The following is a 72,089-nucleotide window of genomic DNA, read 5'->3' as shown; positions in this document are numbered from 1 at the left end:
AACACCCCCGGAAATAGGCACTATAGGGATGGCAAGAGCCTTGGCCAGTATTCAGAAGCCCAGCGGTGACAGATGCAGGCCATCTCTGGCAAAGCATCGAGGTCTGTCAATCATGTCATCCCAGGCAGACAGATTAGAATGACACCAGAAACTTATCCAATTGTTGAAATCAATCATTTTCTCCTTGTACTGTGGTATCATTCTGGGTGATGGTAGAATGCTTCTCAGGGCTAGGGTCATACCCACCTGAGCTACATAATCTGAGAGCTCCTCCATGTCTCTTTTCATGTAGTCCAGGGAGGTACGTCTCAGGTCATTTACACCCACATGTACAATGACAGAGTCATATTTGTACCTGTTGTTGAGGGATCTGAGTGTGTGTGTTATGTGGTGGATCCTGGCATCTGACAGGTAGCTGACTGCTACTTTCTCCTTATTCAACCTAGTGAGTGGGACATCAGTGTGCCTCACTATCGAGTCACCTATGACTAGTGTGTTGGGCATGCTGTTTTGCCTTAGGGACTTTGGTTGAGTGGCACACTGTTTGGGAGAGTTATGTGTCTCATGATTAGTGTTGTGTTGTGGAGGTCAAGTGTGCTTCTGCCTTGGAGGTCTCTGCAGTTTAGGTAGATTTTTATTGAGAGCCTCCGTGAAGGTGGGTGCATGGTTTGTGTTTTTATGTGAAGGCATAGCTGATGTGTGTTATTTGGGGTTATGTGTTCCATGTGGTGTGTGCAGGTGTTGACCTTCTCCTCTTGACCAGGTATTCCGGTCTTGGCTGGAGAGTGCATGGCTTCCAGTTTGGATATATAAGTGCATCTCTCGCAAGTCTGAGTGTTGGGAGTTAAGAGGAGAGGGTTGTCAGTGCACGAGGCAGTTGCTACATTGCCTCAGGATGCCCAAGTTCACCAGGTTAATAGGAGAAAGCTCAGGGAACTGACCTTTAGACATGCCTGGAGGGTAGGCATTAATAATAAGTACTGGAGCTGTTTCCTTGTAGAACGTTTATTTATTTATTTATTTATTTACAGTTTGTTAACCAGGGAAGTCCACAGGGCCATGCTGAACCTGTTTTCAATGGAGCCCCAAGGGGGAAAGCTCCACAGTACAAGAAAAGCAACACAGTACAGGAAAAGTAACATCTTAAAGTAGAATTATACAATTACAAAAAATGGGTCATTAACACATTAGAAACAAGTATAGAAATTGAAAAGTGGAGTCTTAGAAACTCTGCACAGAATGTCCTGGGCCCCCTCTTGTTCGGCATCTACTTTTCAGAAGTGCAGGCAAACACAGGAGGATTGTGTCTGACAAAGTTTGCAGATGACTGCAAACTGGGCGCCATAGTTGAAAATCCATCAGACACAGATATCTTTCAGAGAGGTCTCATAGAAATGGATAACTGGTGCCAGAGCCATGGCCTTAAGCTAAACGCCAACAAATGTATAGTCATACCCTTTGGTAAAAACAAGGTAACCCCAAGTTACCACATAGGTGGCAATCCATTAAGCACAGAAGAGGTTATCAGGGACCTGGGGACCCAAGTTGACAGTAACCTTTCTTTTGACACTCAAATTGCCAAATTGGTTAGGAGGACCTTCTACATTGCCCACCTGATTATGAAGGGATTCACATCCAGATCAAGGGAGGTCATTGTTCCCCTGTACTCTTCACTTATCAGACCAATGATTGAGTACAATGCCCCATTCGGAATGTATCTTACCCGACACCTGTAGCAATTGGAAAGACCCCAAAAGTTCCTCACCAAAACGATAAAGGGGCTCAAAAATATGCCATATGCTGCCCGACTGAAGAAACTCCAGCTCTATTCAGTTGCATACCGTCTGCTCAGAGGTGACCTGTGCCTGACATACAAGGCCATGTCCAACCTGGAATTAATGGACATGCTCCACCTCAAAAAATCCAAATCCACCAGAGCCACAAGAGCAAGAGACTTAAACCTCAACACGGATATAAATAGGACGTGCTGGAGGGACAGATTCATCACCCAGAGACTCCCTATGCTGTGGAACAGAATCCTGGTCCATGTGAGACAGAGCACCTCGCTGGCTCTGTTCAAGAGGAATCTTGACCAGTGGATGGGAGATCGTAGGTTTACCCCGGGGATCATCTCTGTATCACTGCTGGACAGAGGCATGGCAAACTAATGGGTATAGTATTCTTCAACCTAAGGGGTGGTTAAAGCCACACAACTCTGGCTAGGCTTATAAATGCCCTAGGGCAGATAGCCTAGTATGAACCTATGAACCTATGAACCTATGGAAAGTAGCATCATACATTAGCATTATACAGTTGAAAATTTAGAATTAACCAGTTATAAACATTGTTTTTACTCAGCAGTTAAATTACAAATCTGAAGATTTTTTTTTGTTGTTTTTTTTTTGTTTTACAGTATGTTTGACAGGAATTAAGGTAAATATAGTGAGGAATAAAGGCAAGTATAGTAAAGAATTAAGAAGTTTCATGGGGTAAGGTTATTAGAGAATTGGGTACAAGAACAGTTCCAGGTAGAGGAAAGGTAAGAGTGCAGAGAAAATTTAAAATTGACAGGGTTTTGGGCAGTTCTGAGGGATAAGGAGAGAGCATTCTACTTTTTGGCTAAGGAGAAAGAGAACATAAGTTGTCCAAGAGGTTGTTTAGCCTTGTGAATTAGGAGTAAACTCTTGTTTTTGGATCTAAGGGATCTATTAGGGAGGTAGGAGGCGAAGATGGAATGTAGGGGACAGTTATAGGGTTTGAAGATGAGTTTGTGAGGAGTAGTAAGTTGTAAATACTCGAGGTAATTTGGGAGCATCCAACTTTGTGAGTGAAGGGCTTTACAGTGGTGGGAAGAGTATTTGGAATTTGCTGTGAATTTAGATATCTTGAAGCAAGCTTCCAGCTTGGCTTTTAGGGAGGTTTGGAGGTTGATACGTAGAGGGAAACCATGTATAAGAGAGGGGAGTAGGTAGGTGGAATGTTTGCCCTAGAGGATGAGGTTAGGTATTGATTGTGCCTGTAAAGCAATTCAAGTTTTTGGTGGGGCTTTTTTGATATTTTGTTGTACATAGATTTTGAATTTTAGTTGTTTTTCTATGACTACTCCAATCAGTTTTGTGTGGGGGACAGTTTCTATTAGTGATTTATTTTTGCTATAGATGTTGAATGTATCTTTGTGTAATGTGGTAGATTTGGATGGGGTGAAAATCATGATTTTAGTTTTGTTTGAGTTCAGTATACAAATTTATGTGACACATGCATTTTGTATAATGTATGACACATGGGTTGACCTACATGGACAGCTTCAATACACACACATATTCATAGACAACAGACATATGTTATGTATTATATATATTTTGTGTGTGTGTGTGTGTGTGTGTGTGTGTGTGTGTGTGTGTCTCTGTGTGTGTACATGCATATATTTATATATATATATATATATATATATATATATATATATATATATCTATATATATATATATATATATATATATATATATATATATATATATATATATATATATATATATATATATGGTTCCACTTCTAACCATCAAAATTTCAAAACATCGAAGTTCTGATCATCGAGACCAGAACATCGAATTTTGAAACATTGAAGGAGGTTACAAGTGTAACAAAAAAAAAAAAAAAAAAAAAAAGAAATATAAATTTTAACAATTGTATGCTGCACCCCCCACACCTCCCCTACTTTAATATTCCAACTCTGGAACCGCATTGCAGTGGAGTAAAGGGAAATTTCCTGTTTAGCGCTATATGCAGAAGTGATAAATGGGTGATTTTCCATACCCTATCTGTAGTGCCATCACACAGATGGCACGTAGACACATACACAGTATGCAGGGAACCTTGGTGCCCTGCAAAAACACAAACATTCTCCCACCAACACTTACCTTTTTCTCCCCCTTCAAACCTTTGATGTTTTAAAACTCGATGTTCTGGTCTCGATGATCTGAACTTCGATGTTTTAAATGTTCAATGGTTTGAAAGCAAAACACATATATACATATATATATATATATATATATATATGTGTGTACATATATATATATATATATATATATATATGTGTGTGTGTGTGTGTGTGTGTGTGTGTATAACATATTTATTTGAAGCTTGATAATTATATAACTATATTGTTGCAGTCTATAACAGTGAACACTCTTTGTTTCTTCGTTTTTTTTTTTTTTTTTTTTGTTTAGACTGCGGACTGCTTTGCATGCAAGGCTGCAATACAAGTGGTCTGGGAATTTGCCATTCCCCTGCTGCTGTACAGTTTTGGAGTTGGTGTATATAATTAGCAGGGGCATGGGGGGAACCCCCCCTGACAAAAACTTGTGTGTTTTTCCCAATCTTTTTAGATTTGCACTGAAATGATCATTATTTTTATATTTGAGCTTTGGAGTGCTCGATGTTTGATGAGATTACTATATAGATATAGATATGGATATAGATATAGATATATAGATAGAGAGAGATAGTTAGCTGTAACTATCACCTACTTGACAGATGTTGCTGCACATGCATATGGATAAAGCTAGCTGATGATACCATTGACATGTAAAGATGTGAGTATCTGTCTGTTAAAGTGGTATCTCTGGCAGTCATTCAGATCAAGCTGCTTAAAACACTGCTGAAGAAACTCATCAGGCCAGTGCTAAGTTTATGGCCATTGTGCAGGAGGAGGTGTACAAGAACATCTGACCTTTACACTGTCATATGTTATGACTTCAGGAATATTGATTTTCCAGAGCAACAGTGGGAAGTTGGGGCGATGGAGGTTGGAGTGCAAGATGACATAAAACAGCTGCATCTTCAGCTTGTGGTTGGCTTTCTTATATTACATGAAGACCACAACAGACAGGTATAAAAAATTAGGCCTACGACACACAACTGCCATCAGTTCTGTGTCTTCTGCACAGGCTCCACTCAACATTCCCCACCCCTCTGTTCACATGTCACCTCCATGGTTGTCAGGCATCCACAGCACAAGACACTTATGTGGGTAGGTGTGTGTGCATGTATATAGGAGAGCATACATGACCTTCACATGTCTGCTCTGCACAGGACTATTGAGATCACGCCACTCAGCGTCTTGTACACAATTTCTATACATGGGTAATATGTATGCAGTATTCAAATTATTTTGTTGCAAATCATTTCCAAAAAAAGTAGTTACATTATAAAGCATACTTCAGTTGATGACACCTGTGTTAATGTGTGTCTTTGGCTCATTAAAATTTCTATTTGCTATTTACGATTATAGGTGGCACATGCATGATGCTCATCAGGTTTTGCTGGGGTGTACTCTGCCTATCACCGTATGTGATTTGATTCATTGTGGCAAACCCACATGGCACAGGAGAAACATGTATTTCAGCTATGAGTTCATATTCATTAATGCAGTTGCCACTTTTGCAGACAGAATATAATAGATAGGATGACATGATGATTCTGTATGCTCTTATGCTTGCAGGTACTTCATTTGTTCCACTGTCTTCATTCATTGCTAGACTTTGACTGTGGTGTGTCTCTGTATCATGAACATGTTTAGAAATACAATCTTGTCACATAACAGTGCTCATGAATTCTGTATATTATCTAGTATAGAACAAAAGAGCTCAGATGCATAACAGTGTGCAATAATTATGAATCTTTTTGCCTAAAAACATGGAGAGATTGTGTGCCTTATTTCTTGCAATGAACCAATCCCCAAATATTAGAAAACTTTATTTAAAAAAGGTGAGGGCTATATATATATATATATATATATATATATATATATATATATATATATATATATATACACACACACACACACACACACACATATATATATATATATATATATGTGTGTATAGATAGATATAGATATATAGATATATTAATACAGCAATGTAAAGATTTCTTATATGTCAAATCTCAGAATTGCAGTAACAACTACAATTACAAAAAATAAGCCATGCTTCAGTTTTTTAGTTATCTGTGGAATGTAAAACAGCCCACTACTGTATTTTGAAACTTACTTCCTCCACTGTGCAATAAGTCCATGGTAAATCTGCTACCCAGTACCACTGCATTTCTAGACTTTTACCTTGAAATAAGAGGTATCTCCTTCCACTTAACACAAAGATGCTATTGACTTATACATGAATAGTGAAGTAAAACGTTACATTTCAATGTGTCATGGCAATACAATATTTTGTAATGCATGACTGACTCAAACTGATGATACAGCTGTTTCTAATTTTGATTTCATGAGTCTGAACAGACCCCGGGATTAACAAATGAATATTTTCCATGCAGGGGCAGTGTAGCCATTCCTGCATGGAAAATGGCCTCCTCGCAATCCAGGTACATAGTTGTGATGCATGAGCGCTCTAACACTGTTCTGCATGGAAACCCATGCAGGGTGCTAATCACCTCATTTGCCGGTGAAAAAGATGCAAATGAGGTGAATTAGTGATTCACCAACCTGCTGCGTCTCCATGCAGGAACAGTGTTAGTTGCAGAAATGTATTCGGTTACTAAACGAATACATTTCTGGAAAAAAAAAAACGGATGCATAAATTAGAGCAGTTATGCATGCAAATGGCCAAATATATGGCCATTGGTATGCAAAACTGATCTGTATGTATAAAAAATAAACTTTTATTTTTTTTGTTGGGCGATCTAGGCCATGGAATTTGTGGGAATTGGCACACAAATGGGAGGGGGCAGGAAATAAAAAAAAGGGGGAAAACATGACTATTATGGAAAAGAGCATTCTGCCATTATAGTCAATGGCATACAGAAAGTAAACAATGGCAGGGAACAGTGGTTGCTAAGAGGGAAGGCTCGTGTATAGTGCAGTAACTAGGGATTAAGGCAGAGGGGTATGTTAATGAGAGGACTTATACTGAATCACAAATTTCTTCTAAGTGTCACACTGCACCTAACTATGTAGGTGTTCTAACACCACCATGTAGACAGGAGGAGAAACTAACTTGAAAAGGGGGTGTCTCATGCTTGTTTTAAGCACAGTGAAGCTCTGTTGGCTGAGTTGGTGCTTGGCTAAGCACAGCTAAGTGAGGGTGTGGGTCTGAGGCTGTATAGTCTTATTCTATGAACTGAGGAGTGTGTTCGCAGCCAGGGGAGGGCCATTTCTTGCTGTTTACACTAGATAAATGTATCTGGGTGACACGATGAGGATTTAACAGGAAGGACATAGGAAAAGTAAAAGAAAATAGCAGAACAAGAGGAATGCAGTACAAACAGCAATATGGGATACTGCAACACAGAATGGGCCATTGAAAGCACTCATTAATACAGCTGGCAGGTGGCTGCATAGCTGAAAATGGGAGGAGATGTAAATAAATAATAATAAAGGGCAACAGCACAATAAAGGAGAAATGAAGTAGAAATCACTAATATGGGACTCTTGCAACTCACATATGCGTTTCTTCCACCATGTAGCTGAATACCTGGAGGTACTGGGTGCCATAGACTGCATTCACATCCACATCAAAGTGCCACCCGGTGAGCAGGGTAGAGTCTACATAAACTGCAAGGGCTTCCCTTCCATCAACTGTCAGGTTGTGTGCAATGCTCAAGGCATTATCATGAATGTGTGTGCTGGCAACCCTGGAAGATATCACGACTCCACATCTGGCATTCCTCACAGCTGTATCAAGGATTTGCCAGGGGGGACATCCCATATGGCCATCTGGTGGGGGATGCTGCCTGTGCACTTGAACTGTGGATGTTGACACCCATCAGAAATGCACACACACCTATGCAAGAATGCCGTAATGAGGCACACACACAAACCAGAATCATTATAGAGCATGTGTTTGCAATGCTCAAGTCATGGTTCTACTGCCCTGACATATCTGCTGAAGCCTTGCAGCACTCACCAGTCACATATGCACACATGTTCATAGTATGTGCCATGCTACACAAAATATGATCCTGTGGAAACAGCTGCAGTAGGAACAGGATGGAGAAGGGCCACACAGCCCCACACCATTGCCAAGGTCCTCACAGGCACAGAGGAACTCGGATGAGGACCTCCCCGAGTCAGCCCCTGTATGCAGACAGAGGTGTGCCCAGTATGGTCTGGCCTTGGCAAAGCGGCAACTCATAGCACACACACTGACACTATAGGCACCCAGGGACTGACACCTCTCACTACTCACACACACAATAAAAAGGGATGACACACACATCACACTACCTGTAACTTAACATGTATAGGCAGTGTACTGTGTGCATCCAACATAGGCAGCCCTCAAGCTCTGTATACACATCTGCCACAAGCACAAGGTAAGTCAGCTGCCTTAACAGTAAATTAATGTATCAGTATGTTCTGCTAGCATATGTATGGTATTGTTGCATGCATACAAGGGAATGGGGTGGACTACTGGGATAGCAGTACACAACTGACAGCTATGTGGGACAACAGGAAATGTCTGCCAAATACTGGCCTCCCAACACTATGCAGTAGTACCCAAGGTGGCAAATTCCACTGCGGTATATGTGTGGGGCCAACTAACTGGTGGGTCATAGCTCACAGCCATGTATGTCAGTGTGGGGTCCCATACCCACCCCTCAGATCCACACAGCAAGTCAGCTGTAGAAAACCAGAGAGAAATGTCTGAGAAAGCTTCACAAATGGGAGCAATCTTGAATCACCCCACTACAGACCCACACAGTCATAGCACAGCATGTCTCACAGTTGCAGTAAGGCTCTGAAGGATAACAAGTCTGACATGCAAATGTATACCATTACAATCTCACCTGTGCTCTTTACTGATATGGCTGTAATCCCCAAGACAAGGCACAATAGTATGGTAAATGGAATCAAAATGTAAAGCAAATATCAGCACAGTCTCTGCAAATGTGCACAGATGACAGGTATCCACAGAAATGCAGTAACATGTATGTTTGCAAGGAAATAGCAGCATAACACAGACTTGTAGGGCTGTCCCAACACACATGAAAACATGTTGCATGTGCTCAATATGCAGGGGTCAATGAGCTATGCCCATGTGTGGTCAATACTGTCAGGATCTGGCCAGCATGTTCTCCTGGCTGGCATCTTATACTGCCCTAGGTACAGGCCATCTGTCACCGGGCCATGTGCAGATAACTGCAGTGCCAATGATTATGCATGTCAGTGACACCTATTGCTCTGCCACTAACATACCTGAAAGTCACAGTGCTATGTGGAATATACTACACATATAATGGACTTCTTGAGGACTGTGTAGCCGAGGTGCAAGGGCGTTTGTGAATAATCATGCTTCTTGGTACTGTTGCCAGTGATCATTGTCATTATGTTTTTGCCTTTATTTTATGTCTGCTTTTGCATTTAATGGACATGCCTGCACAGTTCAATGCAGTCTGTACACACACCCATAATACTAAACCTCTAACAGCAACATGTCTGAACAAGGGCACCAGTAAATGTGGAACAAAGGCACAATGATAGGCATGTGTGGTAAATATTGCCCTGACATGCTGAGAAGGTTGGTAGGGTGAGGGGTTTGCAGTAGCGAGAATTGTCTGAATGTTATGTAGGCTGACACAGTAATGTCTGTCAATATTTTGTAACATCACTCTTCAATTACACTGAAAGATCTTGCCATAAAAACACATGTTTTTGCAGACTGGACAAAACCTCTAGCCAAACATCTGGACAATCTGCCAAAAAATGTACAGCAGACAGGTATGGCCACACCAGGATATCACATCTCAGGTTATATATCACAGAAGCAGAAGATCCCCAGCCAGTATATCAACAAGTTGCTGGACTATAACTCAACTGGCTGTAGCCACACCTCCCATCTAGCCTTGTTGGGCAAGAATGCACATTGCTACCATTATAATATCAGTCTACACATCATACAACTAGTATTCCTCTTGTAAAGCACTGTGATGATTTGAGGAGGTCTGACACTAGGTAATGACACAATACATTGCACTGTCAGAATACAGATATGTCAGAAAATGTCTGCCTAAACAAACCATTACATGGAGGAAAGTCCTCTGTACCACTGAGAGGTATGTCTGTAGCACACAGAACCCTGGACCGGAGTACACTTATCTGTGGAATGGAGTCCCACTCTAACTATACAAGGTCACACTGGGCATGCTCCTACACTTAGAGAAGCACAGGACATGGAACCTGCAATGGTCTATATGACTATATTGTATAGATATATCTATGCATACAGATAGCTATGTACACCTTAACTGTCCCTACACACATCAGACATGATTACCCCAGCTAACTGTAAGTGGCCCATACATGATATATCTGCATCTGTTGTATGTGGCACACATGCAGACATATATGCCCAAAAGATAACTATCTATGTCAAGCATACACACACATAGATGTGGGGCAGTGATAGACAGAGAGACACAGGGAGACAGACACAGCAGCGTGGGACACACACATAGGTACCCTGAATGGCATACAGTGATGTCCTGCTGTGGACAGGGACATACTGGTGTTAAACAGTGGCACATGCAAGCATAAAAGGTGAGCCCCATTGTGTAATAGTACTGAGGTTGGGGTGTTAATATCACATCACCTGCCTGTGTGTTCCTCTGTAGGTCTAAGTATTATCAGACTGTCCCCACTCAGTACTCTTCACATTGCCCAAATGCACAAAATCTGCTGCTGTCATTCACCTTAGAAGTACCATTGGACACTTGTTACTCCTATAAGCTCTGTAGTGCATGTGATAACTGCATAGCACTATAATACATGTAACTACATAGGTAGGAGCTCTAAACCCAATATTGGCAACTTTGTGTGTGTGTGTGATACTTATGTGTGCAAGACTGAGGGATTTGTTTGTAGGTGAAACAGTTTTATGCCCTTCCCACTGCCCCACGTTATCAATACAGATGATGTAATTCCCTTTATCAGAAACTTTGGACAACTGTCAGCCCAGTAAGCTCAGTAGTGTTTGCGATAAATGCCTGACACTGTAGTAGAAATAAGTAGTTAGGCAGGGGTTCTACTCTCGTATCTGGAAAATGTCTGTGTATGTTTGTAGACAGAAGTGTTTTTATATGTTTCCCACCCACTGCCCTACTTTATCAGTCCTGCTGTTGTCATTCCCCATATCAGTACCTTTGGCCACCTGTCAGCTTGGTAAGCTCTGTAGCACAAGTGATAACTGCATAGCACTATGGTACACATAACTAGTTAGGTAGGAGTTCCAGTCTCACATTGTGTAAGTGTGAATGTTTGTAGGGCAAAGCATTGTGCTAAGTTAAACACTCACTGCCCTACTTTATTAGTCCTGCTGATGTCATTCATTTTATAGATTCATAAGTGTGTAGTAGGCTAATGGCCTAGGATCCTTTATATGCCTAGCCTATAGAAGGGCCCTGCCATTGTGCCACCTAATGTTACTTCCCAGTGCCTATATAAAGTAGAGCCACAGCAGTTATCCTTGGGGTTAACTGTCTATTATCCATCTACGCATCAAGATTTCTGTGAAACAGGGTCAGCTAGGTGTTCCGCATGACATGTATGGGAAGTGTATTCCAGGGCATGTGCAGTCTCTTGGTGAGGGACCTGTCCCACCAGCATATTGTGTCAATTGTGGTAGAGGTAGAAGTCTCTGCAATGTGTGGTGTAGAGGGATTGGGATGTCTTCTTATGTAGCATTCTGAAAGAGCTGGGTCAGGCATGGCTTTGTAAGTCAAGCACAGATAGCGTCTAACTAGGTGATATGACATAGAGAATAGCTTGAGTCTTGTGAGTCTGTCTGTCTGTCTGTGTAGGACATGTGTTTAACACCTAGGATCCTCTTTGTGAGGTATTCTGTGGCCTTCCCAGCTGTTGCAGGTGTCTAGTGAGGTACATGCCAAATGGGCCATTATACTTGCTGAGTGGTCTAATGAGGGAAGAGTAGACAGAGATGATTACCTTTGTCTTCCTGGATGCAAAACTCTTGGTAATGCGGTAATGCAGTGTGCCACATAGAAGGAATTCATGAACACAGTGGCAATGTGGTGACTGAAGGAGAAGTTGCTGTCAACCTGTGTCCCCACATCTCTTATAATGCCTACAGTGTTCATTGGGCCCCCATTGATGTGGTACTTACTGGAAACTGAGTGTTTTACCAAAGGGGATGATGATGCATTTTGTGGTGTTAAGTGGTGTTAAGCTTCTGGCCATGGTTTCCACACCAGTTATTGGCTCAGTTAAGCTTTTCTGTAGGATGGCTGCATCACTTGTGGCATTAATGATGGCTCCCAGCTTGCAGTTCTCTGTGAACTTCTGAGAAGTATATACAGGAGAGGAGACTACTCAGTACTGATCCCTGTGGGACTCCACTTGTGACTGCTTGCCAGTCTGATTTGGAGTTTGCCACTGTCACACTGTGTGTTCTGTGAACCAATTTGCAACCCACCTACAGATATAGGGGTTGATGCCTACTTTGGTGGATTTATCAATAATTCTTGACTAAGGAATGGTATCAAAAGCCTTGGCCAAATTGAGGTAGGCTGTATGCAGTGCCTTACCATCATACACAGCCCTGGTGACTCCCTCAAAGAAGTCAACCAGGTTGAGCAGGCATGATTTGCCATTCACAAAGCCAAACTGTGTGGGGTCCAGAGTTAAGAGATTACCAATATTTTTGTCAGTCAGGTTCCTGATGATGTGGCCCATACCTGTGCATTGTAGACATATCAGGCTAATGAGCCAATAATCCCCAGGGTCTGTAGTTGCTACCCATTTATGGATAGGGATGATTGTAGCAGTGCACCATTTTGGAGGGACAAAGCCTGAGGTGAGGCTGTGATTGAACAAGGCACACAGATGTGGTGCCAGGTCTCTTTGTACATTATGTAGAACACAGCCATGGATATGTTTGCATCCCATAGAAGTTGTATTCTTGCCTGTGAACAATGCAGGTCTAAACTGGGCTGCAGTAATGATGGGTGCCTGGCATTCATCTGCCATTGTGATTGTTCCCTTAGGGGGAATGAGGTGTAAAGCTGGCAATGAATGTATTGACAAAACTGTTGCCAATATCTATTGGTTCAGGATAGGAGTCAGTATTGTGCAGTAACTCACAGCACTTGTGGGTATTGCTGTGGAGGTTGTTGGTATAACTATCAAAGGCATTTCTGATTGTTGTCAGTGTCTGCTGCAATTCTGCCTTCATAGCCAGCTGTAGATGATTCCATGAGGAATCTCAAGTTGTTGTTGAGGCTAATAAGGGGGTTTACCAGTCTTGGGACACCACCTTTTTCTGCAACAGTGTCTTCCTTCTGTTGTACACTTTAGTACCTGCAGGGGACCATCACATTGGCTTCCGGTGTTTGAAGGACAGCGTCTTGGTTCTCTTAGCTATGGCTACTACCATGCATTCATGTACATGTTTCTACAGTGCATTTGTATATAAGTCGCCAGCCAAGCAGCTATTTTCCATTGCTGTGGGTGCAGTGAAGTGATCCACCCCTGTTTTTATGACTCCAAAGTCAGCTTTGGAGAGTTTTTTCAAGGTGGTTACCATTGTTGGGGGTGTGGGTGAGATCTGGATTGCCATGGTGATTACATCATGTTTGGATTTGACCAGGTAGGGATCGACTACTGTTGTCGAGCAAAGGCTCCATATTTAAGTAATCAACACACGTCAAGATTGTTACATCCTCTACTGGGAGTCAGTATGAACTGGTCCAGACCATTGGAACTGAAGAATTTCAGGAAGAATTGGGCTAGTTTAGTGGTACTTGACTACTTTTCCCAGTTGACAAAGGGGTAGTTGAAGTCTCCTACTATGTCACTGCTGGGTTGGACCTTGATAGATGCCATGGTGTTGAGGAATGTGGATTGACAGTCCAGGGACATGGATGTAGACCCATAGCAAGCTATGACCTGGATTGCACTATTACCCAGAGTCAGTTGTACCTGAAGTATCTCAGATGCATTATGCTGGGATACAAGTCTAGAGGTGTGCATATCTGTTATGAATATGGAGACACGCCCACCTGTGGAGCTGTGGCCCATGTTGTGGGGTTGACAGCTGTGGAAAGCATCATAGCCTGTTAGTGCAGGGCTGCTGTCTGCTGCTGTAAACCAGGTCTCTGTTATAGCACAACTGTCAATGTTCTCCATTTTGAGAAGTTATTTGAGTTGCTGCATTTTGAGAGTTAGATGTCTACTGTTGAGCAACATGACCCTCAGAAAGCATTCATGTCTAGCTGTTATGGTGATAATGTGGTTTGGAACACTGCCTAAAAAGGCACTATAGGGGTATCAAGAGACTTAGCCAATACCTTGAAACCCAGGGGTTGAGGTATGTCAATCATGTTATCATAAACAGAGAGAGACTGGATCCCCTAAGAATGACAAACAGCATTTAAGCTAATGTTGAAGTCAATCATTTGTTGATAGTACTGCAGCATCAGATGTCTATGGAATTTCCAGATGTTTAGCTTCATAGGTGTGTACTAGGCTAATAGCCCTGGAACCTTTACAAGCCTATCCCATAAGATTACGACATTAGTTCCTAGTGCCTCTGTTGAGTTGAGATTTTGGAGTGATCCTGATGTTGAATTTTCTATTTCCCATCCATTCAGCAAGATTTCTGTGAAGAGGGCCAGTGAGGTGCTCTGTTTGACATGTATGGGAAGTCTTTTCCATAGCATGGGTAGTCTCTGGGTTGTGATTGTCCCTCCAGCATGTTCTGTTGATTGTGGTAATGAGGTTGAGGTCTGTGGAGTGTGTGGTGTGGAGGGATTAGGATTTCTTTAGATGTAGCATTTCTAACAGAGCTGGGTCAGACATGGCTTTGTAAGTCAAGCATTGATCATCTCTATGTAGGCAATATGAGACAGAGAATAGTTGGAGTTGTCTGAGTCTGTCCATATAGAACAACTGTTTAAGGCCTAGGATCATCTTTGTAAGGTACTTCTGTGGCCTCCCCAGTTGTTGCAGGTTTATAGTGAGGTACATGCCAAGTGGTCATTGCACTTGATGACTGGCCTAATGAGTGAAGAGTAGAGGGAGACAATGACCTCTTACTTCCTGGATGCAAAATCCTTAGTAATGAGATGTGCCACATAGAAGTACTTTCTGACCACAGTGGCAATGTGGTGTTCAAAAGAAAGGTTGCTGTCAGCCTGTGCTCCCAGATCTCTTATAATGCCTTCTGTGTTCATTGGGCTACCATCAATGTGGTAATTTATAGGAACCAAGTTTTTCCCAAAGGGGATGATGACACTTTTTTGGCATTGAGCTTAAGGCCATGGTTTTCACTCCAGTCATTGGAGTTAATGATAGCTCCTAACTTGCAATCATCTGCAAACTTTGTCAACTAGAGTCCCTTCATGTTGGCTTGGACTTTAGAGAAGTAGATACCAAACAGATGAGGACCCAGGACTGAACCTTGTAGGACTCCACTCATAACTGGTTGGCAGTCTAACTTGGAGTCAGCTACTTTCACACTGTGGGTTCTATCTGTGAGCCAGTTTGCAACACACTTAATGATGTAGGGGTTGATGCCTAGCGTATTGGTTTTCTGGTATTTCTGCATGGGAAACAGTATCAAAGGCCTTGGCCAGATCAAGGTAGGTTGTATGAACCACCTTGCCTTCATCCACAGCTCTGGTGACTGAATCAAAAAAGTCACTCAGGTTGATCAGGCATGATCTATGCTTCACAAAACCAAACTGTGTGGGATCCAGAGTTTGGAGATTCCCTGTATCCTTGTTTATTAGTCCATGATGATGCTTTTCATAGCTTTGCATATCAGACTTGTTAGGCTAATGGGGCGATAGTTCCCAGGGTCTGTAGTTGCTCCTCCTTTGTAGAGAGGGATGACTGTAACAGTGTGCTAGTCGGTAGGGAAAAATCCTGAGGTGAGGCTGTGATTGAACAAGGCACACAGGTGTGGTGCCAGTTCACTCTGTAGTTCATGTAGAACACAGCCAGGGATATTGTCAGGTCCCATAGAAGCTGTATTCTTGGCCTTGGACAGTGCTGTTTTAACATGTGCAGCAGTAATACTGGGTGACTGGCAATCTACTGGCATTGTGATTGGTCCTTTGGTTGGGGAGAGAAGGGTAAAGTTGGCACTGAATCTATTGGCCAGTATATTGGCAATACCTGTTGGCTTGGTATAGGAGGTATCATTGTGGAGTAGCTCAGACCAAATCTGGGTATTGCCATGGAGATTCTTTACATAACTATAGAAGGTCTTGTGGTTGTCTTTACTACCTGCAATTTTGTTTTCATAGCTAGCTGTAGAGGATTTGGTGAGGGATCTCAACCTTTTGTTGAGGCTGATAAGGGGAATTTTTCCAGTCTTGGGATTTCACCTTATTCTGCATCAGTTTCTTTTTTTCTGTTGTAGAGTATGTTTATGACAGGGGTCCACCAGATTGGCTTCCTTTTTTGGAGGAGAGTGTCTTGGTACTATGGGTATGGTGAGATCCATGCATTTGTGTATGTGTTCGTACAGTGCATTGGTGTACGATGCAGCGGTCATGCAACTATTCTCCATTTGCATGGGTGTTGTGACATTAGCCACCTTTGTTTTAGGAGCCCAAGGTTAGCTTTGGAAAGGTTTATCATGGTGGTTTCCTTTGCAGGGGGGTGGGTGGGATGTGAATTTTTAAGGTGATTAGTTTGAGGTCAGAGCTAACCAGGGAGAAGTTGACTATCAGTGTAGAGCAACAGTCACCCATGTTAGTAATGACCAGGTCAGGGATGTTGCTACCTCTAGTTGGGGTACGAATGAGTTGGTCCAGGGCATTGGAATTAATGAATTCCAGGAAACAGTGGGCAAGTGTATTGCTACATGAGTAGTTTTCCCAGTTAATGGAGGGGTAGTTGAAGTCGCCCAGTATGAGAGTGTTAGGTTGGACCCTAATGTTCTCCAGGGTGCTTAGGAATGTGGAGTGTGAGTCTTGGGACATGGTTGGGAACCTATAGCAGGCTATGACCTGAATCGCTGTCTTACCCAATGTTAGCTGCACCTGAAGTATTTCTGATGTGTCATGTTGGGCTACCAGTCTGGAGGTGTTTGCCTCTAGTATGCAAGGTGCAAGGTTTGATTCTTACCTCTGGAAAAAGCTAGCCTCATGGAAGATGTTTTTTTCAAGGCTCTCTATTTGACCTTACCAGCCAATCAGTAAAGCAGTTCACTGTACCTATCCAGGTGTGTCCAAAGGGCAGTTTCAGGTGTACTCTCCTGTCCAACTGGTGAATCTGGGCATTTTGAGGCAATGTTACAATTGCCTCATGTACACAGACAACCCTCTCCTCCTTCCACCAAACACTAATACATGTGAGAGATGCATATATACAGCCAAACTGGAGGCTCAGCTCTCTCAACCCAAGACTGGACCAGGCAGTCATGAGGAGAAGGGAATTGCTTGCATCACACCACTAGTCTCACATAGACCTATGGAACCAGCACCTGCAAAAAACACACATAAATACACGAAAATCTACTTGGAGGCTCTAAATAAAAATTTGCAGAAGCAACAGATACCTCCAAAGCAGACATCCAAGCAACCTCCACCCCCCAACACAAACCATGAAACACATACTTCACAAAACCAGTGTGCCACACAATCACAGCCCTTAAGGCAAAATAACATACCCAACACACTAGTAATAGGTGACTCTATAATCAGGCACACCGACGTCCCACTCACTAGGCTGAACAAGGAGAAGGTTACTGTTAGCTGTCTGTCAGGCGCCAGGATCTGCCGCATAACACAAGCACTCAGGTCACTCCAGAACAAGTACAAATATGACTCTGTCATTGTCCATTCTGGTGTGAATGACCTGAGCCATACCTCCATGGACTACATGAAAAGAAACATGGAGGAGCTCTCTGATCATGTAGCCCAGGCTGGTATGACCCTGACCCTGAGTAGCATCCTGCCCTCACCGAGAATGATACCACAGTATAGAGAAAAAATTCTCAATTTCAACAATTGGCTAAGCTTCTGGTATCATTCAAATAGGACCCAGTGTCTGTCAGCCTGGGATGACATGCTCGACAAGCCACACTGCTTTGCTAGAGATGGCTTGCACCTGTCACCCTTAGGCTTTCGAATACTGGCCAGGGCTCTTGCCACCCCCATAGTGCCTTTTTTAGGCAAGGCTCAGAAGACAAACCCACCACCGTAAATAGCACAGGTAACAAAAAACTGAGGGTAATGCTACTCAATGCCAGAAGTTTAAAACTCAAAATGCATGCACTGGAGGCACTCCTCAGTATGGAGAAAATCGATATATGTGCAGTAACAGAAACCTGGTTTAAAGTTCCAGAGAGCACCCCAGCACTACCAGGCTACAACTCATACCATACATTTTGGCCACAAAACCCAGACCGAAATACAAAAGGCGGGGAAGTATCCATATTTATCAAGGATTCCCACACCTCCATGTTAGTGGCACAGTACGATGCTTCAGAGATCATCCACGTGTAACTAATAATGGGCAAAACTGCTATTCTAATTATAGCTTGCTACAAATCACCCACCATGTCCCAGGACCCCCACTCTGCATTCCTGGAAACACTGGGAAACATAAAGGTCGTACCAAACATCCTGATATTGGGTGATTTCAATTACTCAAACATTAACTGGGAGAACTACTCAAGTACAAACTCCCTTGCCCAGCATTTCCTAGAATTTCTAAACTCAAATGCCCTGGATCAACTGGTCAACACCCCCACCAGAGGTAACAACATATTGGACATGGTCATCACCAACATGGGCAACAAGTGTTCTACACCAGAGGTCAACCCCTTGCTGGTTAGATTTGACCATAAACTAATCACTCTGGATATCCACATTCCACCACCACCCCCGGTCAAAGAAACCACTGTGAAAAACTTTTCAAAAGCAAACTTCACATTACTTAAGACTGTGGTGGGAAGTTTCAAAGCCCCCATGCTAAAGGATAACACTGTCCAAGATGCAAATTCTTTACTAATGCACTCTACGGGTACCTACAAGAATGCATGGATCGTGCTATCCCAAACAAAACCAAGACTCACTCCTCCAAGAAGAGGAAACTGGTCTGGTGGACCCCTGCCACAAACAAGATATACAATAGAATGAGGAAATTAGTAAAGAAAAGAGTAAAATCCCAAGAAGGGAAGACATCCCTCATCAGTATTAGCAAGAAACTACGTTCCCTCATAAAATCATCCAAGGTTAGCTTCAAATGAAAAATTGCCATGGACTCCAAAGGTAATCACAAGGCATTCTTTAGCTATGTCAAGAATCTAAGTGGCAATTCTCAGATCTACTAGGAGTTAGTGCAGAATGGTACAAAATACAATGAACCGACTGATATAGCCAACATCCTGGCAGACACGTTCAGTGCAAACTTTACCCCCCTCTCACCCCCAAAAGGGCCCATAACTACACCAGAAGAATGTAGTGCCCCTGAAATCACAGACACTCAGGTTAAAACAGCCCTCTCCAAAGCCAAAAATACAGCATCAATGGGACTGTACGGTGTCCCAGGCTGTGTCCTACATGAGCTCAAAGATGAACTAACCCCTCACCTAAACACACTGTTTAAACTCAGCCTCTCCACAGGCTATGTGCCCACAGAGTGGCGCACAGCAACAGTTATTCCACTCCACAAAGGTGGAGCCACAATGGACCCCAGGAACTATAGCCCTATAAGCCTGACTAGCTTGGTCTGCAAAGCTATGGAGCACATCATCATGGATCTCATTAACAGAGACATTGGAAACCTGCAAACACTGGACCCTACCCAGTTCAGCTTTGATAAGGGCAGATCATGCCTCCTGAAGCTGGTGGAATTCAATGAGACAGTTACCAAAGCTATAGATGAGAGAAAGGTGATCCACACAGCCTGCCTAGACCTTGCAAAGGCCTTCGACACCATTCCCCACTCAGGTATTATAGGCAAGCTCACCAGCCTGAACATAAACCCCTACATCATGAGATGGGTTGCCAACTGGCTCACAGACAGAACCCACATGGTAAGAGTTGTGGGAGCTACATCTGACTCTAAACCGGTTACAACTGGCATTCCCCAGGGCTCAGTCCTAGGACCCCTCCTGTTCGGCATATACTTCTCAGAGGTACAGGCAAGCACAGGAGGACTATGGCTGACAAAGTTTGCAGATGACTGCAACTAGGGGCTATAACTGACTCTCTGGCTGACACAGACATCCTCCAAAAGGTTCTTACTGAGACAGATACCTGGTGTCAAAACCATGGCCTCAAGCTAAATGCCAAAAAGTGCATAGTCATCCCCTTTAGAAAAAACAAAGTACCCACAAACTACCACATAGGAGGTAGTCCCCCTAAATACGGAAGACGTAATAAGGGATCTGGGGACCCAAGTAGATAGTAACCTCTCCTTTGATAATCACATTGCCAAAGTTGTTAGAAAATCCTTCTATGTGGCCCACCTAATCACAAAAGGATTTGCCTCCAGATAGAAAGAGGTCATTGGGCCCCTCTATGCATCACTCATCAGACCCATCATAGAGTACAATGCCCCATTTGGGATGTGCCTTACAAGACACCTGCAACAACTGAAAAGACCAGAGAAGTACTTCACCAAGAGGATCACTGGCCTCAAGCAGTTGCCCTAGGCAGCTCGACTGAAGAAACTCCAGCTGTAGTCAGTTGCATACCGCCTACTCAGAGGTGATCTCTGCCTGACATACAAGGCCATGTCCAACCCAGAACTGTTTGACATGCTCCACCTAAAGAAAACCATATCCCCTCGAGCCACACACTCCAGGGATCTAAACCTCACAACAATAAATAGGACATTCTGGAGGGATAGATTCCTGTCCCAGAGACTTCCCATGCTTTGGAATAAGATTCCAATCTACATTAGGCAGAGCTCCTTGCTAACCCTCTTCAAGAGAAACCTTGACGAGTGGATGGGAAACAGAAAATTTACCCCAGGCATCACTTTAATGGCTCTGCTGGACAGCGGCACAGGGAACTAATCTAAGGGGGTGGTGAAAGCCAACACATTCTGGCTAGGCTTATAAATGCCTTCGGGCAGATAGCCTAGTACCTACCTATGACCCTATGAACTTAGGTGTGTGCATCCTTTATGAATATGGAAACACCACTGTCTTTGGAGCTTCAGTCCAAGATCTGGAGCCAAAAGGTATGGAATGAGTTATATCCTTTTAGTGCAGGTGTGCTTTCTGCTGCTTTGAACCACATCTCTGTTACAGCATAAATGCCGATGTTCTCCACATTAAGGGGCACTTCAAGCAAGTTCATTTTGAGATTTACACTTCTAGCATTGAGCAGTATGACCCACAGATTGCATTTGTTTGTAGCTGTTATGGTGGCAATTTGGTCTTTGGAACACAGCCTAAAAAAGGCACTATAGGCATGGCAAGAGCCTTGGCCAGTATCCGGAAACCCAGGTTTGACAGATGCAGGCCATCTCTGGCAAAGCATCGAGGTCTGTCAATCATGTCATCCCAGGCAGTCAGACACTGGATCCCCTTAAAATGATACCAGAAACTTATCCAATTGTTGAAATCAATCAGTTCCTGCTTCTACTGTGGTATCATTCTGGGTGATTGTAGGATGCTGCTCAGGGCTAGGGTCATACCCGCCTGGGCTACATAATCCAAGAGCTACTCCATGTCTCTTTTCATGTAGTCCAGGGTGGTATGTCTCAGGTCATTCACACCCCCAAGTGCAATGACAGAGTCATATTTGTACCTGTTGTTGAGGGACCTGAGTGCATGCGTTATGTTTCAGATCCTGGCACCTGACAGGCAGCTGACTGTTACTTTCTCTTTATTCAACCGTGTGAGTGGGACATCAGTGGTTTCACTATTGAGTCACCTATGACTAGTGTGTTGAGCAGGCTGTTTTGCCATATGGGCTTTGGTTGACTAGCACACTGTTTAGGAGAGTTTTGGTCTCATGATTGGTGTTGCATTGTGGTGGTAGAGTGCATTTCTGCCTTGCAAGCCTCTGCTGTTTGGGTAGATTTGCAATGAGAGCCTTTGTGAAGGTTGGTGTGTGGTTTGTGTTTTATGTGAAGGCAGTACTGGTGTGCATTTTGGAGGGCTATGTGTTCCATGTGGTGTGGTGCAAGTGTTGACCTTCTCCTCTTGACCAGCTATTCTGGTCTGGGATGTAGAGTGCCTGGCTTCCAGTTTGGATATATACATGCATCTCTCACAAGTCTCAGTGTTGTGAGGTAAGAGGAGAGGGTTGTCAGTGTACATGAAGCAGTTGCTACATTGCCTCGGGATGCCCAAGTTCACCAGGTTAATAGGAGAAACCACAAGGAACTGACCTTTATACATGCCTGAAGGGATGGTCATTAATAATAAGTACTGGAGTTGTTTCCTTGTAAAATGTTTTGTGCTGGTAGCACTTTTTTGTGCTACAATAATTGCTACAAGAAGACTGGTAAAGTGGTAAACTAATAAGCTAGTAAAAGGGCAGGAGAGGAGAAAACTAGCAGATCTAAGGGAACACTTGAAGAGCAGACTTTTTGGCACAGCTCAGACACTTACAAATAGTCCTGGACATAGCAAAGCTGTATCTGGACTAGAGAAGTTACAGGAAAGGCAGGAAACAAGCATGGTCCTTTTTTTTTTGGCAAACTATATGTAATCTATTTCCCTTAACTATGCCGATGTGTGTGATATTGTTGCCAAATTGGCCACAGTGAGGGTAGTAACACACACATCAGCATCATGCAACATACCTGCCTGAGAAATCATGCTAATACAACATCTGCTACACTATCACTTGTTCAGTTTTGTAGGAACACTACTTGACTCCACATCCTATGTCTGGTGGGTTATCTCACCATCCATGAAGGCATTTAGAACATTATGTGTTATAAGAGGTAGTGTGTTATGTCCCATGCACATAATCTATGTGGGGCATGTCATGTGTATGTAGTAGTACAGTACATAATGATGGAAATGTAGGTTTACTAATCTGTGTATTGCCAACTGTGTTTATCTTACTATATGCACATCCCATGTGTCAGTCCATACTGTATGTATGGAAAGGATATAACATTTTATCTCCCTGTTCCACCCAGTGGACTCAGGAATACATGCCACAGACCTGTCATACACAGTATCATACATGCCCTCATCACCTGCATCAGGGTTGAGTGTATGGTAAAGAAATGGCAGGGCCAACATGTGTTGACAGGTGAATCTGTTCCAATTAATGTAATGGCTACACTTGTGAGGGACCTGCTGACAGTACTGCAGTAACCTGTTCTGTATGTATGAGCCTGTGGTAGTACACAATACTGAGCTGACATGTTTGAAGGCTACCTGCCTGTAACAATAGGTATGTATGCAAGGTCACACTGTCTGACAACAATATCCCTCACACACTGTTGGATGCATTTACACCTGGTACATGTACATATAAAGCTGTACCCTGCCTATGACACAGTTGGTGTATTCCCAGTCTGTCATACTCCCTCTTGGGAATGTCTGCAGGGCCACATCCTGCAGATACACAGACACCTGGAACTCAAACATAATGCACCATGTCAGACTACATTTAGTCAGTGGTACTAACAACAATAATGCATCCTGGCTAATACGGTACATACAGCTGTATGTGTACCCATAGCAAATGCAAGCAGACAACACCTTACATAGTATTACATAGCTACACTGTGCTATATTCACCCTGTGCATCAGACCCATATTAGCATGTCCCTGCATTGATGGCATGTATGACAGGGATGTGGCACAGGTATCATCATATACACAGAGTGTGGTGTGGGTTTGCCAGAGGCCTAGGCTGGGCCATACAGTTGAAATCAAGTGTATGTGTTTGGAGGGGTATCCAACAGATGGGCTGCATAGAGGTGCTGTGTGTGTCTGGAGGTGACCTGCCTGTGATACAGATGTGTGTGTGTATGTATGCACACAGTCATGCCGTATGGCTGGCCTACACAGGGTCACATCGGACAGCTGTGTATTGTACATGGCAGGGTTTCCAGTTTACCATCTCTGGGCACAAACACAGGAACTGGTCCGGCCAGGGGTATCACTTGAACCACCATGGCCAAGGCTAGATGCAGTACTCCTTCCAGATGGTGACTGCTGTCTGCTGGATCTGTGCCCCTGACAGGACTGGACAGGACCATGTGGCTACAGCCTGCTCCTGTATGATGTGGACAACAACCCCCCCTTCAGTAGTGCTGGTGTTACTGCCACTAAGGGAGTGGGAAGGTGCATGGCCTCATAGACTCTCAGCTGTTGTTGGTGATTACCTACATTCACATGGCCAATGCCCATCTCCCACCACATGCTCTAGCACAGACATGCCACGGTAGAGGACGACCAAGGTCTCACCTCACCGTCTATTCATGACCTCAGTATTTTGATGTGTGTCAACAAAGTCATGTATGTCACCACGTAAATCAGTGAGAGTTGCATCCACTACTCTGAGTATTTGTGTGTTGTGGTGTTCATTATGTGCCTGTTCATCCATGACAGCCCAGAACATGTGGCTATTGACTCAATCTGTGGCACTTGCAACAGTGGCCCGATGAGCAGCATTCCTCCTGCAAGCACCCCTGTCTGTCCACCTGCGTGGGACCTCAACTGCACTCTGGATATGGCCAGTGTCTACACTCATACCTGTCATAGTCACTACACTAGCCTGTTCAATGCCACTACCTGCCAACTGTCCATCATCTGAGCACACTGGTGATGGGGTATATGAGGGCATTGTCACTGTGTGTGGGGATGGTGAGGACAGGAGTGGGATGCTAACCAGTGGCATAGATTCAGCCCCTGACAACCCCACATGTACCTCACTATTCCTATCATCATTATCAGATTCTGCAGAGATAATGACATGAGTTTCCAAAAGGGGGGTCCAAACCCCATTACCACCTGTGAGGGGAAAACAACATATGTACATTAATACCTGCACTGTGACATTGGCTGGTACATACATGCACACACACACACACACACACACACACACACACACACACACACACACACTTACAAGTGAGGTGGCACAAATCTGTTACACAGACCACACATTGCCCAAATGGTGACATACATGACACACGGTCCTCAACATCATGCATTGCAGCAAGTTTTACTACACGTAACTAACAATATAGAGCTTTGGAATATGTGATTAGTGTTAGTATGTGATGGTTGTTCTCCAGCACAGACTGCACCCATGTACACATCATTGCTGTTCACCTGTATAGCACAGTGGCAAGTACTACCACACATACCTCACAACTGTACAGATCCTTACAGGATGTGTAGCAGTCTGGCTCATATGTTTGCTCTATTTCTCATAACCCCTGTGTTTCTCAGATACATAAGTGGGATGATCTGAGGAGCGACATCACTGATTAGTGGCATACATGTGAGTGTCAGACCTCCAGACCAGTAGTGAATGTATGGTCACACAATTCCTCTTACACCATTAACCTTCTAAGCTTACAGTGGATATGATAAGTGTACACAACCCTGTTAACATGCCATGTTCTTGTAATGTAGAAGATGAGACAGCAATAATGCATTCAAATACGTTACCCACCATTCATGTGACATATGACCTGTGCAATCCAGTCGATAAACAAACGTGTTATGTGTAAAATATAATGATTGCAATATGTACAATATGGTGATTGCATAATTTTGCACACCCTTAGAATGATACTTCATTGAAGCACCTTGTAAGTGACTTACAGCATTCACTCTACTTGTGAAGGTGTCTATCAGCATGGCATATCTTGACTTGGCATTATTTGGCCACTCGTCTATGCAAAGGTCACCCAACTCTGTCAAATTCCATGGGCAGCTCATGTGCACAGCCCCCGTAAAGTCACATTGGTGCTTTGCTATCTGGTGTAGTTGTAGGTTCTGGCTGGGCCAATCCATAACCATAAGTATGTTCAGGTGGAGCCATTCTTAAGTACCTTTGGATGTATGGTTTGGGTCTTTGTCATGTTGAAGGATGACACACCTCCCCATCCTCAGCATTCTTGCAGACACCTGATGGATTTTGGGTAGATGTGGGTGTTATTTAGAAATGTTCAGAATTCCCACCACCATGATTACAGGCCTTGCTCTGTCTTTGAAACAGCATCCCCACAGTGGGCCACTGCCGCCAGTGTGATTCACCATGTGGATGTTGGTCTTCAGGTTATGAGAGGTGTTGCTTGTGCACCACACAAACCTGTTGGTATTGAGGCTGTGAGGTCGAACCATAGTCTCATTACACTATGACACATTTTCACACTGTTGTGCACCATTCAGTGGGCTTGAAGAGTGCATCTGGGAGACGTGATGTGCAGTATTGCAATTTGTATCCACCCCTGGATGTTTTCTGGTGTGGGGAACTGCGTTCATCTTCTAACACTACCCTATAGGCCAGACAGATGCAGAATATGGGAGAGTATTCCCACAGGTAGTACACAACACCAGTACTAGCAAGAGATTCCTGCAACTACCTCAGTTTTGCCATATGTCCTCTGGCAGCCTCCTTGACCAGGTCTTGACATGTCTTGTCATCATTTTTGGAGGGACGTCAGGTTCTTTTCAACAGCACTGTTGTCCCATATTCACTCCACTTTTTGACAACTGCATCCACTGTGTTCCATGGTGTATGCAGTGCTGTGGCATGTTGTTGTACCCTACTCTTGACTGATACCTTTCAAATATGAGATCCCTTTGCTGATTTGTCAGCTGTTTGCAAGCCATTGCTGTTGCTGTTGCAGGCAACTGAGCAAATGTCATGATTATCTCACTTGGACAGCAGACTGTTATTTGGTGTTACTCAGAGTGACTTTACTTGATGGCAGGTGTATACCCAAGCAGACTGAATGCTGTCAAGAAATCCCAAGCTGCTGCAATAACATATTATTTGACGGGTGTGCACACATATGCATCCAGCTTATTGTCAGTTTGTATACTCAATATTTTGTGACCAACAGATTGATTGGTTTTACAGGTGAATTGTTCATGTCAAAGGTGACATTACAGTTTGGAAAAGGTGTGGACTGACATATAGTGGTTTCAATTTGTATATATCACAAACACCTGGCATTTTAACAGGGGTGTGTACACTGTTTATATCCACTATATGACAGTAATGTTTCACACATGTCCCTACCTTAGCCCGTTTGTCCCCGCATTTTGTTGGCCTCTGTCCAGAGGTCTTGCACTAAAAGGTCGTGAGGTATGCTTCAGGTATGTTACATTCTCATCAGATAGCCCCCTGTGGTGACCACTGTGATGCAATGCAGTTAACCCCAACATAAGTGAACATGCAGAAAAAGCAATATGGCTATGAGTGACAGTTATGTACATGGTACATTGCATGACCTTTACATGTCTGGGGTATTGGCAAACCACAACAGAACAATTGTATACTCACCAACTGCAGGCTGCCATCCCACATGCAGATGGGAGGGACCTAGGTAGCTGTGGGAGGGAAGTATTGTCAGCAGACAGACCAACATGCGGCATTGGTACAGGATGGATGCAGCATGTCTGCACATTTACAGTACAACCCCCAGTATTACACAATTTGCTGTCCTTCACCATAGATGGGCACATCTGTGCATTAGAAATCCCCATCCACAACTGCAATCTGACCTGACACATGCACGTAGATACTCTACAATTACAAGTATGTCTGCTACACTAGTCTAGTAATCTATACTGGGGCCTTACCTGCACACTCCTCGTCCATTGTCTGGGTGCCACCAACTGTCAGTATGTGGGGGGTCTGTACTTTGATGTTGTACTGGGATGGATGCCCCAAGGTACCCGAGGAGCTCCCCAAATGGTTGTCAATGGGGCTGCATGGTCAGGCCGACACCTGTGGATGTGTGGTCCCTGGCCACTCCAGCAGCCCTTTGCAGGGCATGGTGTATGAGGTCACTTTCACAATGCCGGACATGCTCGTATATACATGAGTGCAGGCTGACATTGTTTACCCTATGGACAAGGTCCTCTACTGCAGATTAAACATTATGGAATGGTTCTGTAATATGGCTTCTATGATTATATTTGTCTCAGCCACTGAGAAAGTTGACCTTTGCTGATGTGACATTGCACCTGGAAGACATAAGGGCGACACATCACAGGACCTCATACATTTTGCAACAGTATGTACAGAACCTGCACAGCTACATTGCATACCAGTAGCCACCACTCACAACCACACCATACCCCTGTAATGTATCAGCACTGTATCTGCTTGCATTGCACTGTGGGTCCTGGAGTGTTATATTCCCCCAATGAGGGATAGTTGATTCCTTAATCCTGTACTCCTGATTCCTGTCTGTGTAGAGGGATGACATTGGCTATCTTCCATTTGGATGTGGTGTGGATGGTGCCAGTGCTTGGTGTGACTACAGTGTGTAATGGAGCTGGGAGAACATGCCTGAGTTCATGTAGAATGCAGACAGAGATGTTATCAGGTCCCATGGATACTTACATTTGTTGCCTTTCAGTAGGCGATATGTACCTGCTCACTGGTAATGAAGGGAGAGGTGTGGATGTTGTGCATATCTACTTATAGTGATGCTGAGCTAGGGGGTGGTGTTTGCCCTAAACCTATGTGCAGCAGGTTGGCTATAGCTATGTTGTGTGTGTATGTGGTCTGATTGGCCACCATTACAGGGTGGGTTAGCTTTTTGCCTCAGAGATTGCAGACATATGAGAAGATGGCCTTGTGATTGGCTTTGGTGGATGTGTCCAATTTGTACTCATAGTTAGCCTTACAGTACTCCACCTGTGGCCTTATATGCTTGATCAGACAAAGGCTGACTTGATCCCGAGTTGGTGCATGCTCCAGATTTGCCCTGTACAGCCAATATAGGGACCAAGTCTGTGGTTTGTGTATTGCTGCTGTCCACCACAGGCATTCAGCCTACCTTGAGGGGATTGATGTTGTCCTGTCAGGTATTGTTAAGGCCATAAAGCTAAGTAGGTGCCCACATAGTATTGTGCTGTGGGTCTGGACACAGCTGCTAGTTCCAACATATAGTATGCCCTTCATGTGGGCCTTGGCCATTTCCCATGCCTGTACGGGGAACATTACAGAGGTGTGGGGGCTACAGCTTCACAGACATTAGGTGGAAATACCTCACAGGACAGGATATGTGGAGATGACCTAACAACATGGGGACAAAGCTAAAGATTTTGGTACAGATTGTATGTCATTAGTGCTGTTATACACATGGAGGGTTGCTACATTGACAGGGTTTGTCTGGACATGCCTTTACTGGGTGACTTGACATCTGACAGTGATATGCCTCTGACATGTGTCTCAACTGTCATGTTGTCCACAGACTGGAAGGATGTTTGCCTATTATGCTTGGTCTGTTCCTTGAACAACATCTGCTTTTGTGGGGTTGGTAGGATAATGTGAGGATTATAGCCGGGAAGTGTTGACAGCCATTGGTGTTCCTGACATCATATCCTTCTGGGATGTTATAGGTTCATAGGTTCATAGGAAGGTACTAGGCTATTGGCCCTAGGGCCTATACAAGCCTAGCCCAAAAGTTACCCTGGCTTTCGCCACCCAAGAAAATTATTTTCCTGTGCCCCTGTCGAGCAAAGCCACAGAGGTGCTCCCCGGGGTGAATTTCCTATTTCTCATCCAATCATCAAGATTTTTCTTGAAGAGTGCTAACGAGGAGCTTTGTTTCTTATAGATAGGTAGTTTGTTCCAGAATATGGAAAGTCTGAGAGACAGGAATCTATCCCCCTAGCATGTTCTGTTTATTGTGGTGACAAGGTTTAGGTCCCTAGAGCGTGTAGCTCAGAGGGATTGGGATTTCTTTAAGTGGAGTATGTCCAACAGCTCTGGGTTTGACATAGCTTTGTATGTTAGGCAGAGATCACCTCTAAGTAGAAGATATGTGAAGGAGTAAAGCTGGAGTTTTTTGAGACGGTCTGCATAGGGTATCTTTGTGAGGGATTTCTGCAGCCTTTCCAGTTGTTGTAAATGCCTTGTGAAATACATGCCAAAAGGGGCATTGTACTCTATAATGGGCCTAATGAGTGAAGAGTAGAGGGGAACAATGACTTCTGTTTTCCTGGATGAGAAACCTTTTGTGATGAGGTGTGCCACATAGAATGATTTCCTGACTACTGTGGTGATGTGATTATCAAAGGAGAGACTACTGTCCACTTGTGTCCCAAAGTCCCTTATCACACTTTCGGTGTTAAGTAGACTACCACCTATGTGGTAGCTCATGGGTACAGAGTTTTTACCAAAGGGGATGGCAGTGCACTTTTTGGCATTGAGTTTGAGGCCATGGCTTTGCACCAGGCATCTATCTCAGGGAGGCCTTTTTGTAGGATGTCCACATTGTTAGGAGTTTTGATTATGGCTCCTAGTTTTCAGTGATCTGTGAACTTTGTTAGCGAAAGACCTTCTGTGTTAGTCTGTACTTCAGAAAAGTAGATACCAAACAGGAGAGGACCCAGGACTGAACCCCATGGTACTCCACTTGTCATTAGTCTGAAGTCAGATTTGGAGTCTGCTGCTTTCACACTGTGGGTTCTGTCAGTGAGCCAGTTGGCAACCCATCTTGTGACATAGGGATTTATACCTAGTTTAGTGAGTTTATCTATAATTCCAGAGTGGGAGATGGTGTCAAAAGCCTTGGCGAGATCTAGATAGGCTGTGTGAACCACCTTACTTTCATCTACAGCTTTGGTGACTACTTCAAAGAGGGATATCAGGTTTAGGAGACATGATCTGCCTTTTACAAACCTGAACTGGGTGGGGTCCAGAGTTTGGAGATTACCAATGTCTTTGTTTTTAAGTTCCATGATGATATATTACATAGCCTTGCAGACCAGGCTCATTAAGCTAACGGGGCAGTAATTATCTGGGTCCTTGGGGGCTCCCCTTTGTGGAGTGGGATAACTGTTGCTGTGCACCATTCAATGGGCATAAAGCCTGAGATGAGGCTATGATTGAACATGGTGCTTAGGTGGGGTGCCAGTTCATTCTGTTGTTCATGTATAATGTAGCCTGGGATGTTGTCAGGTCCCATGGATGCTGTGTTCTGGGCTTTGGAGAGTGTGTTCTTTTCCTGTGCAGCCATGATTACAGGAACTTTGCATTCTTCCAGTATAGAGATGGGCCCTTTAGGGGGTGAGAGGGCGGTAAAGTTAGCACTGAATCTACCTGCCAGGATGTTGTCAATATAAGTCGGTTCTGTATATTTAGTGCCATTGTGCTGTAACTCTGAGCAGATCTGAGTGTTGCCATTGAGATTCCTGACATAGCTATAGAATGCTTTATGGTTGTCTTTAGAATCATTGGTGATTTTGTTTTCGTAACTAGCTTTGGAGGATTTTATGAGGGATGTCAGCTTCTTACTGAGGCTGACCAGGGAGTTCCTCCAATCATGGGATTTTACTCTTTTTTTGCAACAGTTTCTTTCTTCTGTTGTAGAGTTTGTTTATGGCAGGGGACCACCTGATTGGCTTCATTTTTTAGAGGATAGCATATTGGTTCTGTTAGGGATAGCACTATCCATGCACTTTTGTAAGTGCATATAAGTGCATTTGTGTAGGATTCAGCAGTTGTACCTCTATTGTCTGTCTTCATGGGTATCGTGAAGTTTGCCACTTTTGTCTTAAGAAGTGTGAAGTTGGCTTTGGAGACATTTTTTACGGTGGTTTACCTAATGGAGGTTGGGAGCAGGATGTGGATGTCTAGGCTGATTAGCTTGTGGTTGGATCTGACCAACAACGAATTGACTTCTGCTGTGGAACACTGGTCACCCATGTTAGTAATGATGAGGTCCAGGATATTGCTGCCCTGGTGGGGATCTGGATAAGTTGATCCAAGGCATTGGAATTTATGAATTTCAGAAAACTTTGAGCAAAAGAGTTAGTACATGAGTAGTTTACACAGTTAGTGATGGAGTTGTTGAAATTGCCCATTATTAGGGCGTATGGTTGTACCCTAATATTTTCCAATGTATCAAGAAATGAGGAGTGGGAATCCTGGGGCATAGTGGGGGATTTGTAGCAAGTTACAATTTGGATTGCGGCCTTGTGCAGAGTTAGTTGTACTTGGATAATCTCGGATGCGTTATGCTGAGCAACTAGCCTGGAGGTGTGGATATCCTTAATGAATATGGACATGCCTCTGCCTTTAGTGTTTTAGTCCAGGTTAGGTGGCCGACACTTGTGGTATGAATTATAGCCTGGAAATGCAGGGGTTCTCTCTGGAGCCCTGAACCAGGTCTCTGTCACTGCACAGATGTCGATGTTCTCCATTTTAAGGAGTGCCTTGAGTGAATGCATTATGAGATTTAGTCTTCTAGCACTGAGTAGCATTACCCTCAGATTTTGCATGCTTGTACTTGTTACGGTGGTGAATTTGTCATTTTAACCTTACCTAAAAAAAGCACTATAAGAATGGCAAGAGCCTTAGCCAGTATTTGGAATCCCAAGGGAGACAGGTGCAGGCCATCTCTGCAAAGCATCACAGTCTGTTGATCATGTCATCCCAGGCAGACAGATACTGGATCCCCTTAGAATGACACCAGAAGCTTAGCCAATTGTTGAGGTCAATCATTTTGTCCTTGCACTGTGGTATCATTCTGGGTGATGGCAGGATGCTACGTAGGGCTCGGGTCATACCTGCCTGGGCTACAAGATCAGAGAGCTCTTCCATGTCTCTTTTCATGTAGTCCAGGCAGGTACATCTCAGGTCATTCACACCAACATGGACAATGACAAAGTCATATTTGTACTTGTTGTGGAGTGACCTGAGTGCGTGCATTATGTGGCAGATCCTGGCACCCAACAGGCAGCTGACAGTAACTTTCTCCTTGTTTAGCCTGGTGAGTGGAACACCAGTGTGCCTGATTATAGAGTCACCTATGACTAGAGTGCTGGGTAAATTGTTATGCTTTATGGGCTAAGGTTGAGTGGAACACTGAGTTTGTGGGCTATATGTCATTTGGGTTTGTGCTTTGGAGGTCTCTGTTGCTTAAGCAGATATTTATTGAGAGCCTCCACGAGTGTTGGTGTGTACTTTGTCTTTCTATTTGTGTGTTTTGGTGATGTAGGTTTTGAGGAACTATGTGATGAGTGTGGTGTGGTGCAACTGTTTACCTTCTCCTCTTGACTGTCTTGTCCAGTCTTGGGTGAAGAGAGCTTTGCATTCAGTTTGGCTATATAAGTGCATCTCTCACAGGTTGTTGTGTTGGGTGGTAGGAGGAGAGTTTTGTCTGTGTACATGAGGCAATTGCTGCATTGCCCCAAGATTCCTAGATTCATCAGGTAGACAGGAGAAAACACCGGGAGCTGTCCCTTAGACATGCCTGGATAGGTGCTTATTTATTAAGTACTAAAACTGTTTTCCACTAGACAAGTGAGGAAAGTTGAGCACTGTAGTAATTTGTAGCTTATTTAGTGCTTTCAAGTTCTGAACAAGTGCTAAGCTCAAAGAAACAGATTTGGGTGCTAAAACTAAAAAAAACTGGCTAGTTCTAAGGGAAAATTTGAAGAGCAGACTTTATGGTGCTGGGAATAACTTAACCCTAGCTAAGCAGCAATGCATAAAGTGTATATATATATATATATATATATATATATATATATATATATATATATATATATATATATATATATATATATATATATATATATATATATATATATTTTTTTTTTTTTTTTTTAAATATAACAGTAGCAAATGAGCAAACTGGTTTAAACAAATTAACCAATTAACCAATAAAAAGCTAAAACCTGAACCCTGTTCCACCAGTCTTTGATCAAACAAGTCCTAACTGCACACTCCTGCCACTAGGGTGCAGGGGAACCTTCTCCAAAAAAAGATGGTCTAGATTAGTGCTCAAGTTATACAAACAAATCTAGATTCAGCAGGTCTAAATTTAGACTATTCTACAGCAAACAATGCATATCAATTTCAGAAAGAAACAGTTCAAATAAGCAGGCACAATAAGCCTTTAACCAGAAACTCCCAGTTCAGAAGGGCAGTAATAAATAGTGCAATTAAGTACTTTTAAGAACAAGCAGCAAAAGCAAAATAAAGAAATAAAGTTAGAAGAAACACAAATAGTGTAAAAGCAGATGAATAAAGTGCAATTTTATATAACAATAGAAAACGAGCAAACTGATTTAAGCAAATTATCCAATTAACCAGTAAAAAAGCTCAAACCGGAGCCCTGTTCCAGCAGTCTTCAATCAGACAATTTCTAATTGCACACTCCTGACACTAGGGTGCAGGGGAACCTTCTCCAAAAAAGTTGGCCTGAATTACTGCTCAAGTTATACAAACAAAGCTAGATTCAGCATGTCTGAATCCAGACGATGCTACAGCAAACAAGGTGCACCAATTTCAGAAAGAAACAGTTCAAATAAGCAGGCACAATAAGCCTTTAACCAGAAATTACCAGCTCAGAATGGCAGAAATTTGGCTCTCCTTCCACAAGAGTGAGACCACAAACCTTCTTAATGAAAAATAACTGTCCTGAAACCCAAGTGATTAAACCAGAACTAATACACATGTAGAATAACAGACACTGAGCCTTCAGTCAGAAATTCCCAACTTAGAAGGATGTAAGTTACCTGTCCTGCCACAACAGTGCATACCACAAATCTTAATGTAAAACAACTCATCTGAAGCACAAGTGTTTAAACCAAAAGGCTTAAAATAACAGTTAGAATTTAATCAGGCTACTACTAAGCAGTTATAAATTCAGCAGAATAAATACAACTGCATACTTTTAAGAAGAGGCAAAAGCAAAATAAAGTGTTTTTTAGTAAAGTGCAAGGAGAGAGGAAGGAGGAGCAGAAGAAAAATTCAAGGTTAAAACCTAAGTTGGTTGGCCTTCTCAAATGTTCTCTCTGTATTAAGTAGAGTGACCACCAGACTTGGAGGGGTGTCCCAGATCAAATTTACAGAAGGGATGGGCAACTGCAAAGTCACCAACTATAAGAACACCACAACAATAGTGTGGAAGGGAGGGGAAAAACAGTTTCAGGACAGATAACAAACAGAAAAGAATTAGAGAAAATATATAATATAATTCAGTCAGGCAAAAAAAATAATTCACCAAATAAAACGAAATGTAGAAACAGTCCAACAAGTAAGAAATAAACAAATAAAATAGCTCTGTTCCCACTCGTAGATAATGACACCAGCACTACGACAGTTATAAACTTCTTCTTTGACCTTGTTTAAAAAAACATTTATTGAAAACAATTAAAAACCATTCGGTTAAGCACTTTCATCGATTCAGACTTCATCAGAATAGTGCTATAAAGTTAAAACAATTCATTTATACTTTCTTCTTCTATCACATGATGGTCTCCATTAGTGTCTTAAAGTGCTAGTGCTTTTCATGTATATATTTTATGTAAAATAATTAAACAACAAAACTTAATGTGTATTCTTTTCCATCTATATTATTATACTAAAATACATAAAATTGTGGAGGTTTTGTCAATTTAAATACATTGTTAAAACATTTAAAAAATTAAAAAACATTTATACTACATTTATGTATGAGCTTCTAAAATAGGTTTGATTGACAAGTATTCATTTATTCCAGGGGGAACAGAAGCATTTAATTTAATTTGCCAAATAATTTCTTTTTCCCCCACTATTTTCTTAATATTTCCTCCCCTGGGATTGGCTTTAACCAATTCTAGTATACCAAAATGAAAACCTGAACATTCCTGGTTTTCATACAAATGTCTCCACAGAGCATTCCTGTCATCCTTCTTTTGTATACTGTAAAGATGTTCATAAATTCTATTTCTCAGGCATCTGGTAGTCTTTCCAACCTATTTTGGAAGCTTATACATATTAAGTTTTGTTGTTTAATTATTTTACATAAAATATATACATGAAAAGCACTAGCACTTTAAGACACTAATGGAGACCATCATGTGATAGAAGAAGAAAGTATAAATGTCACTGTTCTGATGAAGCCTGAATCGATGAAAGCGCTTAACCGAATGGTTTTTAATTGTTTTCAATAAATGTTTTTTTAAACAAGGTCAAAGAAGAAGTTTATAACTGTCGTAGTGCTGGTGTCATTATCTACGAGTGGGAACAGAGCTATTTTATTTGTTTATTTCTTACTTGTTGGACTGTTTCTACATTTCGTTTTATTTGGTGGATATTCAATGGATTCACTAGACGAATTACCGTCTATTTTTTCCCCAAGACAAGAATAAATACGGGGATTGCAGTCAGAGATGGTGATAATGCGGGGTGAGTTAACCAGGCTGTTGGAGATGATGTCACAACCCAATACTGGAGCCGTTAGGAAAGACGTGATGACATCAACCCGTACACTCATTCGGAGCATAGGAAGTGAGGGGAATGGCGAACGCGGACATAAGGAAACGTTTACATCAGTTGATTCGCAAGGAAAACGGCGTGAGGGAGACATTGAAGCAGGGCAACGAGTGCTTGGTGTGAGCGTATTGGACTCACCTATGGATTACAACATTTCTGGGGCAAAACCGAGGAGAACAGTTCCTAAGAAGACGTATGCCATAGCGACAAACGAACAATCAGCAGGTATGGCAAAAAGAGTCCTGGATAAACCCTGTAGGAAAGAATGTTATAATTTAAATGCATTTATCACTGATGCTTTTAATTTTGAAGGGGACTATAACAATAATGCTAAACGGAATTTCCAGGCAACTGAAAAAGGAGAGGATAAACCTTTGAGGGACATGATTTTTGATTTTGGAAAGAAATTGAAATTGTTAAAAAGTGTACAGCTTGATAACGGTTACCTAAAGAAATGTATTGATGAAGGGATTGTCCCTACGGGACTAAGATTTTTTAAGATCCCCATGGGGGTTGTTATTGACGACAGTGTGCAAGATGAATGTACTGAAATGTTTGACCAGTTTGGTTTTACTTTCATGAAATTTATTATAAAATGTAATGATAAAAAAATTTGTTCACTATTAGTTGAACTGGAAGAGTTGAATAACATTATACAAAGTGACTTAATGTTTGATGAATGTGAGTTAATATTAGAATCACAGTATACATGGGTTGAAACACAGTTAGCTAAACAACATGAATGTAAATGTAAAAAAATGGAAAGGGACCATGACCAATATAAAAAAGGTTATGCCTATAAGTGGGAGAAAAAAATTAATAATAATAGAACAAGTGGTTCATATAGGAAATATACTACTAATATACGGCATCCCACATTTAGGGACAAATATGGGTCAAGGGAAGAAGGACACAATAGAAGGAATGTTAAAGGTACATATCGAGGGCGAGTTGTCAGTAACAATAATTTTTTAGGGGAAGAATGGGAATGGGACAGAACAGACCCAACAGGGACAGGAGACAGGTGGGAAAAAGTGAATTACAACAGGAGAAGATAGCAAATGGAACAGTAAACAACAATGAAGATGGTATAGTAAAAATTAATGAAATAATTAGTAAAAGGAATGATTTTTACATTTATAATTATACAAACATAGAATTGAAAAAACAAAACTTTTCTTTATTATCAAAAGGAATGAAGTTCATTCCGGATGAAAAGTTTAATGTAGTAGATTATATTGTGGAGGTTAAAAAGTTTGTAAGGAAATTAAATTTACAACTTTTTTTTAAAGATAAATCACACACAAAGCCACATGAATTTAGAATAAGGAGCTCTTTTACACCCCCTTTGAACAATTTACTAGCTACTTATGAAAAAATGGTAGTGGAGGAAATTTACGAATACAGACGAAAAAAGAGATCAAAGAAGCTAGGTTGGAACCTAAGCAAAGAGAAAGCAGGTATATTATTGGAAATGCAAGCTGACCATTCATTAAGAATAATGAAACCTGACAAGGGAGGGGGGGCAGTGCTTTATGATAAAGAGGAATATATAGGCAAAATGAATGATATATTAACCAATTCAGGTAACTATGAAGCTATTTCATTAAATGAAGTAAATATTGGATATCACAAAGTTGACTTGATATTGGAAGACCTATTATTAGAAGATAGAATTGATGGGGAACTTTATAAGTTTTTGAAAGTAGAATACCCAATAATAGGAACCATTATAGGGATACCGAAGGTTCATAAAGACCCTATAAACCCCCCTTTAGGCCCATTATATCTGGAAGCAATTCCAAAACTTTTCCATTTGGAAAAGTAATAGATAAATGGCTTAAGTCCATTTATAAGAATATTCCACAAATAATAATAGATTCATGGGATTTTTTGAAAAGGTTAAAGCCTGAAATAGCACAAAAAGCAAAATGGTTGGTTACTATAGATGTAGTAGACCTTTTTTCTAGTATTCCAAAGGAAGAAGGAATGTTAAGGTTTCAGGACAGTATTATGAAGAAAAGTGGTACCTCTTGGGAAAGAACTTTAATACTCATGGAGTTTATGGATATAGTATTATCCCATAATTACATAATGTTTGAAGTGGAGTACTATAGACAAAAGAAAGGTGTGGCAATGGGGGCTGCATGTGCCCCCATGTTCGCCAACCTTTTTTTGACAAGTTGGGAAGAAGAATTTATTTTGAACTCTGAGTGGATTTCATTTATAGGATGTTATTTTCGTTTTTTAGACGACATTTTTATTACATGGAATGGTAATGAATCAGAACTAGAAAAGTTTAAGATTTATTTGAATACTTGTAGTGAAGTAATTAAATTCACCTTCAGTCAAGATCAAAGTTCAATTTCCTTTTTGGACACCATGATATCACTTGAGGAAGGGAGATTTAAATCCAATATTTATAGGAAACTGACATTCAGTAATTCCTATCTTGATTATCAAAGTAGCCATCCTATAGTACAGAAAAGGAATATAGTCAAGGGCCAATGTATCAGGGCGGCCAGGATGACATCTGTAAGGAAGGATTTAGTGAATTAATTAAAAAAGATAGGTGACTACTTTACAGATAGGGGATATGGTGAGTGATGCAATAAAATATGTTTTAGGAGAATGGGGAAAAAAGTATAAGCCGTTATTGGGAAATGATGACTTACAATCAAATCACGCCAGTCTAATGTTAGAAACTGAAGGGATTTTAGATATAAAGGACACTGGAGATGAATATAGTAGAGCTTGTATATTAGAATATAGTAAACATAGTGGAGAAATTAAGAAAATACTTGACAAGCATTGGAATATTACTAAAATAGATGGGGAAATTTCAAAAGTAATAGGAGAGAAACCAATATGTGTGTTTAAGAACGGAAATAACATGAAGAAATTATTGGAAAGGAAAATTCAACCTAAAAATGTTACCGCTAAAGGTACCCAAAAATGTGGGACATGCAAGCAGTGCAATATATTATAACAGCCCCTAGTATAGTATTAAAAGACATTAATAAAACCAAAGTATGGTTTCAAAAGGGCAACTGTAGATCCAGGCAACTGGTATATCTAGCAAAGTGTACAAAATGTCCAGTATTTTATGTTGGAAAGACTACCAGATGCCTGAGAAATAGAATTTATGAACATCTTTACAGTATACAAAAGAAGGATGACAGGAATGCTCTGTGGAGACATTTGTATGAAAACCAGGAATGTTCAGGTTTTCATTTTGGTATACTAGAATTGGTTAAAGCCAATCCCAGGGGAGGAAATATCAAGAAAATAGTGGGGGAAAAAGAAATTATTTGGCAAATTAAATTAAATGCTTCTGTTCCCCCTGGAATAAATGAATACTTGTCAATCAAACCTATTTTGGAAGCTCATACATAAATGTAGTATAAATGTTTTTTAATTTTTTAAATGTTTTAACAATGTATTTAAATTGACAAAACCTCCACAATTTTATGTATTTTAGTATAATAATATAGATGGAAAAGAATACCTATTAAGTTTTGTTGTTTAATTATTTTACATAAAATATATACATGAAAAGCACTAGCACTTTAAGACACTAATGGAGACCATCATGTGATAGAAGAAGAAAGTATAAATGAATTGTTTTAACTTTATAGCACTGTTCTGATGAAGTCTGAATCGATGAAAGTGCTTAACCGAATGGTTTTTAATTGTTTTCAATAAATGTTTTTTTAAACAAGGTCAAAGAAGAAGTTTATAACTGTTGTAGTGCTGGTGTCATTATCTACGAGTGGGAACAAAAAAATAATTCAGCCAGGCAAAATTAAGACAATGCAAAACTCTGAAAGTTTAAAAATGCCAAGAAATATACGTATCCATAAGCGATATATTTAAAGATTGTTTGAAAATCACACATCAGCCAGAGCACAAGGAGTTTTCAACAGTGTATGCAAGAATTTACAAACAGAAACTATTTTTAAATCAGCAAGCCTTGAAGCAATCAGATAAGCAAAAAAGCTGTTAGACCAGTTTTATAAACTCCACCACAGGAATAGGGGGGAAGCAGTTTCAGGACAGATGAGAAACATAAAACAATGACAGAAAATATATAAAATAATTCAGTCAGACAAAAACATAATTCAGGCATGGAAAATTAAGACAATGCAGAACTCTGAAAGGTTAAAATGCCAAGAAATATACTTATCAATCAGCAAAATATTTACAGATTGTTTGATAATCACACTTCAGCCAGAACAGCAGGAGTTTCCAACAGTGTATGCAAGAATTTACAAACAGATACTATTTTTAAATCAGCAAGCATTTAAGCAATCAGATAACACAAAAGCTGTTAGACCAGTTTTATAAACTCCACCACACAAATAAGGGGTAGCAGTTTCAGGACAGATAACTAATAGAAATCAATGCCAGAAAATATATAGAATAATTCAGTCAGGCAAAAAAAAAAAAAAATTCAGTCAGGCAAAATTAAGACAATGCAGAACTGTGAAAGGTTAAAATGCCAAGAAATATACTTATCACTCAGTGATATATTTCCAGATTGTATGAGAATCACACTTCAGCCAGAACACCAGGAATTGCCAACACTGTATGAAAGAATTTACAAATAGAAACTATTTTTAAATCAGCAAGCCCTGAAGCAATCAGATAACACAAAAACTGTTAGACCAGTTTTATAAACTCCACCAGAGGAATAGGGGGAAAGCAGTTTCAGGAGAGATGAGAAACAGAAAACAATGCCTGAAAATATATAGAATAATTCAGGCTGGCAGAAAAATAATTCAGTCATGCAAAATTAAGACAATGCGGAACTCAAAAAAGTTAAAATGCCAAGAAATATACTTATCAATCAGCAATATATTTCCAGATTGTTTGAGGTTCACAGTTCAGTCAGATGACCAGGAGTTTCCAACAGTGTGTGCAAGAATTTACAAACAGATACTATTTTTAAATCAGCAAGCCTTTAAGCAATCAGATAACACAAAAGCTGTTAGACCAGTTTTATAAACTTCGCCACAGAAATAGGGGGGAGCAGTTTCAGAAGAGATGAAAAACAGAAAAGAACACCAGAAAATATATAGACTAATTCAGTCAGGCAAAATTAAATTCAGTTACGCAAAAGTAAGACAATGCACAACTCTGAAAGGTTAAAATACCAAGAAATATACTTACCAATCAGTGATATATTTCCAGGTTGTATGAGAATCACACTTCAGCCAGAACACCAGGAGTTTCCAACAGTGTATGCAAGAATTTACAAACAGAAACTATTTTAGTCTCAATAAGGGAACATATCAACATTTGTATGACATTAGGAAGAGCAATGTCAAGAATGCTCTATACAAACATATCAAAGAAAACCCTGGCCATCAATTTAAGTTCAGTGCCTTATAGCAGACTGGTAACAATGACGGGGGGTGTCCCTCTTATGTTTTTCTTGAGTATCGCGAATTAATGTGGCAGCTCAGGTGCAATGCCACATACCCCCTGGGCTCAATGAAACTGTCTCCATCTCTAGTTATCTTAAATTAAAAGCTGAATTTCATTTGTAAAAAATATCGCTCATTTCAACATTTAAGTTTTTTAAATTAAATTTGATGCATTCATGATGTTTCAAGATGCAATTCAGTATTATGTATTTATGCAAAATTGATTGCATTATTTTCTTGGTTAGATTTTTAAATGATTAATACATTAATTTTGGACAATATAGCTTTAATTGTTCAGAGTGCTGCTATTAGGGTTGTGTTTAGGAAAGGAAGCTTCTTCTGCTGCTAGTAGCTTTTTTTTATAGAGGATATATGTTTTTTAAAACACATTTTTTAATGTTCACTAATTATTCAAGTAATGTAAGCCATGTGATTGAAGTGCATATTTAAACAAGTAGTTTAGTGTGCCTTTTGTATTCTGAAGAAGTCATTTGCTGATAGCTGCCAAAAGCACTAATCAAGGTGTTCTGGTTTCCTCCTGTGAGCTGTATTGCTTTTTGTTTATTTATTTCAGTTTATTGTGTTTGTCTTCTCAAACTCCACCACAGGAATAGGGGGGGAGCAGTTTTAGGACAGATGAAAAACAGAAAACAATGCCAAAAAATATATAAAATAATTCAGTCATGCAAAAAATAATTCAGTCAGGGAATATTAAGACAATGTAGAACTCTGTAAGGTTAAAATGCCAAGAAATATACTTATCAGTCAGCAAAATATTTCCAGATTGTTTGAGAATCACACTTCAGCCAGAACACCAAGAGTTTCCAACAGTGTATGCAAGAATTTACAAACAGAAACTATTTTTAAATCAGCAAGCCTTGAAGCAATCAGATAACACAAAAGCTGTTAGACCAGTTTTATAAACTCCTCCACAGGAAAAGGAAAGAAGCAGTTTCAGGACAGATGAGAAACAGAAAACAATGCCAGAAAATATATAAAATAATTCAGTCAGGCAAAAAAATAATTCAGTCAATCAAAATTAAGACAATGCAGAACTCTGAATAAAATGCCAAGAAATATATTTACCAATCAGCGATATATTTCCAGATTTTTTGAGAATCACACCTCAGCTAGAACACCAGGAGTTTCCAACAGTGTAAGTAAGAATTTACAAACAGAAACTATTTCTAAATCAGCAAGCCTTGAAGCAATCAGATAAAACAAAAGCTGTTAGACCAGTTTTATAAACTGAATTAATGTTAGTCATGTGATTGAAGTGCATATTTAAACAAGTAGTTCAGTGTGCCTTTTGTATTCTGAAGAAGTAATTTGCTGACAGCTGACGAAAGTGCTAATTAAGGTGTTATGGTTTCCTCCTGTGAGCTGTATTGCTCTTTTTTTATTTATTTCAGTTTATTGTTTTTGTGTTCGTGTTCTCAGTCATGGAAGTGGAGCAGCAAGATCAAGTGGCGAGGGCGGAAACCACTACTGGAGGTTCTTTACATAAACTGAATAATATGATCATGAACCTCACAGCACCGATCAAAGTGCTGATTAAACAGCAATCTGTGAATGGAAAAGGACCTAATACAGAGCCAACAATGTTTGGGAATATATACCACATTAATCCTTCAGTTATAACTGAAAACAGTGGGTTGCAGGCTAGTTCTATACCTCCTGGGCAGGGCAGCCCAGTTATCATAGAGAATTCACAACCCAGTCTCACCACTGGGTCAGCAGCAGTAGGTGGCGGTCCTGGGACTGTCAGTCATGGCGACGGCCAGCATGGGGACATGTATACACCATTTTCTTTTATGGAATGGATACAAGGAAATACAGCAGATGTTTTTTGAGGGATCCAACAGTCGAGTTAACTATGGGACTTTGGATCAAAAGATCATTAAGTTTGAACAAGAGGTATTAAAGCTAAGTAAACTACAGGTTGAAAACAGCTGCCTAAGAGAATGCTTATGCAGAGAACAAGTTCCTAAGGGCCTAAGCACATGGAAGTTTCCCACAGAGTTGGATAATGGATCTGAACTTTATAAGGACTTGGTAACCATGTTTAACAGACATGGTTGCGAACTACTTGAATTGCTGGTAAGGGACAATGATAAGAAAATGAATTTACTTAATTTATTTCAGTTTGATTACCGGGGAAGTCCAATGGGCCATGAAGTACCCGTTTTCAGTGGAGGCCTGGGGAGAAAAGCTCCAAAGTCAGTACAATCAATTAAATGTCCAAACAGTAAGAATACATAATAAGAACAAACAGTAAGAATACATATTAATAACAGTGCAAAATAACAAGAGCATAATTTTTTTTTTTTTTTAGATAATTTGCAATATTGTCTTCTTTACAGTCAACAGAGAGTAGGCTAAATCATTTTTGGGAATTAGAATTGAAGTCTGAGAGTAGATTTGTGAAGGGGTAAAGAGGGGCTTAGTGTAGAAAATTTGTATGATTTATATAGGGTGAAAGCAGGAACATATCCATTTGGAGGAAAGGTGTGAGTAGAGTTGGGTCTTGAAGTGATCTGTGTTAGCTATAGTCCTCAGTGGTGGAGGGAGAGAGTTCCATTTTTTGCCTAGAGAGAAGGATAGTAGTAGCTTGCCAGTGGAATGTTTAGGTCTGTGAATGGAGATTAGGTTTTGGTGTTCTGATCTCAAAGATCGGTTTGGGATGTAAGGGGGAAGGATGTTGGATAAAGCTGGACATTTTTCTGGATAGAATATTAGTTTGTGAGCGGTTGTTAGTTGAAGATAGTCAAGGTGGTTAGGGAGTTCTAACCAGTTCAGAGATTGAAGGGTAAGGCAGTGGTGGGTTGAGGTTTTGGATTTAGTGGCAAATTTAGAGATCTTGTTATAGCAAGCTTCAAGTTTAGAGGTGAGGGAAGCAGACAGATTAGTTAGAAGAGGGGCACCATAAAGGAGAGAGGGAAGGAGGTAGGTGGTTGCTAAGGTGTGCCTAGAGGAGTTTGAAAGAAATAGATTATTCCTGTAGAGCATGCCTAACTTTTGGTGTTTTTTTTTTATGTTTTGTTGTATGTGGAGATCGAATTTGAGGTGTTCATCAATGATAATGCAAGGAGTTTAGTGGAGGGGACCACTTCTATAGGAGTGTCGGTTTGGCTTAGGATGTTGAAAGTGGTTTTGTCAAATGAAGAAGTCTTGGTAGGGGGAAAATTAGTATTTTAGATTTATTGGAGTTGAGGGAGAGATGTTTTTTGTGCATCCAGTTTTCTGTCATGGAAAAAGCTATTTGAGTTTTGGACAAAAGTTCAGAGAAGTTTGGGGCAGCACAGACTAAGGTAGAGTCATCAGTGTATTGGATGACTGTAGTGTCAGGGAGGGCAGAGTGAAGGTTATTTATGAAGATGTTGAAAAGTATGGGACCGAGGATGGATCCCTGAGGAACACCGGTCGGAGTAGGTAAGAATGAAGAAGTAGAGTCCTTCCATCTGACAGCCTGAGATCTGTCAGAAAGGTAACTGAAGAACCAGGAAAGAGTATTAGGGGAGAGATTAAGGTTGGAGAGATGAGAGAGAAGGTGTGTGTGGGATATGGTGTCAAAGGCTTTAGAAAGATCTAACAGAACAGTGGATACAAGAAGACCAGAATCTCGGGCTTGATTAACAGTTTCTAAGAAAGAGAGTAGGGCAGTTGTGGTGCTGTGGCCAGGGCGGAAACCATGTTGGGTGGGAGTAAGTAGCTGATTCAGAGTTAAGTAGGGTAAAAGTTGGTGGTGAACACATTTTTCTAGAATTTTAGATATTGGAGAGAGAAGGGCTATAGGGCAGAAGTTAGAAATGGAGGTGTTTTTACCTCCTTTGTGAAGTGGAAGAATGTAGGCAGAATGCCAGAGTTTGGGTACGTATGACTCTTTTAAGGATCGGTTGATCAGGATGCTAATTGGGAGGGCAATACCTTTGGCTGCGCATTTGAGGAAGGAGGGAGGAATGTTGTCAGGGGCATTTGAGCATGGCTTTAGTTTGGATAGCAACTTTTTTATAAATATTGTGGAAACTGGTTTGAGCTGGAACATAGAGGGGCTGTTATTAGGAGAGTTTAGGAAGTTGGATGGATTATTGTTAGGAAAGGTTTTGGTTAGCTTAGTTATAGAATCTGTAAAGAAAGTGTTGAAGTGAGAGCTCAGTTCCTTGTCAGATAAAGTAGGGTCAGGGCAGGGGTTACTTTTTGATCCAGGATGGAGAGGGGAGTTAACAGATTTCCAGAATTGTTTTGGGTTGTTATTATTATTGGACTGAAGTTTATTGTAGTAGTTTTTTTTTGTCCAAGGAAATCAATTTTTTTACTTGGTTTTGGAGTTGGGTATATTGGAGCATAGTAGAAGGCAGTTTACTTTTCTGATAAAGTTTCCAGGATTTGTCTCGGAGATGCATGATATGTTTAGTCTCTTTGGTTAGCCACGAAGCAGAATTGGCTTTTATTCATTTGTTTCTTAGGGGGGCTAGGGAGTTAAGAGTCTTTAGGAAGAAAGAGTTAAAATGTTCAACAGCATTGTCAAGGGGGAGAGTGGTAAGGAATTGCCAGTTGATTTGTTTGAAAATGTTAGAGAAGTATGTGGCGTTGAAGTTGTTAAGGTTGCGAGTTTGGATGTAATTATGTTTGAATTGTGAGGGGTTAGCAGAGTGATGAATGAAGGCAGGGAGATGGTCACTAAAGGAGTCAGGGATAGTGCCAGAGAGAGAGATTTTGTTAGGATGGGAGACTAAAATCCAATCTATTATGGATCCTCTGGGGTGGATCTTGTTAGGTCGGGTTGTAGAGTGGATTACTTGGGAGAAGTTGAAGAGATTGATGGCTTGGGAGGGGGAAGGAGTGGTGATTTTGTTCCAGTCAATGTTGACGTCACCTAGAATAAAGGTTTCATATTTTATTTCAGATGAGGCCCAGTGGAGAATATTCTCAAGAGTGGAGATGTTGTCACCTGGGGAGATGTATAAGGAAATGAAGCAGATATGTTTGTGTTTATTGAGTCGGAGAACAGTTGCAGTTAATTCAGTATTTTTGAATTGAGGGGTTGGGATATGAAGGGGGATTAAGGAGAGATGGTTAGAGAAGATTATGGCAGATCCTCCACCTTTTTTGTTTAATTGGTCACTCCTGAGGATGGTGAAGCCAGGAGGAAGGATTTCTGAATCAGAGATATGAGGTTTTACCCAGGTTTCGGAGATGGCTAAGATGTCAGGTTGGTTGTGATTGATCCAAGCATGAAGATGGTGAATTTTGTTGTTCAGACTCTGGGCATTGATAGTGAAGACCTTGAGGGTGCTATGAGAGGAGGTAGGAGAAGAATGAGAAGGGGGGAGAGGCTTAGGTGAGTTAAGGTAGGTAGGGGGGTGGAGGGAAGGAGTTGTTTGACAAGAGGCAGGGGCCAGGGTTAGGAAGAATGTTTCCAGATAAGGCAAGGAAATTATATGAGATAACTTTATACCTTTTAAGTTTGGAATGGAGGAAGTTGTCAGGGGTTAGTGGAGATATGAGAGAGAAGCTTTTTGAAGAGGAGGAGAGTAGTTTGGGATGGAAAAGGTGCAGTAGGTTTGTTTGGATAAGGGAGGGGGAAATGGAGTGGAAGTGAGAGTGAAGAAGAGGTTGCGGGTGAGTGATAGTGATAGTGTGAGCAGGAGGTAGATAAGGGTGAGCTTTTGAAGAGTATGAAGTAGCATGATAAAGAGGAATTAGAAAGAAGAGAAGACTGAAGTGGAGTTTGAAAGTGAAGAGGAAATGGGAGGGCATGATAGGAATGGGTGGGGTATGGAGGTGAGAGATAAGAAAGGAAGTGGGAATCAGTTGTAGATAAGAAAGGAAGTGGGAATCAGTTGTGGAGAGAAAGGTAAGGGAGTGGAAGGGAGATATGAAATATTTGGAGTGTTGAAGGGAAGGTTAAGTGAAGTGAGGAGAGGGGAGGTGTAAGTGAATGGAGAAGAGGGAGGAGTAAGAGTGGGAGGGGAGATAAGAAGGGGTAGATATTGGTTAATTGAAGAAGGGATAGAGGGAGGAGGGAAATGTCATGATTGGTTATCAGAAATGGAGGGAAGAGTTAGTGAGGTATAAATGTAGAGGTGTTGGGGGTGGGTGGAAATTGGGGGCAGGGTAGGGGAGCGGAGTGAGCCCGCAGGGCGAACGGAGCGGTAATAGCCAGAGGAGGACAATCAGTAAAGAGTGAGTATGCAGAAGGTAAGTTTTAGCAGAGATGTGAAGAGGTAAAGTATGTGAAGCAGAGATGAGAATGGGTAGTGAGAATGTATACAGAGGTGGAGTTAGAGGGTAGAAGCAAAGGAGAAGGACAGAGGGAGATGGAAGAGACTTCAGGAAAGGGATAGAGGAGGGCTGTATTAAGTGAAAAGTGGCTAGGATTCTTGGGTAGTAGAGAGCGAGAGCACAGAGGGAAAGATGTAAGAGGGCTGTAATCGAGGAGAAAGGGGAGCAGAGGGGATCACAAGAAGGTAGGGGAGCACCACCTAGGGCCAGTCAGTCAGAGACAGTAGAAATTCCTGGGGGAGAAGCAGGAAATGGAGGAAGGGGCTATCGAGGGTCAGGAAGGGGGTAAAGAAAATATGGTGATAACTATAAGTAGCAGAGAAGGGGGATGGAAATTAAGGGGAGAACTGTTAGTGCAAGCAGAAATGGAGAAGAGGTAGTGGCTGCTGGCTAGAATGGCAGGGAAGTGTACAGCGACCTAGTAGAATCAACTTATTAACTGCACAAGGTTACAATAGTACACATACTTTCAATGAATTCTTGTTGAAGGAATAACTCAGGGAGCAGTGAGGCCTTAAAGTTTTAGATAGGAGTCCGTTTTTGCCGGTTCTTGGCCAGAGTGTTCAGGAGGGTATATTCAGGAGGTTAGGGCAGGGTAGGCAGGTGCCCAAGTTTCATTGAATTCTTGTTGAAGGAATAACTCAGGGAGCAGTGAGGCCTTAAAGTTTTAGATAGGAGTCCATTTTTGCCGGTTCTTGGCCAGAGTGTTCAGGACGGTATATTCAGGAGGTTAGGGCAGGGTAGGCATGAATATATCAATGTTCCTTATTATGCTACATGATATAAAAAGATTTTCCTCTTCATGTGGTTTTGCGTGTGTGTGTGTGTGTGTGTGTGTGTGTGTGTGTGTGTGTGTGTGTGTGTGTGTGTGTATATGATTGTGCATGTTCCTGTGTGTCTGGGTGTGTGTGTGTGTGTGTGTGTGTGTGTGTGTGTGTGTGTGTGTGTGTGTGTGTGTGTGTGTGTGTTTTCATCTTTCAATCATGTATCAATCGGATTCCTGTCAGAAAAGTGAGCGATATAACTGCCATTCCTGCATCTGTGAAAAACAAGGAGTGAAAAGTCTGGGTTTAGTAGGATAAAACCCAGACTATGACCCAGTTGACCTGAGTTCAGTGTCTCGGGTTCATGACAGAACTGGCAGAGAGGATTGGTATGCCCATATTAGGGGGGACAGGGTAGAGCTGGTTCTATATTGTAGCAGTATCTTGGAAGAAAAAGGCAAACCTCTGGATGGGGGAGGTGTGGTAGCCTTCATTAAGCAAGTGCAAGGGAGCATGCTTTTGTCTCACTTTTCTATGAATCAAAGTTATGGTATCTCTTTCTCAAAAAGAACCCATGTTGATATTCTGAGACTAATGAAATTGGGAAATGTCCAGCTACCCTCAAAATGCAGTGAGTAAGAAAGTCGTATGGAGGTATACCCTTTATGGGTGATATACAAGCCTTATTGGTAACCACCCCACAACCACACTATCATCATGAAAAAAATAAACAAATAATAGCTGAAGGATAATAACCAAGTTGAAACAAAGTGTTTATTAATGGCCTTTCATTCCTCTAATAGTAGAACTTCATCAGATCTGATGAAGTTCTACTATTAGAGGAATGAAAAGCCCTTAATAAACACTTTGTTTCAACTTGGTTATTATCCTTCAGCTGTTATTTGTTTATTTATAGTAGTTGAGTTTGTCTATATTAATTTGTATTTGTTTCGATCATGAAAAATATGTTATTTTTTATTTTCTGAAATTTCATCCATCTATCCATCCACAATCACTTTTGCCAATTTTTTTCATGGGATCGGGGTGTCACTTTGACGGTGACAATCATCTAAATCCAAGGTTTAGACCACAAGGAGGCTACCCCTGCTGCAGATTTCCTGAAGTTTAATCATTATTCAGAAAACGTACTTTTGAATTATTATGTATAACTAAGTGATTGATGGTATTTTTTTCCACTGGTGTAACTCCTATTGATATAGCAAACTTGTACCTCTAATTTTTAGTTTTCTGACTACTAGGCTTGCATCTCAGATGTTTAATGTAATTGACTGTAAACTTTAAAGTCATTATAGATTAGCAAATTAAATCACATTTTGGATAGTTACAACTTTTTGTAACTGATTACTTCACTAGATACAAATAAAACCTAGCCGTGATGAAAGTTTGCTAAAAATAAAAAAAAAAAAAAACAGAGCAAAAGTGGTAAGTTTGCACTACTATCCTATGATGATAATGATTGTTTAAATTTTCTTCAGAATCTTGCAGCAGATTTGTAGGTATGTACTAGGCTAGCTTTTCTTCTGGGCCATTTTAAGCCTAGCCATTTTCTTTTAAAGGTAAGTATCAAACCCTGTACTTTGCATTTTTGTGAGATAAACATCTTAACCATTATTCCAATCCCCAACCCTAATGTTATGCACATACCTAGTATCATAGGCACTAAGTTATTGGCCTGGAGGCCCTTATAAGCCTAGCCAAGGATTTGGCCGATGTTCCCTCAAAGTCAGCACCTGTTTCTCTTCTCCAGCAGGGACACTGGTGGAATCCCAGAGGTATATTTTCTGTTTCCCATCCAGTCATCCAGGTTCCTCTTAAAGAGGGTTAGAGAGGTACTTTGCTTGACATGGAGAGGGAGTCTACTCCATAGCCAGGGGAAGATTATATCACCCCAGATGGGACCAAAACCCACAACCTCTGACTTAGGAGGCCAATACCTTATCCATTAGGCCACTGGAGCTGGATTATATAACAAATAAGCAGTGCCTTGTGGTCATATTATGAATGTTCAAATATGGACTGCTATCATTGTCATTTTTTTTTTTGTATTTTGACCACTTAATATTTTACATAACACAAAATAAGGATATCACACAGCTTTTTTTCATAAATACTGACAGACATGCCATCATAGTGTGAGGAGTGTTTGTTCAGGATTTGGGATTTTAGAATAAAAACCCTTATTATAGAGATCAGCACTATTAGCTTCCATATGATATCAAAACTGAATCCTTTTAAATCTCACCTTCTTTGCGGTCATAAATTCAGACAATTTATTACTCCTCTCTTCACCATTTTAACAATTGTAACCCACTTGTCACCCTCACTAGACAGCAAGAAAATGATGTACTTCTCAGTCCTCATCTGTCAAGTGGGTGACTGCAGCCCTCAGGCTTTTCATCATGCATCGAACATAAGTCAGGGGAAACCAGCTTGTGACATCCTAGCCTGGCATTCTTTTGGGCACCCCCCTCCCTTGCTGAGAAATGCATACCTGCTTGAAGTGTCTCTTCTCAGTCCTGTGGTTATCAAAAGCTTTCCTGACTACCACATCTGCCAATAACTGGTCCAGTAACCTAACTTTCAATCAAAGCAGATTACTTTGGTTGTCATTTAATTGTATGGGGAGGGTACACAATTCACATCAGTGACTCTCAATAATGACTAAAGGGATTCTCAAAAGCAAAGACAGAGATAATGTTGAATAGAAGCATAAGGAAATAAAGCAGCACCATACAGCTGTTACATATATTTTATTAAGACACTCTGAAGTGTGAAGCTGGAAGTCCTGCTAAGCCTTCTCAGCCCCAAATAGAATATATTGTATCTCAAACAGAACATATTGCATCACAAACATGAAAACCTCACATGTAAGGTAAATAATTAAAATGTGATCACTTTATTGAACAGAACCACATGTACAATAGTATTAAAAAATTATAACCTGCAGGCAGTCTTGAAATGTAGATACTGACTTCTCAACAGAGTGATAGGCTCCATTATGGTAATGATCAGCTGGCACATTTCCACTGTAATGAAGTTATTTAGCCTTATCGCTTTACCAGTGTACGATGCAGCCTTATTTATTAATGTTTTTTCAACATCATTCTTCTCACTGCTTTTGAGAGTCACTTATATGAATCCTTGATGGTCCCCACATGATTAAATTTCAACTAAAGTAAAATGCATCTATCAAAAGTTAGGAGGCTTATTGTGCACCTTCCCTGATCATGAAGCATCTCAATGATAAGAAGATCCCATCTCAATCCCATTTATGTCCGTGCAGCCACTGAAAAATATACTTATCCTTTTGGCAATCAAAGTCTTCTTATTTAGTCCTACATAACTCCTACTCAAGACCTGGTAGGCTATATCCCTCTACCATTCAGCATTTGGAGCAGTCTTGCAACTGACATACTTCCCAGTGGAAACTGGTGACTCTCTACATGCCTAATCCTCCTGTCTGAGTATTTTTTAATGTATTTGTTATCTAAGTAAACCAACTGGATATAAAAATTCTTTGTCACAGGCAATCTGGGGACACTGCTTGATTAAATGACTTGCGCTGTCACAAAGTAAATGTAAAGAGGCTGAGAAAATCAAGCCTTCAAATGCTTGAAAACAGCTTGTTACAGCTCACAACCTTAACCATCTGGACTGTGAATTTCACTGACATACGTCCCAAGCAGATGTGAGAAACCTCATCAGCGGGTTTGTTTCTAGTCTGCAAGTACTGCACTCCTCAAGCCATATGCACACATAAACACACACACGCACACACGCACACATGCACACACGCACACACACACACACACACACACACACACACACACACACACACAAATAATAGTAGAGGAGTGATCATCATTTTCCCTTCATCATTCATCTAGCAGGAGAAAGATCAGTTAGCTCATCTATTCTCTTGAAGATTTCCCTCTGATTTGGCAAATGGTGTTCACTCATCACTGCTTTACACTGCCATACTATACTTAATACACCACAGTTAAGACCTAGCAGGACTTAATAATACTTCTAATGATATGCATGCATAATGATTTGGTTTAAGATCATACCTTAATGGAACTGACCAGTTCAATGTACTAACATAGCTTTCAACTTTGTGCACATTCCTCAGGACCAAGTACACTGTAGTCAGACTTCATATATATCAAAGCGCTCAGATACATTGCCACTCTGTTAAAATTGTGGTAATGTTGTCAATGCACTATATTGACTCTGCTTTGTTAGAGAATTGTATGGATTGTACTTTACATTTCTCTGCAATTATACTTAGAGGCATAGTAGTAAAGGGTCAACAGACTAGTTCAAAGTAAGTGGTTAACACACAGGCAACATTAAACATAAAAAAAACACGCTGCATACTATAATATTGTGAATATAACAATTAGATTATTGTATTTATTTATTGCCTATGCAAAGACCTTAAGCACAAAAACTTATTTTCAGGAGTGACTAGTGACTGGTTAAGTGACTTGCCCAGTGTCATACAGAAGGCAAGAAAGACAGAAAGAATCAAACCCAGGACTATGAAATGAAAAATATTTGCAGCTGATAACGTTAAACCTCAGGGACTAAGAATAATAATTTTGCAGTCTTTAAAAATAAAACAAAAAAAAAATACAGTTTAAATAATTATACCAAATTTAACATAATATGAAGACGTTGGTTAAGAGGAGATACAACTCATACAACAATGACATAATAGAGACATTTTAGTCCCTTTATAGAGAAATTTAAGGTAAGTTGGTACAAACAATACAAATAGGAATTGGACTATGACGTGAGAGAAAAGTAGGCTTAAGAGAAAAGTAGGCTTAAGAGAGAAGCCAGGAGAGAGAAATTGATAGAAGTAAGGAAGTCAGTAAAGATGAATCTCCTACATATTCGTAAGTCAAAGAATGCCAGTAACATAAGGTCTAGGGACCTGAATTTTGTCTGTGACTTAAACAGAACATGCTGGAGAGGCAGACATGTATCCCAGAGACTGCTCCTCTTATGCAGCAGGCTTCCCATCCATGTAAAGCTGAGTTTGTCTAATACCCAGTTTAAGGACAACCTAGAGCAGTGGATGGGGAATAGGAAATTTACACCAGGCCTGACACGCATGTCCTTTATGGAAAGAGGTAGTTTAAAAATGCCTGGCCCTCAGTGCCATATTTGGATGCAGGATATCATTGTTCTTTGAGGAAAGCTTGCTAGGATTAGAAAGCCCCCCCCCCCCCCCAGGTCTTTAGCATAGTAACAATCTATAAATATATAAGAAGGGACAATATGGAGATGTAAGGAATGAAAAGGTATTTCTCCACATTTAGGGATATAGTTTATCCTGGTGTTAAGCAAGAACAGATTCACCTTTTGGCTAGGACGTCTTTCAAAATGGGAGAAGGGGTTTGACCTGATGGATAGGTCAGGTGATTTTTAATGTATTCTGCATTTCTTCTGACTTATTTGTTTGAATTATGCAGAATGCAGAATCATTTAAAAAAAGGTGACATGCATGTATGTTTCACTGTGTGTTTGACTGTATGTGCATGTGTGTGGGTGCAAACATTTGTGTGAAAGTATGTGTCTGTGTTTTTGTCTGTCCTTGTATATGTGTAGGATTTGGGTTCAGGGTGACTCTACAGTGTTTGATGTGAGATGGGTAAGTGGTGTAAGTAATATTTACTTATTCCTCACAGTTGTGCAATCTAGAGTTAGTAGATATAAGTAGCAGATGCTGTAGGGATGCATGGGGCTTGTCTGCCCTGCAAAAGCAATGCTTTTGGGAGGGGATGTTGTCATGAGCATTGAGTGATTTAGTTTAGCTTTCTACACTGAAACATCAATTTAGTGACTTTTGATGTTTCAGTATAGATCCTGAAACTCCTCTGATGGTGAAAATCATATTTTCAATTTACCATGTATAAAGCTGCTTTGATGCTTGTTTCACAGGTTGAGGTGGGAAAGATGTATTTAGAAATATATAGCATAACAATACTTTTTTCAATAATATTTTGTTGGATTTAAATATTACCTTTTTGGACATATGGAAGAACACAGGTATAACAGGAATAAGCTGTAATAATGGGAGGAAATTGCACTTACTGAGGCAATGAATAGTGTTATAATTGAAATGTACAGCTATGTCCTTTTGTATTGGACCAATTAAAATAATACTAACACAAAGTATTAATGGTTTATATCATTCTAAAAATACAGTCAGTGGTCAAACTATAGCTTATAGATGCCATTTGCATCATTTCCACAGAACGCAGCTCAAGAAAAGTGCATTAAATAGGTATAATCAATAATTGAATAATGTACACTTAGCTGGAGAGAAATACTATAATTAAATACTGTAAAACTTGGATTCACTGTTATCAATATGATAACATTTCCACAAAGGTACCATGTTACATTAAATTATTCTGTCAATGGTCAGTAATCAGCTGTGGCATTGCTTTAAGCTAAAAATCATCCCAATAGCTATTTTTGACACTTTTTAACTCTGCAATTTTTATCTCTCCATGCCTTCCAAGAGATGTTAATTTCACTCTAGCTTTTAAGAATAGAGCATTTTCAGTATCTATTAATTCAGGCTGAACATGAAAACATTTGAAATGCTTAAGGATAGAAAGCATGGATCATTCATCAGAAAATAAAGGTTTATGTGCTGAAAATATTGCAGATTTTTCATCAGAAAATAAGCCGTTTAACAGAACATATAATTTCTATGCCTTTGCCAAATGAATCATAGCTCAATGAGATTTTTTTAAAGAAATAAAATAATTTTTATATGAAGCCCAACATGAGCTTAGAGGAGTTGCATTATGAAAGCATTACAATTCTTTAAATGTGGGAACAAATTATTTACAAAAGCAAATCAATTGAAAATTATTACAAAATAAAATGATGAATACTCTTTAGAAAAGAAACTTACTTCTTTTTGTCAGGTACCTTGGCTGGCATTCAGAAAGGCTTACCTTGTGGGGGGAGCCTTAATACAGCTGTTTTACCCTTTTGAAGTAAGTCTTTCCAATACTTAAACTGCCCTACAGTGTGGAAGGTGGATTTGTAGAAACAGCTGTATGATAGTGCAGCAATCTGGGGGACCAGACTGTGCTAATTAGACACATGTGGCCCTCAGAAATGCCAGCAGCTTCTGAACTACCTTGATGAGCAATTCAGAAAATTGTGTTGTACCAGAAATGCTCTCTTTTGAAAGAAAAAGTGAACATCATTAAAAGATGGTGGTCACCTAGTCAGTCCTATGGAACCAGTCACTGTGCAGATAGGTTCAGCAAAGACATGTGTGTGTGTGTGAGTGTGTGTGTGTGTGTGTGTGTGTGTGTGTGTGTGTGTGTGTGTGTGTGTGTGTGTGTGTGTGTGTGTGTGTGTGTGTGTGTATAACTGTGTGGGAGTGACTTTGCAAATGCAATGCATGAGCTCATTAGGAGAACACTACAAGCTTCAGGTACGACAGTACTAATATTAGCTACTGTGTAATTCAGAGACATATTAATGAACTAACATTGAGGTTTTTCTCACTGAAGTCATAATTATCTCTGATCACTTTTTCTCTCCATGATAATAATTGACCTCCTTTGGTAGGCAACTATCATGAGCATTTAGCATTTTTTTCTGAATCCTTGCCATAGTCTTTTTCATACATTGTAAACTACGTACCAGTCATGTGCTAAAATAATTCATGCTTGGGATAGCATGCTACCTCACAAATTTATAGGTTACCAATTTTTAAAAAAATGGGCACTAGAATTCCTCAGGCCTCTGAGACCAATGAAGAATCACAGAGCCATACATCTGAATCTGAAAATATTGCTGGGAATGCCACATCACTTGACTTTGAAATTTACACAGATGGTGAAACCAAATATAAAACATGGGAGTGGTGTGGCCCATGCAAGTGAATAGGTGGGGTACTACACCTGCATGCTAGTGCTGGTACTGCAAGTATTACATAGCAGAAAGGCCATAGCAGCATATAGAACCTGTAATAACATAGAGGTAAGCTATACTGAGGCTGGTGCTGTCCTAGTTCAGGGCCTGCATGCATGAACAGTAGTACTGTTTCACAAGCCATCTCCTCTGAAAAGACAGGGTGACCTACAATTAGTGTTTTAGGAAAATTTGAACTGCACTTATGCAGTGCATCTCCAAGTCTCCCAAACACACATTTTCATGCATGACAACGTTTTACATGTCATCCATGCATGATCATGTGCAAAAATTAACTGATACTGAGGGGAATGCTTGCTTTGGTCATTCTTGAGAGTGCAGCAGGGTTGGAAGATGCCAGAGTAGACAAGCTATAGGTATAGGTAATGAAGCTCATTTACTCTGGATGATTCAGAACCACATTATCTAGTCTTGGCATAGCAGGTGCTCACTGCTATTGTGGCATTTCTATAAAAGTGTAAACCCATTTTTTTTAAATTCTGCAGTGAATCTACACTTTATGCACACACTGATTAAGCAATCTACAAGGGTAATATTTCTAGACTAGGGGAGATACAATTACATCTGCTATGCCAACACAGATAACGCATAGTGACATGCAGAATATCCTGTCAACTTCTGTTTGGACGGCATACATGGAAGGATTCTCCTTGTGCAGTCAGGGTTAAGAAGTGGCCATTAAATCACCAGGCTAGCCATTGTGGTGTGTGTGTGTTGGGGAGGGTGTGAGTAGCTGAAGATGAACTTTCCTTTCCAAATAGGCAGGGGGGGGGGGCTCTCTGAAAGAGTATCCATAGCTGAAAGTTTTGTTCTTATCCTTTGAAATTAGGGACAAACCAAAAGCTAGGTCTAGGAGCGACATAATGCTGTCTGTAGGCCTGTGGGTTACTTCTCATGTGTAAACATATTTTAAGCATGTCTTTTTACAGCTTATGCATAGCATATTAGTGGAACAACAAGAACTGCAAGTGGAGTGAGTAATATGGCATGATAAAGATATGCTGTCTGACCTAGAATAATAAAAAGGCATTGATTTTTTTTTCTCTCTCAGGAAAAAGAGAGAAATAGTAAAAAAAAAAAAAAAAAAACACGAGGTACGATGGAAGGAGGGGCAAAATATATTACAGAAAGCCTGGCAGAAATTTGTTTCTACTTCACAAATATTACAAAGTGGAAGGAAACAATGTGTAATCAAGAAGCACAATTTAAATAAACATTCTCGTACAAGAGGCCATAAAGGTATGTGATAGGAGTGGCAGAATTCAATACAGCAAGAGTTTTTGAAAGAGTCTGAGCAGGTGCAAGGAGTAAGTGTCAAAAACACAGAATACAGCATATGCCTTTAATTATTTCACTCTTATTACATGTCCCTGTGGTATTAATTGACAAAGAAATCAGTACATTGTACAAAGCAGACAAATGCCCTCTGCTAGACTTGCAACATATAACCTACAGATTTGATTTGCATGAAAGATGTAGTTGTTTCAGTCTGCTGGAACAGTGCTTATCCCTCTTCACTCTGAAAATGCAAGCATTTCATTGGTTAACAGGAAATATCCTATGAACCTTCCATTCACCACTGTCCCAAGCATTTGACACTATCCTTCACTGCATGCTACACTTGTTAATATAGACCAGTATTTCTTGATACTCACAGGAATGTTGCATCACCATAAAGGCAGTCTGCTTTGTACCATGGAAAAATCACTGTCTATCATACATAGGGATGTTTCAGCATATAGTGGAAAACACAAATGACATGGCACAATGAATGCAGCTATAATTGAATAATAGATGGACATGATACCAGAAAAGAATGGGTAACAGAGGCAAACAAACTGACTGCATGCATAACTGCAGTAGATTTCCAATCAGGGCACATGTAAGAGCAATACTGATGTTATGTTAGGAAGCTGAAAGGAAGACAGGACTTCAGATGCAGAGCATCAAATATAGGCAGTGTGTGTATGGGTGTAGGACATAAGGTGCCTTTACATTCTCAGGTAATACCAAATATTTTTTGTACCCCAAAATATGCACTACAGAAGTAAGAATCCTAGTGTAGCATATTTGAAATGCACATTCATGGGGACAGTATTTGGACTGCTGTAGAGATCTGCAGTGAAGTCTTGACATAACCAGGAGGATGGTTCTAACGTCAAACATGCTATACAACATGGTTAAGCACAAATGATTAGCAAAAACAAGGCAAGTGGACTGATCATACCACTGGTTAGCAGGGACTTGGATATGGACAACAATTGTAAGGCTCAGGACATAGCAGGATTCACAACCTATAACACTTCACACATTTGGAAGTATATATCAGAACTGTGGTATACAAGCATCCTCTAATGGGCTGGTACACAGTATGTGTGGAGTCAAACTGCCAGGAGTAGCACGATGTGTCAGATGTATTGCATAATGTAAAATAATGTACTTTACATTAATGCATTAATGTGATGCATTCTTACAATCTAGTTAATGATATTGACTGTCTCTGGTCATCACCTATACAACTGAATTATATTGCGCATGTGTGTGTGTATAACTTTCTTTGTGAACTATTTTTACAAAAATACTACCCCAGAAACTTTTTTTTAAAAGTAACAGAATAAGTTTCTAATGCCAGACATGTTTCATTTCAACCTATCCTAAAGTATGGTTTCCAACCTAAGTAACAAAGTAACACTCTAAATGCAGACTGAACGTTAAGCTTTCCAGTTCCAATTTGCAGAGACATGCAAGCTATTAGAAACATTGTTTCTAGCAATTGGAATATTATTGCAAGCTCTCCTACTATGTATGAACTGCTTGGTAGACAGCCTATGTTTTCATACAAAAGGACACAAACTTTAAGGAGCTCTTTTGAGAACAGACTCATAGTTTTTAATAGGAAACGTTCACAGTGTTGCTGACCCACCTGGGATGTTCAAATGCAGCAAATGTATCTGTTTTCAATATATCTGTACAGGACCTTCCTTTACATTTGAACATATTAATTTCACTGTTACGTTTTCCCATCACTTTGACTGTAATTCTTGTAACATTGTTTATGCAGGGATTTGCATGACTTGCAGTTATTTTTTATGTTGGAAAGACTAGTCGGAAACTTTCCGACTGCATTGAGGAGCATTCATTATGCTGCAATTAATGGCAAGAACAGTCACAATGCTTTAGCTAGACACTCTGCAGCTTGACATCACTTTGTTAAATTCCATTTTATTGTTTTGGAGCAAGTTGACTTGTTTTTTGGGGAATACTCAGCTCTACTAGAAGTGAAAGAACTCAGATGACAACTCCGTTTGGGTGCGGAGTTCTCCGCGGGGTAGAATGATGATTCTAATTTAAAATGTGTACTCAGATGGCAGCAGTGACTGTCAGAGTGATTTTAATTTTATGTTTTAAAGGACTGACTTTATTGTTAACTTGGGAACAATTGTACTTGTACTTCATTACAGATTATTACAGATGTTTGATTTCTTATTTTCAGTTAAGTTTACAGATTACATTAAGAATGTTGTTTGAGCTTGGCCCTGCTACTCTGTTATCTGTTTAAGTTATACCCTCTTCATGCATATTTATGGGCCATAAAACTTTGAGAATTACACCTCCATCATGTTTAAAGGTGTTGAACTGTGATTTTGATTGGACAAGTTTATTTCTATTTGTTTTCTTACACTATTTTAATCTTGTAATCTGAACAGTTTATTCATTCTGATGAAGTTCTTAAATAGAGAATGAAAGCACGCTCAATCACAAGTTCTACTTGCTGCATTCACTCTTCTTGTGTTATACCTAGTTTTATTTAAGTTTTACAGATCCCTTCGGAAGTCTTCTTCTTTTGGCTTTTCCTGGTTAGGGGTCACCACAGTGGATAACCTTGTCCACTCATGACTGGCAGTGGAGTTTTACAGTGTCGAGTTGTCAGCCTGGAGCCCAACCTTCCACAGAAGGCACACACACGCACACACAACTAGAGCCAAGTTAGAGTGTCCAATCCACCTGCAGCATGTCTTTGGGAGGAAACAGGAGCACCTGGAGGAAACCCAAATGACCACAGGGAGGACATGCAGACTCCACACAGAAGGCACCCCAGCTGAGGATCAAACCAGAGAACCTCTTGCTGTGAGGCAGAAATGCTAACCACTGCACCACCGTGGCCACCTGTATATAGATTTAAGACATTGATAATCTCCAAACTCTGGACCCCACCCAGTTTGGGTTTGTAAAAGGCAGATCATGTCTCCTAAACCTGATAGACTTCTTTGAAGCAGTCACCAAAGCTGCAGACAAGGCTAAGGTGGTTCACACAGCCTATCTAGATCTCGCCAAGGCTTTTGACACCATTCCCCTCTCTGGAATTATAGATAAACTCACTAAACTAGGTATAAATCCCTATGTCAAAAGATGGGTTGCCAACCGACTCACTGACAGAACCCACACTATGAAAGTAGCAGACTCCAAATCCGACTTCAGACCAGTGACAAGTGGAGTACCATAGGATTCAGTCCTGGGTCTTCTCCTGTTTGGTATCTACTTTTCAGAAGTACAGGCTAACACAGAAAGACTTTGGCTAATGAAGTTCACAAATGACTGCAAACTAGGAGCCATAATCGAAACTCCTAACGATGTGGACATCCTACAAAAAGGCCTCACTGAGACAGATGCCTGTTGTCAAAGCCATCGCCTCAAGCTCAATGCCAAAAAGTGCATTGTCATCCCCTTTGGAAAAACTCTGTACCCATAAGCTACCACATAGGTGTCATCTACTTAACACCAAAAGTGTGATAATAGACCATGGGGCACAGGTGGACAGTAGTGTCTCATTTGATAATCACATCGCCCCAGTAGTCAGAAAATCTTTCTACGTGCACACCTCATCACAAAAGGTTTCTCATCCAGGAAAAAAGAGGTCATTGTTCCCCTCTACTCATCACTCATTAGACCCATTATAGAGTACAATGCCCCTTTTGGTATGTACCTCACAAGACATCTACAACAACTGGAAAGGCTGCAGAAATACCTCACAAAGAGGATTACCAGCCACAAACAGATGCCCTACGCAGACCATCTCAAAAAACTCCAGCTTTACTCCATCACATATCTTCTACTCAAAGGTGATCTCTGCCTAACATACAAAGCTATGCCAAACCCAGAGCTGTTGGACATGCTCCACTTAAAGAAATCCCAATCCCTCCAAGCTACACACTCTAGGGACCTAAACCTTGTCACCACAATAAACAGAACATGATGGAGAGATAGATTCCTGTCTTGGAGACTTCCTATACTCTGGAACAAACTACCTATCTATATCAAACAAAGCTCCTCATTAGTACTCTTCAAGAAAAATCTTGATGATTGAATGGGAAATAGGAAATTTACCCCTGGGATCACCTCTTGGGCTCTGCTCGACAGGGGCACAGGAAATTAATTTTCTTGGGGTGGCGAAAGCCAGGGTACCTTTTTGGCTAGGCCTATATAGGCCCAGGGCCAATAGCCTAGTACCTACATATGCACCTATATATATATATATATATATATATATATATATATATATATATATATATATATATCTATATATATATATATATATATATATATATATGGTTTACTACTGAATGACGGCACTACATCGACTGTACTATAGTCGAACACGGAAGTTCGAAAATAGTAATGTCGATGACAAAAAAACAATCTAGGACTGTGTTTTAACATGGGTCGAGGTAGGGGAGATGTTTGTAGTTCTGAATAATACTGAACACCTACCTCGACCCATGTTAAAACACAGTCCTAGATTGTTTTTTTGTCATCGACATTACTATTTTCGAACTTCCATGTTGGACTATAGTACAGTCGATGTAGTGCCGTTCAACATTTCAATAGTAAACCTATATATATACATATATATATATATATATATATATATATATATATATATAAATATATATTATTACATAATGAAAGGTTGAAAACTCAAAAGAAAGAATCAAAAATGGTAGAACAAAAAACAATGAATCACAAAATATTGAATGATTTATAAGAGTGGATCACAAGACATTGAATACTTCTCTGCCACTAATAAACATCATCTAACAGAAAACCTCAAACGGAGATCAAATGTCATCTTGGTAGTGTTACAAATTTTCAAAATACCCCATATACAAAATAGCATACATTGGAGCATAGGAAGCCCCCCCATAGCTGCTCCCTTATGTTGCAAAAATACATCGCCATCAAATTTAAAGTAATTATGAGTAAGGCAAAATTCGAGCAACTGGATTACAAAACCAGTTCATCAATTAATGTTGAATAGTTTATATTTAAAATTAGTTATTTAAAATGTTTAGGATGGCTGTATTTAATGAAATGTGGATGTAGTACTTTTAAAAAAATGTGTATGCACCATTTCAAACAAGATGCAATTTTTCAGTTTGTTATTTCATTGTATTAATTGAGGTTTGAACCTATGTATCTAAAGATGGATGTTTGTAATTGCATGTTGTTAGTTGAAGGCAAATTGCCAAAGTACCAGTGTGCTGAAGTAAAGAAAACTCAAACAGTTCTGCTGTGTTCCTGCCTTTTTTGTTTTTTTTACTATATGGTTTGGTGAAATGGTGGAGTTGTGAAAAATATTTTTTGTAATGTCTTTGGATGTGGCAGAAGCAGTTCCTGGGGTATTTCAAACCTCATTGGATGTTAACAAGCTATTGTTTGCTGAACTGATTAAGGAACGAGAGGCAAAACTTGCAAATCATGATTTTTGGCAAGCATCTGGTGGGATGGACTGTAACTTTCAGTTTATTCAACTCGAGCGGTTAATGATAAAAGAATTAAATCTTTATTATGATACTAAGTTGCTTGAGAAGTATATCAGCATGAAAGTAACACCAAGGGGTTTAAGGACTGATAAGCTGCCAGTCGGAAACTTCACCGAAGATGAGCAAGACCTGCTGCATGAATGGAGGCAAGTTTCAACTGACTGCACCTTAGGGTGGATTAATGTTTTGGTAAAAAGAAACAACAGGAATAGTGAGAAGCTTCAACAACAGATTGTTGATTTGCAACAGAAATTGCGTGTCTTCATTTTTGACGAGTCGTTCACTAAGAAAATAAATGAGCTGAATAGCAAATTAGGTGAATATGAGTCAGAGGTAACTGATAGAAAGAAAAAGAAGCTCCTATGTGATATGAATGACTTTGATAATGGTTTAGTCTTTGGCTGGCAGTGTAACTTCCATTCGATGAGAAGTAGGAAGAAAGGTGGTCAAGCATCAGTATTACGTTTATCTTCAGCCTCATCATTAGACATTTCTTCCAAAAAAACTGCTTCTTTTGAAGCTATAGATGGTGAAATTGGTTTAGATTCTTCGCAACCACAGGTTAATGAAAGTATGGTGGCTGGGACAAATTTTCAGCAGCAAGGAAAGTCAAGAAATGGTCGTTACAAGGAGAAGAAGGATTGCTGAACTTTCTTGTCGAATTGTACAATGGTGAAAAAAGTGATACCAGCCATTAGAAAGAAGGAACTTTGTGCTTACATTTTGGATTGTTAAATAGGGAACAAAATGTTGCTTCTTTTTTGGAAGTGGCAGTTGATGCAAATTTGGATTCGTGATTTTTTTAATGTAAGTAATCATGTGTTTCAAGAATCTGATACTTTAAAAATAATTAATTTATCAAATATGCAGTTTTGTGATTCAGCTATTTCTTTGCTAATGAAAGATACTAAGTTTGTGCCTTTTAAGGTGCCTTCATTAGCAGATGTATTGCTTGAAGCTAAAAAGTTTTGTAGAAAATTGCATCTTACTGTATTTTTTGGCAAACATAAAAATGTTGTTAAAGATGAAGTTAATTTAATTGAGGATGATTCACTTTTGAATGTTTCTGTTTATGATGTCCCTGGTGATGTAGAAAATGTTTTTGCTCATGATTTTGAATGTGATGTTTCTTTAAATGATGAGTTTGTTTATGATGTTGAGGGTTTTTCTACTGGTTATGAGAAATTGTTGGTACCCCATTTACCTGTTTTAAGCAGTTTTATGCCACCAAAGCTTTCATCTGCTTTAATTCTTTTGAGCAAATGCTCTTTGGAAGAATTGAACATGATTATCGGATGTTTGTTAAGGGTAAAAAACTTATAACATCACTAAATGTGAGTGGGAAAGTTTGAATGAGTTAAGGGCAAAATTGAGTGATTATGTGTTTAGGCAGGCAGACAAGGGGCAATTGGTTCTTATGAACAAGCAAGAATACAAGAAAATGGTTTATGATTTATTATATGTTAGGGAAGATTATACTAAACTGAACCATAACCCAGTTAATGAATAGAATCCTGAGTTGTTGGAGATTTTGGAAAGAGGAGAGCGTTTGGGCTTTCTGACTAAGGAGAATGTTAGAAAATTGCATGTTGCAAAGCCTGTTGATCCAATGTGTTATGCATTGCCTAAAATACAAAAAAAACATAAGCAACCCGCCTGGTAGGCCTATCATCTCAGGGGTAGGTTCGTATTTACAAAATGTGGGTTTGTTTTTGGATTCCTTATTTAAAACATATTTAAGTAAAATACCTGCTCATGTTAAAAATACTGAAGAGTTGTGTAAGGTGTTTAATGCAGTGGAATGGTGTGATGATTGTTATTGGGTTGTTGTAGATGTAAATTCACTCTATACCAACATTCCGACCAAATGGGGTTTTGATGCCATTTGGAATATTATGGGGGATGGGCCTAAAACTGGTTTTGTAATCCATTTTCTTGAATTTTGCCTTACTCGTAATTACTTTAAATTTGATGGTGATGTATTTTTGCAACATAAGGGAACAGCTATTGGGATTTCCTGTGCTCCAATGTATGCTATTTTGTATATGGGGTATTTTGAAAAATTTTTCATTTATTGTACTGAATTTTTAAAAAAACATGTATTGATTTACAAACGCTTTATAGGTGACCTTATTTTTTTTGTGTAGGGGTGATGTTAGTGAATTTAATTGCTTTTTTAGTGGGTTAAATTCAAATGATCATGATTTAAAGTTTTCCATGAAAAGAGGTGAATCTTGCATTCAATTTTTGGATGTAGTACTTTATGTGGATAACAGCAATAGAATTCAGTATAAACCATTTAGGAAGAACACATCAGTTAGCAATTTTTTGCATGCGGGCAGTATGCATCCTCTCCACTTGTTAAAATCATTGCCCCTGGGTGAATTTAGGCAAATTTGTCGAAACACTTCTGAAGAGAGATTTAAAAAGAAATTTGTGAGGGAAGCTAGTGATAGACTTGTTAAGCGAGGATACAAGGTTGAACAGTTAAATCAGGCGTTAAATGAGGCATTGGAAATCAAATCTTGGCAAAAAGCTATGAGTAGCTATAAATCTGTTATGAACAGGGATTCAGTTACCAGTGCTTGTGATGAAAAAATGCTCTTCTTTGTTTCTTGATACTCTGGTTTTTCAGAGGTAATGAGAAGGGCGCTTTTGGACCTCTGGTATATTGTTTGTAAAGATGGCACAGTTGGCAATCTGTTTCCAAAATATGTTAGATTTTCATATGGTAGATATGCCAATTTAAAAGAATTATTGAATATGCCCTTAACTAGAGGCCCTAAAGCTGATGTAGGTTTTTCTGCTTGTAGACGCTGCAAGGTATGTAGTTATATTAAAAATATTTCTGGCACATTTATTAATGGTAGAAAATTCACCTGCAGGGGCAATTTTGGATGTAATTCTTGCGGGGTAGTTTATATTGTGGGGTGTGTTTGTGCAAATGTAAAATGGTACATTGGTCAGATAAAAAGAGCAGTAAAGGTTAGGATCATGGAACATTTAAGGGACATTATCAATAGAAACTTTAAGAGTCCAGTGGCTGAACATTTTGTGAATATTCATGGGGGTAGCACTAGTTCCTTTTTCTTTAGTATTTTGGCACAACCTGTGTTAGTTAGGGGGGGTGATATGGTGAGAAGGTTGAATGAGTTGGAAAGTAAGTTCATTCTCAATTATGGAACATTGTTTCCTAGGGGTCTTAACCTTGAGGTAAATATATGAAATTTACAAATTTTTCATATTTATGAATTTATAAATGTATGAATTAATGAGGTTTTCATTTTCATGCTTATTTAACCCATTATAAATGTTAGTTATAAATATTAGATATATTTCTTAAAAAACGTTCATCAATCAATGTTGGATAGTTTATATTTAAAATTAGTTATTTAAAATGTTTAGGATGCCTGTATTTAATAAACTGTGTATGCAATACTTAAAAAAAATGTGTATGCAGCATTTTAAACAAGATGCACTTTTTCAGTTAGTTATTTAATTGTATTAATTGGGGTTTGAACCTATGTATATAAAGATGGTTGTTTGTAATTGCATATTGTCCATTGAAGGCGAATGACTGAGGTACCAGTGTGTTGAAGTAAAGAAAACTCAAACAGTTCTGCTGTGTTCCTGCCTTTTTTTTTTTTAATATATGGTTTGGTGAAGTGGTGGATTTGTGAAAAATATCTTTCCTATAACTAGTCTAGTCCTGGTACAGATTTGCTGTATTCAGGACTGTTTGTAAGCTTCTGAGCCATCCAAGCTTTTCTGTGTTGGAGGGAAGCCTTCTAGCTTATCAGTGGGAATGGTAAGCACTAGGTAGCTACATCTACCACAAGAGGAATGGCTTCTTTCCCAGAAATTGCAGTTTATTGGCCATTTGGGCATTTTTTCCTCCCCTTTCAACTTTTTGTTTAAAAGCCCGCATTTGCACGGGTTTGCGCTTGTTTAAGCGCCACTCACCAGCGCTGAGCTGAGGTAAACTATTACTGGTGCCAGAAAGTCTGCTCTTCAGTTCTCCCCTTAGATCTTGCTAGTTCTTTCTCTCTTGCACTTCAAATAGCCTAATTGCTTTCCACTTCAACAGGTTTTTGTAGCAATTATTATAGCACACCTAAGTGCCATCAGCACTAGTTATTCTTTGCGGAAATAGCTCCAGTATGTAGTAGTTATGACCACCCCTCCTGTAATGATTAAAGGGCATTTTCTTGTGCTTTCTCCTATTAACCTGGTGCACTTCTGCATTCTTAGGCAGTGTAGCAACTGCCTGATGTACACAGACAACCCTCTCCTCTTACTTCCCAACATTCAAGCTTGTGAAAGATGCACTTATATCACCAAATTGGAAGCTATACACTCTCCAGCCAAGACCGGACTAGCTGGTCAAGAAGAGAAGGTCAACACCTGCATCACATCACATGGAACACATAGCCCTATAGAACACCCACTATCACAGCTCTCACATAATATCACAAACCACACACCTACCTTCGTGGTGGCTGTCAATAGAACTTCACACAAACAGCAGAGACCTCCAAGACAGAAATGCATTCAACCACCACAAAACAGTACAAACCACAGGAAACATAGATCACCTCCACAGTGTGCCCCTTCACCTAAACCACTAAGGCTGAACACCTTGACCAATACACTAATCATAGGTGACTCAATAGTGAGGCACACAGATGTCCCACTCACTAGGTTGAATAAGGTAAAGGTAACACTCAGCTATTAGGTGCCAAAATCCGGCACATGCATGCACTTAGGTCACTCCACAACAAGTACAAGTGTGACTCTGTCATTGTCCATGTGAGTGTGAATGACCTGATTTGCACTTCCCAGGGTGAAATGAAAAGAGACATAGTGGAGCTCTCAGATTATGGTGGCCCAGGCAAGTATGACTCTAGCCCTGATCAGTATCCTACCATCCCCAGAATAATACTGCAGTACAAACAAAAAATGATTGACTTCAACAATTGGCTAAGTTTCTGGGGTCACTAAGGGGATCCTGTATCTGTCTGGTTGGGATGACATGACTGACAGACCTTGATGCTTTGCTGGAGATGTTCTGTATCTGTCACCCCTGTGTTTCTGGGTACTGGCTCAGGCTCTTGCCACCCCTATAGTGCCTTTTTAGGCTGTGTTCCAAAGACCAAATTACCACCATAACAGCTATAAATAAATGCAATCTGAGGGTCATGCTGCTCAAAGCTAGAAGTCTAAACCTCAAGATGCACTCACTTGAAGCACTCCTCAAAATGGAAAACATCGACATTTGTGCTGAAACTGAGACCTGGTTTAAAGCAGTAGAAAGCACCCCTGCTCTACCAGGCTATACCTCATTCCACACCTTTCGGCCCCAAAACATGGACCAAGCACCAAAGTCAGTGGTTTCTCCATATTCATAAAGGATATGCACACCTTCAGACTAGTAGCTCAGCATAACACATCTGAGATACTTCAGGTACAACTAATATTGAGTAAGACGATGAACCAGGTCATAACCTGCTATAGATCCCCAACCATGTCCCTAGACTCTCACTTCACATTTCTAAGCACCCTGAAATCTATCCAGGTCAAACCCAACACTCTCATACTAGGAGACTTCAACTACCCCTCCACCAACTGTGAAAACTACTCAAGCACCAATACACTGGCCCAACGCTTCCTGGAATTCATCAGTTCCAATGCCCTGGACCAGCTCATTCTGACCCCCACTAGAGGAAGCATCATCCATGACCTGGTTCTTACTAACATGAGTGACCATTGCTTTACACTAATTGTTAATCCCCCCCCCTGGACAGATCCGACCCATAAACTAATCACCATGGAAATTTACATCTCACTCACACGCCCCACAAAGGTAACCACCTTGAAAAACTTCTCCAAAGGTGACTTTGGACTCCTAAAAACAGAGATGGCTAACATTACGGCACCCATGCCAATGGAAAATTGCTGCATGACTGCAGAATCATACACCAGTTCACTGTATGAACATGAACATAAATGCATGGATCTAGCCATATCCAACAGAGCCAAGACGCTCTCCTCCATAAAAAGGAAGCCAATCTGGTGTTTCCCTGCCATTAATAAACTCTACAACAGAAGGAAGAAACTGTTGCAGAAAAAGGTGAAGTCCCAAGACTGGAACAACTGCCTTATTAGCCTCAACAAAAAGTTGAGATCCCTCATCAAATCCTCTAAAGCCAGCTATGAAGGCAAAACTGTGGCAGACACTAAAAACTATCACAAAGCCTTCTATAGTTATATCAGGAACTTCCACGGCAATACCAGATTTGCTCTGAGTTACTGCACAATGGTACCTCCTATACTGATCCAACAGATATTACCAACATACTGGCCGACAGATTCAGTGCCAACTTTACCCCTGCAAAGGACCAATCACAATACTGGAAAAAAACAGGCACCCAGCATTACTGCAGCACAGGTTAAAGCTGCATTGTCCAAGGCCAAGAATAGCATTTCCATGGGACCCAATAATATCCCTGGGTGTGTTCTACATGAACTACAAAATGAAGTGGTACCACATCTGTGTGCCCTGTTCAGTCACAGCTTCACCTCAGGGTTTGTCCCTACTGAATGGCGCACTGCTATAGTCATCCCACTCCATAAAGGGGGAGCAACCACAGACCCTGGGAATTATTGCCCCATAAGCCTGATGAGTCTGATATGTAAGGCTATGGAGCACATCATCATGGACCTGATTAGCAAATATATAGGAAATCTCCAAACTCTGGACCCCACGCAGTTTGGCTTTGTGAAAGGGACAACATGCCTGCTCAACCTGGTTGACTTCTTTGAGTCAGTCACCAGGTCTGTGGATGAAGGTAAGGCAGTGCATACAGCCTACCTCAATCTGACCAAGGCCTTTGATACCATTCCTCACTGAGAAATTATTGATAAACTCACCAAACTAGGCATCAACCCCTGTATCACTAGGTGGGTTGCAAATTGGCTTATAGACAGAACACACAGTGTGAAAGTAGCGAATTCAAAGTCAGACTGTTGACCAGTCACAAGTAGAGTCCCACAGGGATCGGTCCTGTGTCATCTCCTGCTCAGTATCTTCTTCTCAGACATCCAGGCCAACACAAAGGGACTCTGGATAACCAAGTTCGCAGATGACTGCAAGCTGGGAGCCATTATTAACTCCCCAAGTGATGCAAACATTCTACAGAAAGGTCTCAGTGAGACCAATGACTGGTGTCAAAACCATGTTTAATGCCAATAAATGCATCATCATCCCCTTTGGTAAAAACTCAGTTCCCACTAATTACCACATTGATGGGAGCCCACTGAACCCTGAAAGCATTATAAGAGATCTTGGGATGCAGGTTGACAGCAACCTCTCCTTTGACCAACACATTGCCACTATGATCAGAAAGTCCTTCTATGTGGAACATCTCATTACCAAGGGTTTTGCATCCAGGAAGAATGAGGTCATCGTCTCTCTCTACTCTTCCCTCATTAGACCAATCATCGAGTATAATGCCCCATTGGGCATGTACCTCACTAGACACCTGCAACAGCTGGAGAGGCCACAGAAGTACCTCACAAAGAGGATCCTAGGCATTAAACACATGTCCTACATGGGCAGAGTCAAAAGTCTCCAGCTATTCTCTGTCTCAGATCACCTACTTAGAGGCGATCTCTGCTTGACTTACAAAGCCATGTCTAACCCAGCTCTGTTAGAAATGCTACATCTAAAGAAATCCCAATCCTTCTGCACCACATGCTCCAGAGACCTCATCCTCATTACCACAATCAACAAAACATGCTGGAGGGACAGGTTCCTCATCCAGAGACTGCCTATGCTCTGGAATAGACTTCCCATAGATGTCAAGCAGAGCATCTCACTGTCCTTCTTAAAGAGAAATCTTGATGAGTGGATGGGTAAAAGAAAGTTCACCCTGGGGATCAGTCCAGTGGCTCTACTTGATAGAGGTGCTGAGAACTAATGTCAGGCAGCATAATGCCAGGGCAATTCTATGGTCTAGCCTTGTAAAGGCTCCAGGGCCATTAGCCTAGTACACACCTTTGAACCTATGAACCTATATGTCCACACACACACACACACACACACACACACACACACACACACACACACACACACACACACACACACACACACACACACAAATGGATATATCAAAATGTAATGGACTTCTGTCTCAATTTTACCCCCTTGATAATACCTTATAGAATGCACAACATTTGCTATTGTACATATACACACTTCCACTGAGTTACAGTGGGATCATGACAGGTGTTGAAGCATTATTAGCTGATATGCTATCCTCCAAAATCACATACTCAAATCCACATGCATCCAAAGAATGCAATTAACAAAATATGTATTCCTGATTACTAGCCTACGTTATAAAATTTATTTATTT

This window comes from Protopterus annectens, chromosome 5.part1 (genome assembly GCF_019279795.1).
Source record: "Protopterus annectens isolate FY-2018-M chromosome 5.part1, PAN1.0, whole genome shotgun sequence".
NCBI lineage: Eukaryota > Metazoa > Chordata > Ceratodontiformes > Protopteridae > Protopterus > Protopterus annectens.
This window is presented reverse-complemented; position numbering follows the sequence as displayed.